General features: G+C 46.1%; 5 protein-coding genes across 10 annotated transcripts; 3 read left to right on the top strand and 2 right to left on the bottom strand.

Moving 5' to 3' along the window:
- Positions 1-25,523: 25,523 nt before the first annotated feature.
- On the bottom strand, positions 25,524-29,914 carry wfikkn2a (info WAP, follistatin/kazal, immunoglobulin, kunitz and netrin domain containing 2a). Its single transcript, XM_076024005.1, has 3 exons — positions 29,313-29,914; positions 28,064-28,380; positions 25,524-27,487 (listed from the first exon to the last, which is right to left on the bottom strand). Exons 1-3 carry the CDS (start codon positions 29,526-29,528, stop codon positions 26,233-26,235), a joined length of 1,788 nt encoding a protein of 595 aa, XP_075880120.1. The 5' UTR covers positions 29,529-29,914; the 3' UTR covers positions 25,524-26,232.
- Positions 29,915-34,238: 4,324 nt separating this feature from the next.
- luc7l3 (LUC7-like 3 pre-mRNA splicing factor) lies at positions 34,239-40,337 on the bottom strand. 6 transcript variants are annotated; one of them, XR_012926455.1, is made up of 11 exons: positions 40,104-40,336; positions 39,570-39,636; positions 39,409-39,448; positions 39,166-39,310; positions 39,005-39,082; positions 38,815-38,919; positions 38,539-38,700; positions 37,612-37,967; positions 36,749-36,993; positions 35,419-36,590; positions 34,239-34,812 (listed from the first exon to the last, which is right to left on the bottom strand). XR_012926455.1 is itself a non-coding variant. In XM_076024055.1 (11 exons), the coding sequence occupies exons 1-10, from the start codon at positions 40,200-40,202 to the stop codon at positions 36,394-36,396; spliced, it is 1,494 nt and encodes a 497-aa protein (XP_075880170.1). In that variant the 5' UTR covers positions 40,203-40,335; the 3' UTR covers positions 34,239-34,812; positions 36,361-36,393. The 6 variants fall into 6 exon arrangements, 4 of the variants coding, with proteins under 4 accessions (XP_075880170.1, XP_075880172.1, XP_075880171.1 ...); XR_012926456.1 differs by having other exon boundaries at positions 35,432-36,590; XM_076024055.1 differs by having other exon boundaries at positions 36,361-36,590; positions 40,104-40,335.
- Positions 40,338-41,022: 685 nt separating this feature from the next.
- Positions 41,023-50,396, top strand: ankrd40 (ankyrin repeat domain 40). Its single transcript, XM_076024060.1, has 6 exons — positions 41,023-41,708; positions 42,294-42,442; positions 43,218-43,886; positions 44,766-44,947; positions 48,416-49,987; positions 50,021-50,396. The coding sequence occupies exons 1-5, from the start codon at positions 41,575-41,577 to the stop codon at positions 48,557-48,559; spliced, it is 1,278 nt and encodes a 425-aa protein (XP_075880175.1). The 5' UTR covers positions 41,023-41,574; the 3' UTR covers positions 48,560-49,987; positions 50,021-50,396.
- A 2,645-nt stretch (positions 50,397-53,041) lies between these two features.
- Positions 53,042-56,357, top strand: LOC142886841 (N-acetyllactosaminide beta-1,3-N-acetylglucosaminyltransferase 3-like). Its single transcript, XM_076024069.1, has 2 exons — positions 53,042-53,112; positions 54,656-56,357. The coding sequence occupies exons 1-2, from the start codon at positions 53,072-53,074 to the stop codon at positions 55,761-55,763; spliced, it is 1,149 nt and encodes a 382-aa protein (XP_075880184.1). The 5' UTR covers positions 53,042-53,071; the 3' UTR covers positions 55,764-56,357.
- A 5,354-nt stretch (positions 56,358-61,711) lies between these two features.
- LOC142886814 (N-acetyllactosaminide beta-1,3-N-acetylglucosaminyltransferase 3-like) lies at positions 61,712-66,288 on the top strand. Its single transcript, XM_076024004.1, has 2 exons — positions 61,712-62,256; positions 64,067-66,288. Exons 1-2 carry the CDS (start codon positions 62,228-62,230, stop codon positions 65,172-65,174), a joined length of 1,137 nt encoding a protein of 378 aa, XP_075880119.1. The 5' UTR covers positions 61,712-62,227; the 3' UTR covers positions 65,175-66,288.
- Positions 66,289-69,508: the final 3,220 nt, after the last annotated feature.

Genomic DNA, 69,508 nt, shown 5'->3' with positions numbered 1-69,508 from the left:
GCCGTGGCCGCTCACGTGCAGTCCAGGCACACTTTCCCCTGCCTCATTTTTCTGGCCTTCTCCGAAGTGAGCCGCGCCTCGGGCCATCGCAAACTGGCCGTCCTCGACACTGTGGAATGGGATCAAGATGCTCTGGGATCGCATCAGGTCGAGGTCTGGCTCACATATGAGCACGTTCCTTCGGCAGTGTTGCTTTTTTTTAATAAAAATTCTTCCGGAGTGACACCAATGGGCCTGGGCGCCGGTCGCGTGCCGGCAGCGTTGCAGTGAGGTGAAAATGAAAGCAGCAGCTGTGCTAAAATAGGAGGAAAGTATTCTTCTGTGGGTGGATCATTTTGCTCCAGAGTAGAATGAAGGGTTATGAACGTGATCTGCTCTGGGAATTGGGTGCACTCTGATATAATCTGTTTCAGTTGTAGTGTTGGGTTTTTAGCTTAATGGCTAGTTTTCCATTTTCTAGTCCGTGTGCTGCCTGCTTCCTCGCCGGTGTCGTGTTACACTGTCAGACCTTTTTAGTGTTTCTTGCACTTTGTGGATTGTTGCCTCCGCCTTGTTTGGACAGCGTTTGCTCGAGTGATTTCCCCCGTTTTGACACGCAGCCTGTCTTCGCACGCTACCCCTTCCCCATTCATCTTTTAAACACGGAGCTGAAGCCCTCTATGGGAAGTGCCTCCAAGGTTTTAGGTTCAGGTTGTCGGTGGGTGATATTCGACAGGTGATAACGAGTGAAACCAAGGGTAGTAATGCTACTATAGCTTAATGCTTAATGTGTTCAGATAATTTTTTTTTTTAAAAAGCGCTTGTTAAGTTACTGCTCCTTTAAATCGCACGTTATCTCATGTATTATTGCCCTAATGCCATGCAAGTCTATGGGGTCAAAAGTCAACTTTGTCCTAGAGACATGGGGCCACTTGCAGGTTCATTGGGATCCTTCAAGACAGCCACGTCAAACTTGGGGCTTCTAAAAAAAATGTCTTCCTCCAAGGTGGGGCGTGACAGAGAAAGTTTGAGAACCACTGCTCTATCCTATTGTTACTTTCCTAAAAGAATTAAAAAAGAGGCAAGATGTCGTTTATGGGAAATATCAATATTTGAGTATCTAGGACAACACTATAGTTAGTAATTACATCAAAAAAGACTGTCTGAAGTATTTTCTGTCATTGTTGTAATTTAAATATTTTAGCTTTGTTTGTTTTTTTAAGCAAAGCACCAAATTACAATAAACACACCCTTGATTTATACAGACTTTGGATCGTAAGAAAATGATGGTTGATTCATAAAAATATTTTTTTCCGTCACCTACATTGTGCTTGTGACATAGGGGATGTAGAACAAGCACAATCAGCGCCACAGCTAATGCTAACACAACGCATTGCAGCCTGACACCTGGGGTGTCGTTTTCCTCCTTGCAAATGAAAAACTTCCTCATTTACATACATTTACAAGACTATTATGATTTTCATGGGTGAGTGTATTGAATGCACACGCACGCACACAAGCACACAAACTAGCAATTTATCCTTTATTTAATTTATGTTTGTGTTTCCCCCTCAGACTATTACTTACCGTGGCTCCTGTGTTTACCCTGATTAACATATTAACCTCAAGGCGAGCAGGAGCAGCAGCAGTGTAGCTAAAAGGGTTTTTACCCAAGAAAAAATGATTAGGTTTCACTGTATTTAGTTCAGCGTGATGAAGAATGTGAATAATAATCATCATCATCATCATCATCATCATCATCAGCATGTCACAAGTAACAAAATAGACAAAATACATAGTCAGTGATCAAAACTAGAAGTTTATTCAGATCAACTCAAATTTTCAATGTATCCAAGCTGATACTGAACCAACAGTCGGCCTTTTCCTCGTCAGTTGAAAACGTTCTAAGGTTTCCTTAATTTTTTTCTCTGCGCTGCGTAGAGAGAATTTATTCTTGCATGGCTGCTGAATCCGTTTTGATTCCGTAACTAATCATCGTCTTTTCATTCATGACAAAATCATGAAGTCACTGCTGCTAATTCCTTCGAAAATCCCCAGAAGAAGATGAAGAAGAAAAAAAAAAAAACTGGAACCGGCTTGTAGCATTTGCCAACGCCGGCCTTGAGCAAAAATTGGGGACTGAGTTGCTCTGCACAACAAAAGACCCAAACCTAGGCCTTCCTGTTCTCCTGTCACGTCATTGTGCTAATAACACCTGATGTTGTGTGGAAAAGCACACAGGTAAACAGAGCCGGCCTGTTGGTGGCTGCGCAGCACAGTTTGAGTCAAAGGCTGCATATGAATTAATCACTCTGTGTGGGTGTCTGGTGATTCAAACTGGAACGCTCTCAGCAATATACACTAATAAAAAGCCATTAGAGCTCGCAGCTCATCATCTGCACCAATGGGAATTTATGGCACCGCGGCAAACAGAGACGTGCACACTGGGCGATGTGGCAGTGCTAATGAGAGAGGAGCTCGTTTGTGAGGCAGCGAGTGATCGAGGACGCTTTGTGTTCGTTTTCTCTCCCCGCCCACGAGCCACGCGATAGTTTACCGCGTTGACCGATTGTGACGATCAGATCAGATAACGTAACGCTCTCGGCTCACACCACCGCTGAGGTGAAAATGTATGAGAATGTGAACCTGTGCTCGTGGAAAGTGAGACGCTTCGTCCATTTTGCAGTGTGCTGCCAGTTTCATATTGAATGGCTGCAGATTAGCGAGCTATTAGTTTGTCAATGTGTCTCTTTTTTGTAATTTGCTCGCAATTTATCGTACCTTTCACCCTTTAATCCGCCTCACAGGACAAATTACAGTGTGAAAGTCCTGGTTGTTCCTGTTCTGTTTATGTTCAGACGTTACTGCTTAATTGGGTACAATGTTCAGCTGCTTGCAACACAAACGGCTCGCCAGCCAGTCACATGTCAGCAACCCGGGTACGTTTGGACATGTCGGCGTGGTAAACGTTCAAGTTCGAGGTGAGCATCAGAATAGAGAGGAGAGGAAGAGTCTGAACAAATATGATTGTTGGTGGTGGGAAAGGCCTTGTTTATGTCAGCAAAGGGCAGAATGGGCTGACTGGTTGCAGACCATAGGAAGGTAACTGGAACTCGAGTAACCATTACAACCAAGGTCTGCAGAATAGCATCTCTGAGCGCACAAGATATTGAGGAAGTGTTTATATACATATACATACTTTCTAAGCACTTCAATGGGGACCTGGTATTTGCAAGGTGTACCTCATAAGGTTCCTGGAGAGTATATTTGTTTCTAAGCCAGTTTTCTTTTCTTGTTGACATTGAAATCACGTTGGTGCTTTTCAGCTTCTGGACTTCTGGATGGAATTGGAACACAGCCTCTGTTCGCCCATTTGTCTGTATGTGCGTTTTGTGCATTTTATCCCTCATTAGTGTCTGTACAGTCGCTAGTTTCTCCAGTGCAGTGTCGCACTAAAGCCTCCCACAAGGGCACCAGCTTCAGTTTACTATCACATTGGAATTTACGTATTCCCTGAAATGTTACAACTCGCTTATTGTTTGGCGTGTGGAGGCCAGCAGTGCCACGGGTTATTATCCTCACTGGATCCATTCCAAAATTATCTCCGTTTCACACTCAAGTTTGTTAAATGTCAAAAATTGGAAGTGTCCCTCTGGGCGTTTTTGATAACTGGTTTGGTCAGAATTCAAATCTTCCCCGGTCCCTGCACCAATCGTCGCCTTTGGTTTTGCACATGCAACGCAGGTGATGATGAATGATGTCACTCCTCTCCTACAAGGACCAGAGAGGCTGGAGGCTACTCCTGCGTGCGTGTGTGCGTGGGAGGGCGACACGGCAGTGATGGTTCCTCAGTGGGTGGCGTTGCATAAGAATGTCAGCGCTGAGGTAAGGTTAGACGCAGACTTAATGAAGAGGAGGGTGTGAGTGTGTGTGTGTGTGTGTGTGTGTGTCGGGGGAAGTAGGTGCGGGCTGACTTCCGACATGTTGAGGCTCTCACGCCCTCTCGTAGCTGGCCACAATTTCTCCCAAAATAAATAAAACCTGCCACGCGACATCAACGTAAGAACGGCAGAACGACAGATTGGGAAATTAGAGCGCAGGCTGAGGAAACAAAACAATGAAAAGAGAGAGTGTACGCTCGTTGCTCGCATTAATGACTCTCTCTCTCTTGCAAAAAAAAAAAAATTAAAATGACACCAATGAAAAACAAGCCACCCAGAAAATTGGGACAGCAATCCCATCGTGAGACGTGTTACGAAGAATTAGGTCCGTTGAAATGTCGATTTTCCTCCTGTTTCATCACCTACAACGCTCACGCAAACTTTATTATATGTCGTGTTACAGTTGGAAGTGATGACAAAGGTACCACTTGGTACTTTGTCAGCATACATGCCTTTATTCCCTTTCATGACCATAGATGTTTCCCATTTTCCCTGGAAGATGCATTTTTGTTGCTTCCTGATGCAGCTGCATAATTTCCTTGTTTTTTTTTTTAGGCTATGAGATTTTACCAACAGTAATTGTTTTCTCCCCCTCATGGCACCCAGACAGACATTGCCCCTCCTTTTCATTCTGTCATCTTTGTCGAGAGTTGGCCCTCAGTCTAAATGTCAGTCCACTGCTTCTCCAACTAGCAACGGTTTGGGCGTGTTGGCACTTGCGTACAGGTGGTAGGACTTGAGTCTATTGCGTTAATCTGCCACAAATAGCGTTACTTCACGTTGGCGTTACTTCACATTACGTAATGTAACAGCGTGTCTGTCTTTAGGACTTGACCGTTGTGTTGTGCCAACCCTTGTGTTCCTTGATTGAAAGAAGCTCAGCACTTTTTTTTGTTAAACTTCGCAAGAAACCTCGTGCCACATCCTGATGACTTTGATTCTGGTGAATGTCACCAACTTATCTCACCATCCGCCAATAGAAAATCTTCTCCCCTGTCTTAGTTTTGCAAAGGAAGGAGGTCCAGTGAGGAACAGTGACCCCCGCTTGACACTGCGGTACGGATGCAACCACTTCCCCGACTTTATGAAATTGAGAAATAAGAAATAGTAACAGCAGAGTGGACATTTTTCAAAGGGGCAACATGTTGTCACTTTGCTCTCGACTGGCTTGTGAAAGAAATTTGTGACACACCCCTGCTAATAGCAGCCTAGCCACTCAGCTTCTGTCCTCGATTTGGACGCCGAAGTCTGATCGTTCCACTTGAATGTGACAGAGAGAATGTTTATCGCAATCGCCATCCTCTTTTAGCCTCCCCCTTTATAAATGTTGGATATGGGCTCTTTACCAGGTGAGAGTCCGAAGAATTGAGGAAATGAATATGTTCCAGGTTACTAAACTAACAGCTTAAAAAAAAATGGTGCAAATGGAAACTTTTATTTAAGGAGGGATCGATCATTCGCAAAGCAACAACGTTGTTTTTTTGTTTTTTTTTAATTGTTTTAATATCTCAACACTAAATGTTAATTCCGCTAAGATGATAATAAATACACTGTTGGAAGAAGTGCTACAGCATTAGCATCTAAACACAGCTCACACCTTCCCATCTCTCCCATGGCTGAAAGGTTTTCCCCTTGCTGAAGCCTGCAGCCTGCACACCGCCCCGCTCTCTATGTGGTGCGCCGGGCTTTCACAGAAAACATATTTCAGACCTGATTTATGCTTTGCTCCCCCTCTACCTTCCCCCGGGCAGATCACAGAAGGCCTCTGAAACGTTGAGTCTGCCCTGCGATATTGTGCCCGCTGAGCTGTCAGGATTACTCACCGCGCTGTTTTGAATTTTTTTTTTTTCATAAGGCCCCGGCTAGAGGCAAACGGGAGAGGAGTCAGAAATGGGAGTGGAGGAGCGGCCGGCGGGTTCAGCCGGGCCGTGTCCCTGAAATATGATCTGAGAGTCACACTGGAGGGAAGGTTGATCCAACAGGCTTTTTCGATTATGACAATCTAACCGACGCTGGAACATCCCGGAATGCGAATGACGACTGAAAGTTATCCAGAGTGAATAAAACTGTGTTTAAACAGTGGCAGCTGACGGAAAAGACACTGACATCAACATAAGGCTGCCACTGTCTTCACGCTCGCTGAGCTAAAAATATCACTTTCTTAATTTTTGGGTTTGCTTGATGGTTCTAACCGGGGCGTATGGGGGAGGGGTTCGGGTACATGGTTCACAGACCCTGTTCTTTTTTACAAAGCTTAGCTCACTGCCAGAGTAAAAATTCCAATACGGAACAGATGGACGATCTTCACTGTCCAGTGTCAGAATGCCAGTGCGCCGAACCCGACTGTGCAGCTTCCAGGTAAAATGACACTGAAGGAAAAAGCTCCAGGTGAGTTAAATCCTGTCAGTGTGCTGATCTTATCAGGAGAAAAAGTCGTGGCAACTTGCTATCTGCGTCTGAAGATCTTTGGAATCTGGCCAAAGTTGGGTCAGATTTGAATGTCTTTTTTTTTCCAAAATGTTTTGTAATCCTGGCAAATGTAGCATGTTTACCTCGGTAAAAAGGCCTCAGACATCGAAAGGGGAGTTTTGGATAATCCTCATTTCATCGGGAGAGCTCCGGAATAAATTTCCTTCAAGACTTAAATGTTCTGTGACAATAACATAAAGGTGAAGGGTAAAATATTGCACTTCCCGTGATGTGTGTGTGTGTGTATGTGAAAGGGGGAGAGAGAGAGAGCCAGAGAGAGAATTTGTGTTGTGCGTTCGCATTCCATTAAGGATGGGTTTGATTTAAGGCAGCCTTTTGGCCGCGCTCCACCGCCGCTGCAGACCTCAGCAAGCCCTGCTGGCCTACCAAGGGGGGGGGGGGGGGGGGCGGAGAGGAAAAGATAGACAGCTCGCCGTTAGGAGTGGAAGAAGGAACAGGCGTCACGGGGAGGAAGAATAGATTGGCTGCGTGATGGAGGGCAACGGACTGCAGGGCCGGCGATTTATAGCCTGCGTGTGGCGACTGGAAGATTGGGCGGGTGCAGTTGACGACGCTGCGATCGGGATTGGTCGGAACGAACAGGGCGTCGCACAAACACGCAACATGTGTAGGGCACTGGCACATGCGTTTCGGTCGGGTTGAGGGGAAAGGTGATGGCTGGTTGGTGCAGTGTTCATGGTGACTCAGGCACCCAAGAGCTGAGGGCCACAGTGGATGGTCCATCCACGTTGTGAGAATTGACGAGGTCGCTTGGGTTGCTAACAAGCGGCTAAATGTGGGTCCCTTTACGACTGAAGGGCCTGTGGAGGCTCCATCCATTTGGGATGACTTAGGCAAATGGATAGATGGACATGAATGGAATTATTTGATCGTGGCTCGAGGAGAGCGGAACTCACAGTTGACTAAAAAATAAGTATAATCTATTGTGGCAGAGATTTGTCAGATACAACCATATACAACCGGATGCAACCATAGGCATATATATCTGTGTATATACATGCATTATTGTCAGATGCAGCCATGAGTAAACATATACATATATACTGATCTCTCTCTCTCTCTCTCTCTCCCTACATATGTGTGTGTGTGTGTCAGACAATGGTCATAAATAATTGCCTGTTCCCATATTACCAAAATCTTCCCATTAATCAGCAAATGTTCTTGGTTCTAATTGCACTTTATTCAGCATTTGCTGCTGATGTCCATTCAGGCGCTAGTGGAGTTTATATCCGCTAATCTGCGTTTGCGCAACCGTCACCTTTGCTCTAAATGCACATTTGCCAGCGCGCAAGCGTAGCATTGATAACGCAGTGTCTCCAAGACACACAAACACAACACACATTAAAAGCTGTGAATGTTTTTTTGCTGTTAGATGTCGCGCAGGTATGCTTGCGCTGGCAGTTTAAAGCGAGGCACTCCAACGCCGTGGTGGCAGCAATGACCCGGCTGAAAGTTTTGCGGCGGGAAGCAGGAGAAAAATAACGTGGCCACTAATGTCACCCGACGGGCATCCCCGTCACACTGAAGCTCAGCGGAATGAGGGAGAGACGCCGGCGCGGGCAATAAAGAAGATAATCTGCGCTGGTTGCGATGATGCAGATAAGTCGGCAGTTGCGCTGGCGGCTTAGAGGAAAATCACCGGAGTCACGATGATAATCGTAACGAGGGTGGAGGGTAGCAATGAAATAATAATAATGATGGTTATTTACATCATAAATGTCAGGAGGCCGGTGTCAAAGGTTCAGGACCGTTTGGATGAATGAAGCCGACATTGGCAATTTTTAGCCGATGAAGCGGATCGAAGACGAGTTTCTTTTCCTGTTTTTCTCTTTTACAGCTGTCATGGACATCACTCAGCTTGAAATGAAGCTTTAATGTTCGTTAATTCTGCCCGTATGGGCGCAATATTTTACCCATGCAGCTTTTTTTTTTTTTTAATGCAGCCTTTACCAGTTTATTTCTCTGCTATTTCTTTGAACTCTACTGACCCAGCAGACCTCAACCTCGGTTGCCGCTGGCCTGGACCAGAGTGACACCGATGACCATGGTGGAGCTGGTTTTCACTGTTGAGCAATGCAACGGGGAGAAAAACAAGAGTCCAGCCGCTGTTTGCATCAGGAACCTCAAGGTTGAAGTGAGCGAGTGACTCGGCGCTGGCCAGATTCTTTGCCTCTGACCTGAAAGCCACGGAGGAGCGCGAGGACTCGAGGGCGCGTCCACGGTGTTTACGGTCAGCGGTAGAGTAATGCAGTCCTGGTAATGGTTTTTGGAGGTGGAAAGGCACGTTGCAAAGGGGCTATTTCATGTAGATGATCCATATTAACGAAATCCTCCCCGACACTTTAATAAAGTATCTCCTCCTGCCGCTGCTCGCTTCCAAAGCGGACCGTAGAATTTAAAGGGTGCATTCACGCCAGAGATGAAAATATAATGTTGTCCCCAAAGCCATAAATGGTTGGATTCCTTCCTCCCACCCTGCAATTTCTGCTCCGGTCTTATTCATGGTGGCTTGACAGCCGCGCACAATAGACACGGTAATGGCTGGGCAAATAGTGACGCACGCTCACACACACACACACACACACACACACACACACACACACACACACACACACACACACACACACTCTTGGGAAAATAGAAACGTATACAGACTAACCCCGGAGACCACAGGCTTTCAGCGAACCGCAACATAAAGATCATCATTTGGACTCTGCCTTCCCATCCACAGGAAGCTTCAGACGCTGATTATATGCTATTTTGTTTGTATGAGTGTGTGTGTGAGTGTGAGTGTGTGTGTGTGTGTGTGTGTGTGTGTGTGTGTGTGTGTGTGTGTGTTTTGCATGAGTCTGAGAACAGAGAGGAACTGGCCAGTGTAAATTTCATTTCGTACATCAACAAAGCCAAAAGGTTCTTAGACTTTTGCCAGGTATTATTATTATTATTATTATTATTATTTTGCCAATGTGGTCGGTTGAAAATACACCTGCAAGTGGTATTTGACTCGTTACTTACCAAATCCATACAAAAGTAAAATAATAATAATAATAATAATAATAATAACAATAATAATAATAATAATAATAATAATAATGATGATGATGATAATAATAAATATTTTAATAATTTATAATACAAATTTGTGTTGACTAGATGAACAAAATTGCCTACGTAAATAAATAAAATTTTCCAATTCAGTGTTAAAGCTTTAATCCACCGTTTGTGCACCTTATTCTGACAACTTAATATGTCTCAATTCCACCTGCTACAATATATTACAATATAATTCACTGTTTATTTTCATTATCCCTGTCAAGTTCTGACGATAAATGGCTAACGAGGGTAAGCATGCGTGACTAAACTGGGCAGACTTTTCGCTTACTCGCACTGATTGAATGTCATTGCTGAATATAAATGCAACAATTTCAAGTGGACAATTTGGTTGTAATTGCATTTCAGGGTAGAAATCTAATAAACTGAATCTGCTGAAGTGGAGACCAGCGGGTGTGGACTGAGCTCCTGCCATGAGACGCATTTAACCATCAGCAAGTGCCATCAGACTCCGGCTCCGCCGACTGAGGCGGCGCAGTTGTCGCACTCGCGAGGCTTCAGGTGGGAACCAGTTATTTCCACCGTTAGGCGATATCCCAGCGGCTGGCCACTGTTCAGCCCTGACATCTGATGAAGCTGTTGACACGTTCAGCTATGATATGGAGAACGCCGGCGGAGCCGTGCATGCTATAAAAATTGCAACCGCCGTTGGAACGTCGAGCGCGTGGCGACTCGATCCAACCGGCGAGTCTGACGCAGAGAGAAATAGATAAATGGAGCTAGTTTTCCATGTTGTTGCCATGACAAAGCCACACAATGGAGAAGAACAGATTGTTGTCTGTCCAAAATGCCCCCTTGGGAAAACATTTCCCCTTTTGAATCGGCTTTTGGAGTGGAGGAGGCCGTCATTTGGGAATCATCCGTTTCCCGAGAGCTTCACGTCCTCGCTCACAATAGGCTCTGATTGACCCCAGCCAATATCGACAGTTCAACCGGGAGGAAATAAATCTCAACGATAAAGGGGCGACGATCCGCAGTGGCCGTCCGACCGGGAATCGACTTGTTCGGATCAGATTGTGCTTATCGTGACCGTGGTGATGACTCTTCTTCGCCCGGTGGATGCCAAGGATGGATCAAGGACTCGTCCTGGTGCGACAGCACCGGCTTCAGATTTGGCTGGTTGTTGGAGCTGCTCCACATCTCTGAGGAAGCAGTCTGTGCAGGTTCCAGTCGGGCTTTCGCACCGGCGCTCCCCTGAAAAGCGGGTCGAGCTCGCCAGATTCTCCCACGGTGCCCTCCGTCCCCTACCTCACCCTCACCCACCTCTGCTGTTCCATCGCTCCCCTCCTCCTACAGCCCAGGTATCGTTTTCAAGCCGGTGCTAGGTCAGCAGAACGTATACTCCACTAAAAATAGGAGCGCACAAATCACCAGCGTCTTGTAGTCGTCGTCGTCATCGGAGGGTGAAATACCGGCGTGAAAAAAGGCGCTGGCTTTTGTTTTCCTGCTGAATGTCTGTAATTCGCAGTAAAAAATTATTTTTTTATTTTTATTTTTAACATGAACGGTGTTTCGCAATTTCTTCTTTTTCTTTCCACTGCTGCATTAAAAGATTAGAAGCTGTTTGGCTAATATTAAAGCTCCTTTGATAATAATAAGGCCAAAATACTCCAGTTGCTTCCCCGCAGCCGCCTCTGGGATTGCTCATGAATTCCACTTCCCCGATGTTTCCGGATGAAACGCACTGTTTCTGCCCTGGAATCAAGATTTCAGGCCTGAATTCCTATTAAAAGAGACCAGTTCAAGACTGGAGGACTCTTAGGCAAGTACCTTCGGAAGGTAAACCATATCCTTCTGGGGTTCCTCTGACCATAAGTATGCCTGTTTATCTCTTTGAAGTTCCATTATTATACTCATTTATTGTAGTCAAGCACAGGTTTTTATTTTTGAGCCAAGTATCTAGTGTAGCAGTCTCCCCAATTATAAAAAAAAAAATAGCCCTGTGTTTACAGCTTCCTGCCAAAACTGATGTTTTACCATCTGCTCCTCAGAAGGTGCAGCTAACAAAAGAAGGGCATGGCCTTGTCTCTTCTAACAGCTGTTCACTGACGGGCTATGGAAATTATACTTCGAAAAATTATTGGTAAAAGGGATTTTTTTTTAATTATTTTTTTTATAGCATGGGACCTTTTAAGCGTTCAGGTAGAAATGTTGCTGTGCCAAGAATAGACCTAAAGCAAAATATAACACATATAGAAATAATCTTTGGCCTCTATTGACTTCTCATGCTGCCATACCAAATTCCCTGCACTACTGACAAGCTGCATGTAGAGCTCGAATGCATCACACAGAATTTTCAGCCGTCTTCATCAGTCGTTCCTCGTCTTTTGCCGTAATCTCGCCCCGTCGCTCAAGTTTCCCCCGATAAAAGCGGCCGGTGACTGGCCGGCCTTGCACCTGCCGCCGCAGTCAATCTTTTCAGCAGATACACTTGTCACATTTCGGGGGACACATTTTGTTGGCTCGGTCGCTGCTCATCCTACACCCCCCCCCGCCCCCCTTCACCCCCTCCGCCCTCTTGTCCTGGGAGCGAGGCCTCCGTGCCTCCTCACTCGCGGAGCCGTGCCAAATGCTCAGAGTGATTCAGCTGACTCACAGCCAGTGTGGGCTGCCAGCTTCCAAGCCCTTCTCCCTCTCCCTCTCTCGCTCCCAGCTACGGAGCGGCGGTAGGAATAAAGTGGAGAAAAAGGAGTGGGGGGCGGAGGGGGTAATAAATTCTGCTGCTGCCGCTGCTGCTGTCACTAAATATAGGTTTCTATTTTAAACAGCGGACGCTTTTGGTTAAAACCAACCCGAAAAAGATAAACCCGCAGTGCACCGGAGGAGGAACACCGGCCCGAAAAGTCACTTCCCTTTTCTTTTGCCTTGCCGTATCTCCGCAGAAAGTGCCGCCTGGCAGGGAGGAGCCGCAAATTAATAATTTAATCCCCAGAGAGATTCGGAAAGCGAGTCACTTCCTTAATTACAACTGGCAGGAATAAAGATGCGCGGAGGTGCGCGGGGAGCTCCCCTGGGGATGGGACGAAGCATCACGCCGCCAAGACAAACAGGGGAACACGCAACGCAACCGCTGCACTCATTACTGGAGAGACCCACTTCTGCCGGCAAAACAGGGTCACCTTTTCAGTTTCCAACCTCTTGCACTCCGGCGCCGCTCTTTGTTTTCGTAAGCGGAGGTTGGGAAGTGAATTGGACGGTGCGCAGAGACGACGTTTCCGAAATCTTATGGATTTATCCAATGGGAAAGATCCCACAGAAATAGGTGGTGGTGGTGGTTGTGGTGGGCGGGGGAGGGGGAGGGCTATCACTTCTGTCAATCATGTTCGAGTGGACCAATCAGATTTGTCGCCGCAGTTAGCCGCGCTATTTCTAGCCGCCAGACGCCACAGCTCAGACCACAAGCGACTCCGGAATGAAGTGAGGCAATGTCGCCCACCAAAAAAAAACACCTTTGCTTCCATTTTTATGTTGTTATTCTCATGTAACAAAAAATATACATATATTACCACCCTGTTCTGATAGAACAGCCACTTTAGCTGCATCCACGGCGCTAATCTCTTTCGCTGCATTTTTAACTCACAGTAGGTTTTCCCTCCTGCAGTTTGTCAGGGATTGAAGGTTGAAGAGAGACATTATTGTCTTTAATCTCCATCTGCAAACGAAATTGACTGGTTAAATAATTGGTGATTGATGATGTTTTCTGTTGGAGGTTGGCAAGATGGATGTGCAAGATTTCAGAGTTGAGATGACAGACAGGCAGTGATAGGAAAGTGATTTGTGTGCGTGTGTTTCCATTTTTTTTTTTTTTTTTTAGGGGTAGATTGTAAGTGGTTGAGCAGTAATTATAGCGGCTGCACTGTTTTTCCACTGATGAATGCAGACTGGGAGACTGTGGGTTGTGCGTTCTGTATTTAGCAAGTGCCCTGGTATCAAGTGCAGATCGAGCTTTGGGACCCTGGTGGCCAGGCATCATTAGCTCCATGGGACAAGGTTGTCACCTTAACGCCTCACATACACACACGCACGCACGCACGCACGCACACACACACGAGCACGTGGCAAGTCACGTGGAAGTTTGCAGTGTCTGTGTGTGTGTGTGTGTGTGTGTGTGCGTGTGTGTGTTTGAGATGCTGAAGGTGGGCATTAATCATCTCCATTGTGCACAAGCGGTCATTTAGCCTGAGGTCACACAAGGTTATCTGTGCTGTGGTAGGCCCACTTTGATTGTCCCTTTCACTCAGTCACACTCACACTGGCACATGCACACACACCCACACACAGCACAACACAGCATCATATTACACTGTCATAAAACTCGGAATAGCTTTAATTGGCTTTCAGATGTAAAGACGCTGTCAGCGAGTGTCATTTTAAATTACATGGTGACACCCAGTGACGGGGATTCATTATGTTTACTTACGCTTTTTTTTTTTGTTGTCAACCTTGAAACTGTTCAATAATTGCGCTCATCCGCCCTGCCAAACTCGAACAGACAGTGTTTTCAATCTAGCCAGGAATTTCCCAAGATTCCAAAAAGACTCTTTCTTTAAAGTAAAGCCAGGTAGACGAAGATACTGGCAGGTTAGAGAAGAAAAGTAGCATGGTTTCTGCCATGGCTGAGTTTTTTATCAGATCTGATAGCTTCTCTTGCCGGGACAGACGCCTTAAATCCCTTTTCTACACATCCTGAAGGTCGGTTTGACCTTCAGCAGGTCGTTTCTACCACATCTTTGTGACTGCCATTTGCTATTTGTTTTAATAAGCCATTGACTATTACACCCTAATAAAGTAGCTGGTGAGTTGGTATGATGGAAGTGTTTACTCTACATGTAATGACATACCGTGTCTGAACTTATTCCTCCTATTTATAGTTGGTGGGAGAACAAAAATCTAATGGGCGAACTTCACACGTTAGTCGACCGTCAGGCTTCGCGTGCCAGTTGCTCTATAAAGTGGTCCGCTCACCGCGGCGGCCCCCGCCGGCCATAAATATCACCAGCGCCAGTGGGCCCGGGGCTCCGCCACACCCCGGCCCCCAAACGCCCAACCGACGCTCTGGGTTTATAATCAGAGTTGCCGAGCTAAGCAGAGTGAAAGCACAGGAAAGACAGCGGGGGCCAGTTGCTCCAGCCCCATTCAGCGCAGTCGGAGGACCGGCCCGGGCCCCGAAAGCTCAGATTACATGCCACATAATGAGAGGCCTGGCTCAGCAGGCTCCGCTGCTCTTTCTCTCGCTCTCTCTCACACACACGCACACAGACAGACGGACCCGCCGCATGCGGCATTATTGCTGAAGTCCCGCTCTGCTCTGCTCCGCTCCGCTCCGCTCTGCTCTGTCCCCTTCGCCGGGTTGCCGGGACGCCTGACATTTGCCAGCGCAGCTGCTTTACGTGTCGCCCGTGCGGGCCGAGGGGGGAAGCGGTATCCACGGCCCGCTCCTGGTGCAAAAAAATTGCGTTGCCTGTTTTCATTTGCGGCCCCTGTCGTGCGAAAGTAGCTTTTTGAGAAGCTGAATATGAACTTGGATCACACGTTGGACGCAAAATGACGATAATAAAAGCTAAAAATCTTAATTTGTTATGAAAGATATGCTATTAAACTCATAGAGCTCACAGAGAGGCACAACAATAACACACACAGATAGATACAAGTGCTGTGAATTGACCTGCAGTAACTAGTTTGTCCTCTCTGAGCCCCTGGCAGCCGGGGTCCTTACACAACTGCATTGAAACAGGGTCTTTTCTGGAAGCGACATGTTTAAAGTGCTGTGAAAGCCTGTCAAAGCCCCAGCTCCTTCACACACACACAAACACACACACACATTCAAACAGATCCCTCCTCTCAGCCCACTCACTCACATGCCGTGTGGATCAGCATTGTGTTTATAGCTTTGTGCTTTCAGGACGTCAAGGCCATTAGCATTGTGGAAGAGAAGAAAAAAAAATGCACAGTGTGTGCGCGCGTGCGTGCATGCGTGCACACGTGTAGGTGTCCGTTTGAGACAGCGTGTGTAAATGTGTATTTTTAAGCGTGTGTGTGTGTGTGTGTGTGTGTGTGTGTGTGTGTGTGTGTGTGTGTGTGTGTGTGTGTGTGTGTGCGCGCCTATGTGTGCATGAGCTCATGTTTGTAAATGGAGCATTATTGCATCCCTTTTTGTCTTTATTTCAAAGCGCGCCGCATTGTACGCCTTCCCTCAGGAGTGTATCCACTGCGTTTGTGTGTGTTTGTGTTTGCGTGATAAAAGGAGTGACTGAGGTCACAGACTCTGCTACAAAGACTCCTGGCCCAAGGTCTGCTGGAGTACAAGCAGCCTTTGTAAGGGCCCATGTGTGGAGGGCTCTGTGCTGCATTACAATGGATCAGAGCGAGGGGCAGCGAAGGGAGCGCGGCCCTAACAAGTTTGTATTGATCAGCCGGACACAGTCCCACCCATTCCTGTCCTTTCGGCAAATTGTTTTTTTCCGCGCGTAAGGCCACGCAAATGTGTGTCTTCCACAATTGTGTTGTCCCGCGGGGGAAGGAGGTGGGTTGCGTAACACACCCACCGCCTCCAGTATTGATTCCTCCTGTATCCCACCGCCTTGTTTATGTACCGCCGAGGTTACACAGGTTTATAATGTCTGTGTTTCATCTGGAGCCCTGCACCGCTTGTCTTCATGTGCCAGTAAACCTTTATTGAGCTTATGCACAGCGTCGGGTCTGAATAAACACAGGCTCCTGCTGTCAAACCAAAATTATGCGTGTTTATATCATAGAGTTTTGTGGGGGTTTGTTCGCAGTTGTGGCACCTGATGGCTTTCTACGGGTCTGTGTTGCATGAAAAATGCATGATTTGTTTATTCCTTTGTGTGGACCTCTCTGAGTCAAAACCGAGCATCGCATCGTCCGAGTCCTATAGTGTCATACTGAGCCCTACCCTCTCCTGGCATATCGCATCCTATCTTGCTGTGTCATATCCTATTGTGTTGTAGCCTTCTTATCTCCCGTTTTGTATGAGACTGAGCCATAATGTATCCTATGCCATCCTATCTTGTCATATTAGATCGTATCACATTGTATCATGTTGTATTGTATCGTATCGTATGGTACATTGTCTTGCATTGCAACAAGTACAGTGCAATGTAGTTTACTGTTTCCTTTTCAAACGTATACCATGGAGCCATACTATATTGGGTCATATATCGTTGTATTGTAGGGTAGCCCGATTCCATCCCAAAGACTCTCATCTGAACCCTTCCTGTTATGCTGTCATATAGACTCAAAGTCATATCTTAGGAGTGGATCCCAAATTTTTCACCAAAAAACTCTCATGGGTTGACTTTCGTAATAGAGTGTGGTCACCGCACATATACCATTTTCAACAGGGTTGTGTTTGTGTTTAGGAATGTGAGAGGCACATGGCACATGTGATGTGTGATGGCCTCAAGCCCCTCAAGCCCTCTCTATATATGTATGTGTGTTTCCTGCCCATTACGTAACAACCGCTAAATGAAGAGTGGTGTTGATGGCAGGGCCACACCCCTCCTCAAGACTGACGCACCACCCTAATAGCACTCGGCACCTGTCACTGTGGGCCTCACACGTATGGTAGTGTTGAGGGGAGGGATGATGGGAATATTCATTGTGTAACTAGGTAATGGCATAGTCAGTGACACAAACCTCCAGAAATAGAATGTTTTTTCGCGTTAGGGTATGCGAGGCACGCGCAAAATCCCATGGTGGACCGTGGTTAGCGCTGTCAGGAGGTTGTTGGTTTGATTCCAGCTCGAGCAATTGTCTGTGAGTTCTCTTGACGTAAACTGTATGAGTGTGAGTATAGGTGGTTGGTTGCTTGACCCTCCGTTGGCCTGGCAATGAACTGGAGACTTGGCCTCTGTGTGCTCCTCCTTTGCCACAAGTTTAGTTGCGATAGAGTGCAGGATAAGTGGATGGATGGATGGATGGATGGACGGACGGACGGACGTCTAATGCACTGACTATCACGGGCAGCGTCTTCAAGGCTCCTCGATACGCCCATTTACTTGCGGCTCTCAAAAGGTATTTACAGCGCACGCTCCCGGGCTCCAAATGAAAAACGTGACAGCATGACGCAGAGTTAAACACGGTTCCGTCTGGTTAGGGAGGATAAAAACAAATGCTTCTTTATCATTCTGTCTGGGTAAAGTGTCTCCTGTTTCCCTCCTTCCTCCTTTTATCCCGTAAGCTGAAGGTAAACAGCGGAGCTGCCGCTACACTTCCAGCTTCTGTTCCGTCCCAGGGCGATATCCTGAGCAGATGAGCCTTCGGTAGGGGATAAGCGTACACTCGGCATGTGTGCGCATAATGTGCCTGTGTGTGTGTGTGTGTGTGTGTGTGTGTGTGCGTGCATGCGCGTGTTTTGTGTGCGTTCGACAAGTGAAAACCCTGGCAGACGCCGGCGCATGCCATCTGCTGCTGGGTACCCAGTCTCAAAATCGCATATCTAAAATGGGAAAAATAACCCTGGATAATGATGCACCTAGGCTTCCTTTTCCGTCCCCCTCGCTTCATTCCTGCGTTCCCCCAGTCGAGCTTCCAAGTGATGGAATGCCGTCGTTGTCAGCCGTAGCTGGCGGAGCCTGGAACTAATGGCCGTTCCGGAAGATGATTTGGGCTCGGGACGGACGTTAGAGAAGACATTTAGAACAAAGTAGCGCTGCCTGGGGCGACAATGACGACTATGTCAAGGACGAAACCGCGTCCGCCGGCAAGGCCGCACATCCGAGGATACAAATGTTAGCACTGCATTAACACTGTTGGACAAATGCGGAGTGTGATTTTGCGTCTGTAATACCTCAACAAGCTTTTACTTAAAGATGATCCTCATCATCTCAGACTCCATTGTCTTGACAGTAGAGTTTGTGATATGTTACCGCTGCATGTGACGCTCATGGTTCAGCAGTGGCCTCCGGACAAAGATACTTCACTTTGCTTTATTACTGCACTTTGTCCGACAAACCAAACTTTGCAACCCTCTCTCCCTCTGTACCTTGTCGATCCCATGGGTTTTGCTCTAATTTCTACTCTTGGTGCATTACTTTCAAGCCTTGCATATGCTCACCATTGGACCATCCTTGCTGGTGTGAACTGAACAGTTAAAAATTGGTCGCAGTTCAAAACAACCCGGCTTGAGACTTCCATGAAGCGACGGCCTTGTTCCAGTTACAAACTCGAAAGTTTTATTCCGAGCTGAATACAGCAAGTACTGCGCTTTGTTGGAGTAAACCAGCATTTGAGCCCAGCAGCCGTGTGCAATGTGAAGGTTTGGTATCGCGGCACGTACTCCATGTTGACAATCTGCTCGTGAGACGTTCAAGTGCATCCAAAGGTGCAATTTTTTTTTTTTTTTTTTTTTGCTTGATTCCTTTTTCTCGGTATGTGGCCTAAAATGAATCCTGCCATTCCATAGAATTGCAAATTCTCTTTTTAGAACAGGAGAACACAAAGTCATGATTTGTGACCTGGTCGTCAGTCCTCACATGGCCTCTAGCTGGAAAGACTTTGGTCCGCTTGACATTGTGCCTGCTTGGGATCTGTGTGAGCACGGCGCCGCCAACGCAACTCATCAAGTGATTCAGATCAAAGCCGATTCAGGTTAATGTGTTACTTTAAACCAATTTGGCTTTTCATCCCCGGCAATCTTAATTCCCCGACGCTGCAATTTCAAGCATGCCCCCCTTTCGGTGCCTCTGAATGACCCCGGGCTCCGGGATCAGAGGTCAGGTGTCATGTGATTTGGCTGTTTAATGCACACTGAAACTCTGCCTTAAGCTGCTGGGACCCGGAGAGTGACGTCTCCCTCTCACTCTCTCACCCTCTCACTCTCCTCCAACCACACATACGCACAAACACAAGCTTTCATTAGACGTGAGCCGCACGTGAGGATTTTGGCTGTAACCAGCTTAAGAGGCATTTGCCGTGCAGCCAGCGGACATATTATGCTAAGCAAACACACACACTTGCAATGGGGCCGTGTGTGTGTGTGTGTGTGTGTGTGTGTGTGTGTGTGTGTGTGTGTGTGTGTGTTGGTGGGGGGGAGGTTTGGGGAGGGAGAAAGGGAATCTGTCTCCTTATTTACCTGTTGATAAGTAATCATGGCCTTTCTAAACACATCTGAAAGGACAAAATTATCCGCCAGCGCTCGCCCAGGTTGCCTCCCACCGGGTGCCTTTCATGTTCAAACACGTCCTCCAGTCTGCCCCCCCCCCGCCGCCAACCCACCAAAAATGTTTTCCAAAGAGGAAAACGGCTCCGCAGCTCCCCCGCCTCTCGAAACGCCGAGCGCTGCCTTTCCATAACAAACCATGAAAGCGGCGTTTAATATTCACGCTCCCTCTCTCATCGTCGTCAGCGAAGGCGGAGAACGGGCGGCGAAAAAAAAAAAAAAAAAGGAAACCTGACTGCGCTCCCAAAATAGACCGCAACTTATCCCCCCCAGCCCCCTCATCCCCACCCCCGTCGCTGTCTGTCTGCGTCCGTCTCAGGCATTCCCTTCCTTTTCAAGCACTTTCCTGAAATAAGGTCAGACGTCGAGGCCTTCGGCCGGGCCGCTCCAAGCTCCAAGTCCCGGCTTGATGCCTCAGTTTATCTAATTTGCCAGCTCACCGCTGTTTAGCTGCGTGCGTCCACCGCGACATTGTGTCTATTCGCGGTGCTGTCCGGAGGAAACGATGACTTACCAGGAAAACATTCCGACGTACGAGTACGCCCGCGGCTCCCCAGTTCCTGTACGCTATATTAGGGTCTCTGTGTGTGACTTATTACATAAGGGCTGACATTGCTCGAGTGCTACAGATGGTAACAAACAGGAGAAGGTGAGGGATAGCCCCGCCGCGTGACCTAGGACATTATCATGCTGGCCCATTTCAAATAATTTTACCTCCTTTTTAAATAAAGCAATCTTCATTTTGCACCGGACAAACCGTAGGAGTAGAACAGTGTGTTCTTTTTATTGATGGTTTAGCAACGATGCTAATGCACGGTACTCATGGTACTGTGGAGCATCATACTAAACACCAAAATCAGTCTGAAGGGAAACTAAAACATATTTTTTTAATCCTTCTTTTGGTGTGAAGATGCCATCTAGTTCTGGTGAAACTGCGTCTACGGTAGCGTCCGCATGGATCTCGTTAGCTAGGCTAGCTAGTCGCTTCTTTGTGGCTTTATGTCGTCCTCTAAAGGCATTCTGTTCATAATTTATTCCTGCATTATCACAGCTAAAAGGACGCTGACTGAAAAAGGGAATTCTAAGCTTTTACAATGATCTCTATCAGCGGCCAGGCTAAAGGGCTGAACTGACCCTCGCACCGCCCACGTTTACGCTGTTTTTGCCTGTGTGAAAGGAATTGATTGTAATTATAAAGCGGCCTGATACTACACCGGCGCTCTGAGTCGTACAGCCCTGACCTCTGACCTTAAATCTTTAAGCTAAAACCTCAGGCACATGACCCTCTCGTTTGCAAACGGCGCAGATAATCCAAGCAGGGTTTGACCTGCGTTTTCCCTCGCCCCGACCCAGAGCGAAGCCAAGTCTGCCACATCTTATTTACCTTTGGTTTGAACGGTAGTAGCTTTTTCTTTTTTTTCTTTTTTTTCTTTCTTCTTTTCCTGCACCAGGCTGTGAAGCAACCCATCACGACTTCAGCTCCCTCGGACTGACACGAGGCTAGCGCTCCCTCCAGTGTTTGCAATGCTGCACAGCACGTCTGGACCGACTTTTATCCGCTGACCTCTCGCGGTGTCATTGCGAGTGTAAGCAAAACAAGCTTTATTTACCCTCCCGGTGCGGCTGCGTGGCCTGGACACGGCTGGAATATTTTGTCCACATGAGCAAAGTGGGTCAGCAGTATGTTAGCATCAGCCTGCACGTGCTCAGTGGGTAATAGAACTAAAAAAAATAAATAAATAAGCGGGTTCATTTCGTCTTTCATGCCAGTCTGACAGCATCATCCTTCTCGTTTTAAAGGACCCTTATTATGCAACTTCATCAAGACTCTCAAACAACAACAACAAGTATTTGGAGATGAGCGAAATCCATCCTTTAATTTCTTTTGCTTACTTCATTCTTTCATAAAGTGTTTGCTGAAGCAGGCAGTTCTCCAAATCAGCCTCTCGTGATGTCACACAGGGCACTTATGTCTCTCTCAGGTTTGCAACCCCGCCCCAAGGCAGGTGTTTGTTTGTTTGTTTTTGCCGACTTCCAAGCAAGTAGAAGGTGCGGCCAAATATCAGTTTTACCGAGGAGCTGTTTTTGCCGGAGGCTGTAAACAGACGGCTAAGTAGGTTGATTTCCTTTGAGGTTTCTGATGAGTAGTCTTGCTGCTGGCGGCTCCGCTAGTGTGCGGGGTTGAAAAATAGATAAATAGAATGTGACAATGACTTTAATATGCGACCTACGACATACTCTAAAGCCGGCGTCACTGATCACTCCTGTGACCTTCTGCTCATCTCCCAGAGGATCCTCTCCTAATTTTTTTATTTATTTATTTTTTTGCACTTGCAGGGAATGTAGAGCAGTCCCGGTATCAATAGACTGACATTTCATCTTCCGTCCCTGACAGCAGCCGAGTGCCCAGCGCCGCCACTCCGTTGGCTCTCGCTGGGACTTGAAGTACTCGTCTCCACAGAAAAAAAAAAAAAAAAGAGGAAACAATACAAAATCCCTGTAACGCTCTCAAATTTGAGCTTCGGAATTAGGACATTTTGTCATGAGCAAAATCCTCTCTCCCTCTCTCCCTCTCTCCCTCTCTCCCTCTCTATCTCTCCGACTTTGTGAGGAGGCATTGATTGAGGGTACAGCAAAAACAACACTTATCTTAACTTCCTCTATCTATCTATCTATGCTTGTGGACTAGCGATATATTAGAGGTGATAGTGTCCTAGTTTCCCCCCCGCACTGAGCTGCTGCTGCTGCTGCTGCTGCTGCTGCTGCTGCTATATTTAGAAGGCGGAGAGATAAGGGGTGAAAAGAATCCCCTGGAGATGACACCAGTAGCAGTTTTATGTTCTGGACAATTTACACCCTCCTCATGCTGCGATGGCCTTTTGCCTTCATCGTTAACCCCTCCTCCTCCTCCTCCTCCTCCCCATCCCCCCGCCCTCTTCTCCTTTCCTTCCTCTCCTTTTTTCCCCCCACCTCAGCTGATCCTTTTCTATTTCCATTCCTGCGTCCGCTTGGTTCTTTTCGCAATTAACGTCGTCTTCCATCAGTCTTCCGTCATCTGCCGTGACCCAGCCGCCGCCCTCCCCCACCACGGCCATGTGTTCCCTTTTCTACTCATTACACAAACTGTCAGACATTATTCGCCCGCTGCAAGATTAAATGTCCCCAGGATGAAGAATCCATCTCTACCTCTCACCTAATGCCAAAACAGCTTTACTCTGCCGGGCACGCGCGCTCACTATGATTGTCTGTGTGTGTGTTTGTGTGTGTAGGCTTCATGGATTTTTCCATCATATGAAGGTTTTGTTCCGGTTTTACACAGTTTATCTTGTTTTGTTTTTTTGCTATTATTATTTCATATCCGGTTTCCCTCTTTTGACCCCATGTGGATTTTTCTATCTCGGGGTTTAATTCAACACAGAGACCAGCTGTGGCCCTCAGAAAGCTGCTATTGACACTGTGTGTGTGCGTGTGCGTGTGTGTGTGTGTGTCCACTCGCGTACATGGACACGTACTGGGCGCTCTCTACCAGACCATCTGGTCGAGTGCTTGTGGAGGTATTCATTGGACAAGTGACACTCACTGTGTGTGTGTGTGTGTGTGTGTGTGTGTGTGTGTGTGTGTGTGAGAGAGAGAGAGAGAGAGAGAGAGAGAAGGAGAGAGGGAGAGAGAGAGCGAGAGAGAGCAAATGCAAATTTGGGTGGGGGGGACTATATGTGCATGTGTGCATTTAACTTCTGACTCTTATAAATTTATTTAATATATTTTATTATTTATTGATTCTAAGTGGTAAAATATTCATTGTAAATCATTGGCACTTGTGAGGCGTGTTAGGCAGCGCTTCTCGGGAAGATTTTTCTAACAGAGCTGAGCCTAAATCCTAAATCAAGGGACAATTTCCAGCGCTCTTTCCGGGACTGATTCATTTATTGATGTTGCACTGCCCCCCTGTGGATGAGATGTTTAATTGCGCCAAAAACGCTTTTCTCTATCCCTAAACGATACTTAATAATTACGTCTTTGGCTGTCAAGGTAAAGACAATTGCATCTTTAAGTTTGAATGAGTGTCAAAAATTGGATGTAAGTGAGTCCTTCATGTATTAACTTAATCAGCCCCTGCTGGCTACATCTCTAGCCAGTCTCTCACTGAACAATGAGCAACAGTTAAGTCTTCCAAAACCCTGACAGCCACTAAAAAAAAAAAACCCTGACACCTGCCAATCCCAGTTGCAGTTACGGTCTTTGACTTAATCCCAGTTATTACACTCAGACATCCCCTCTCTCTCTCTCTCTCTCTCTCTCTCTCTCTCTCTCTGTCTCTCCCTCTCTCTCTTTCTCTCTCTCTCTCCCTCTCTCAGTCGCAGTTGGTCACTGAGGGCACCGTGCACCCCCGCCCACCTTCCGCCTGTGGCTGTCTGGCTTATTATTGTGCTCCGTCTGGCAGGCTGCCTGGCTGGTGGTCTCCAAGTGAACTTGATACTGAAATCAGGAGCCGGCTGTGATGTCTGGGTCAGGGAGCTCGTCTGGAGCTCTGCCAGTCACTTAACACTTGTCAACCAGTTCTAATGAAACTGGTCTTCCCCCCTCCCACCGTCGGTAGCCTCTTTTTTTCCTTCGTAAGGAGGGTCAGAGGTCACCGCACAGGGCTGGTTGTCTGGTAGATCTGAGGGGTCGCGGCTGAGTGCTGAGGAAGGGAGTTAGCGAGGGGGGCCGTCATTGGGGAAAGGGGGGGAAACGTTCATTGACGAGCTGTTTCTTTGTGCGCTGCTTCCTGTTTGACGACTAGATTTGTTAGCGACCAACAGTGTGACTGTGTGCACCTGCGTGCCTCAAAAGCTTCCTTTTCCAATTTCCATTTAACAAAAAAAAAAAAAAAAAAAAGGCTTTGGCCACAATGTGATTCCAAAAGTGATTAATTCTACAGAATAGGTTCTGAGCTAACAGAAAGAACATAAAGGCCCAGTGTGTGGGATTTAGTACCATCTAGTGGTCAGAAAGTGGCCGTTTCTGCATCTTTCTGTAAAAAATGCAAGGTGATGGAGAGGAAGTTTTCCGATGGGCTGCTCGTATTTTCTCATATCAGCGGTGAAGTCGGGGTAAAAATTAAAAAACCTGGACTAGCGTAGAAACCACAGTCGGTGCAGCCATGTGGCCGCCTCCTTTCAAGTGACTTTTCTGTGAAAACAAATGTTTATTATTAGCCGGTGAAAGCACCAAAGTGAATTGCCTTTAGTGAATAAATCGAGCTAAAAAAAAAAAAAAAAAAAAAGGGCCTTTTTTTGCGCCAATTTATGCCAACGCATCCCAGAAAATATCACACACTGGGCCTTTAAAAATGTCAAGGAACACAATGCACTCTCAGTAATTCAGTGTTTCTTTTTGGCTCTGCTCCTTCCCCCGAATTCCTCCCTCTTGTTTCTCCACAGTGCCCCCATCAAAACGCAGATGTGTGGCCAAGAGCGGCTCGGCCGAGAGAAAAGGGGCAGCGGCCAGCGGCCCGCTCCTCCTCATCTTCCCCTCACCCCAGGCCTCTCGCACATGAAAGGGGCCGCTCAGGGCCAGTGGATGACCGGTGGGGTGTGTGCTATGCGAGGGCCCCAGACCCAGACACAACACAACACAACACACGGCTCTGCGGGCCACCACAGCTGGGCTGGAATGTGACCTGCTTCAGACTTGGCCCTGAGTGCGTGAAACACAAGTGGGGAAAGGAGGAGGACACGGATGGAGGGATGTCGGGAACGGGGGGGGGCGCAGGCACTGCCCCGAGACGAGTCCTCGGAGGAGCGCGTCGGGTTTTCTGTCTCAGTGGTGCTGCATGAAAACTGTTGCTTGTCTTTTATTTTTTTAAATCAACAATCTTTATTTGTTTTGAGTGAACACTGTAGCGCAGTGACAGCAAAAATGCATCTTGTTCCCTGTGTAATTAAATTCACAGAGACGCTGCATAGATAGATTTATATTTATATATATATATGTATATGTATGTATTCATACCAAGAAAAATAAATATATAAAGTACAGAAGAAAATGGATCCCACAAAATAAGGAAACCTGAAGCTTATTTGATTCTGAGGCCTTTTTTGAGCACGAGTTAACCGACCACTGTCACAACCTGCAATAACATGAATCAACCTAACTAATCATTAAAAATAAAAATACTGTCAGAGTAACATAATTAGTGTTTTAGGGACAATCTTTGAAGATTAACACGATAAAACCCATTTTGGTAAAGAATAAAAAGATTAAATACTGTTCGTACATGGTATGTGATTAATTCTGCTATTCTACCTGCCTTTTCCAAACAGTGGAGGTGCAGCCATCAAGACACAAATTCGACAGGAGGCGACGAGCTATCGGGAGATTCCAGACATCAGAGGTGCAGGTGAAACTTGACAGAAAGTGGCAGCACAGACTACGGGGGGCACCGAGCGACGTCTGCAGCGGCAGAAAAAGTTGCAATTTTTTTTCTCTTTTTCGTTTTCCTCCTCCGGGCCCTGGAGTCGTTCTGATCGGTGAGGTGGGGTCTCTTCACTGGGCGGCGGCGGCGGCGGCGGCGGCGGTGAAATCTTTCAGGAAGTCGCAGGTCTTCTTGTGGGCCACCTCGCGCAGCTTGCGCACCTTCCGCGAGCTGGAGGCGCCCACGAAGCTGTCGGGCTGCAGGACGGCCATGCCGTTGTGCACGTCGCCCATGATGATGACGGGCTGGCCGTCGGACGCCGTGACGTTGGGGCACGGGCACGTCCAGTCCACGTTGAGCAGCGTCACCTCCAGCGGCTCGCGGCCGAAGAACCTCAGGCCCATCTTCTCGTCCTTGAGGATCTCCTCCACCGTCACCAGGGCGTGGCCCGACTCCTGCTCCTCCGTCAGCTCCGTCACGCGGCCCACGATCACAAAGTCGCTCCGGCAGAAGCTGGCCACCATCTTGCCACGGGGCTTGCACGCCTTGCAGCGCCGCCCCCTGGCGAAGGGGCACGTCTCCTCGCACGCCTCCCGCGACTCGAAGTTGTTCTCGTTGCCGCCGCAGCCGCCGTACACGAAGGACTGGCACTTCTTCAGGCCGCTGCTGTACGCCCAGCGGGGCTCGTAGGCCTTGCAGGGGCCCTGCAGGCTGGGCAGGCCGCAGGGCGCCGCCAGCTCGCCGCCGCCGCACGCCGCCATGCAGGCGTCGTAGGTGTCGAAGTGGTTGCCGTTCTTGTTGCACTGGCCGTAGGCGAAGGTGAAGCAGTTGTTCCTCTTGGGCTCGTAGTGCCAGCGCATGCTCTCCTCGCCGCAGTCGTCCACGTCGGGGCTCTTCAGGCACTCCTCGGCCGGGAAGGGTTGGTTGGTGCCGTTGGCGGCGGCGGCGGCTCCGGCACCGGCGGCGGCGGCGGCGCCCTTGCCTTTGCCGTCTTTCCGGATCACGGCCAGGGGGAAGTGCGAGGAGACGCTGCCGCCAGCGTTCTTGGCCGTGCAGGTGTAGATGCCGGCGTCCTGCGGCTGGGCGTTGTAGATGACCAACTGGCCGATGTTGGTGACCACCACGTTGCCGCGCACGTGGTTGGGCTTCATGACGGCGTTCTCTCGGCCCTTCAGCTGCTTCTCCCAGGTGACCTCGGGCCGCGGCTTGCCCGAGACCTCGCACAGGAAGCTGGCCGTCTCGCCCACGAACACGGCCTGTTGGGCGGGAGCGGTGTGTATGGCGGGCAGCTGGATGTCTGCCGGCAGGGTGGTCTGGAGCGCTGTGGTGGGATGTAAGGTGGTCTCCACTGGGATTGGACTGGTGTTTGGCCAGGTCAGGTGGTACCTGTAGGTGGCGGTATGCAGGAAATTGATTTAAACTATAGCCAGAAGATATCAGCTTTTTTTTCCTCCGGCTGCTTACTGATACTTCACACCCAGAGTCTCTCTAAAGGCCCCATATTACACGTTTTCAGCTCTTCAGTTATCGTTCTAAAATCCAGTGAAGCAGTTTTGCTCAGTGGATTACCGAAGAAACTTGGATATTCGAAAAAGCTACGACAACCTCGTTTCTTGCCAAAGTTTTAGCTTCCTGCTAAAGCTGATGGCTGGCTGTGGCTTCCACATGGTCGAAAGGGGACAAAAGTGCAGGTAGCAACACCTGGCTGCACGGGTGGACCATGTGCGGTCGTCGCAGCACCCCCTTGTGACATCACAAAGGGATAGTTCCAAATGAAAAGTGGAGCAGGACAAAGAAGTCAAGGATGGAGTTTTTTCCTTTTTAGGAAACACTTACATTTACATAAGGATGCGTGATATGGGACCTTTAATGCCACTGGCAAGACATAGGGGGACTAAGAGCGAGACAACTTTACCTTCGCAGCACTGAAAAGCAAACGCATCAAAATACTTAACATGTTACCTGCAGGTGACCTCAGAGATTGAGACACCCTTGGAGCAGGCCTCGGCGTCCATGTAGCACTTGTTGTAGTAGGTCATGCCGTCGGACGCGCACGTGAAGTGGGGCTCTCTCTCGCAGCGGTCACGGCACTTGCAGACGGGCTGGCCGTCCCAGATGTCGCACTCGGAGCCTTGCTGGGAGCACATGAACTTGTCGCAGGTGGCGCCCTTTGGCATTCCAATGGGGCCCTTGTTGCCCTTGATGTCGATGTAGCGCGCTGCCACGCAGCTCTTGTTGCCGCAGACGTTGGGGCAGCACTTCTCGAACGACTCGCAGTCCTGCAGGTGGAGGAGGAAAGAGGCACATTGGGAAAAGGACACCAGATTGTCTGAGTACAAAAAGGTTTTTTTGCTGGTAAGTCGCATTTAAATGTAAAGTGCCTGGAAGGACAAACACTTTCGCGCGTACACACTCATTTTTCACATTATCATGAAATATTCGAAGAACAGTGTTGGAAAGTAATCTATTACTAAGTAATCCACGTGTAATTAAACTACTTTTTGAGTAACTAAGTAATGTAACTAGATTACTGTGGCAAAACTGGTAATTGTGACATAATTGTTTTATCAAGTAATGATTTTGTTACTTTTCCAAACATTCATTCATGTTAAGAGGACAGAGGCAATATTTGGAATTGCAAAGGTTGCACTGTCATAAAGTTCATTCCAAAGCACTGAGCAACTGTTACTTTATCTTTTTATAAACTAAAGTAATTAGTAATTGATTACTCATGAAACAAAGTGGTTAAAGAAGTAAATAGATTACTTTATTAAGGAGTAATCAGTAATCAGTAGTTGCATTACTTTTATGGAGTAATCCCAACAACACTGTCAAAGAAACATCTTGTTTTGTTTTTGTTTGTTTGTTTTTTAGAATCACATAGAAGAACAAATCTGAATGATTCTTTTTTTTTTTTGGTTTGTTTATTGTGAAAGATAACAAACCACAAAAACGTCAAAATGAAATGACTTTACGTGCCCTGGATGTCACGAGGCATTAGCTTGCTGAAGCATCCAGTTTTGACCTCGGCTGAAGGGCGAGTGTGGGTGACTGCACTAAAATACATCGCACTTGGAGACTTAAGAGTGCCTCCGAATGCAATATATCACAAAAAAAAAAAAAAAAACTTTGTGCAACCGCTGAGTATGTTTTCGGAAGTTAGTAAGTCAGAGTTTTCAGACGGACAGACGGAGCCTTTTGTTGGTCTCACCTGGTCTGATTCACACTCGCGCATGCAGGTGCTCATGGCATCCACCCACAGGTTGGGGTTGAGCTCGTTCGGGCACAGCCCTGCGTGAGAGTAAACCACCTTGGCCACCGACATGGGCATCGCTCTCACGCCGCGGCCGCTGTCCATGTAGAGCAGAGCGGCGTAGCAGTGTCCCAGGAAGAACCAAATCCATCGGGGGAAGAGCATCCACCACATATCCGACTAACAGGCTCTTGGCTCGGAGGGAGGAGAAATAGTGAAAAACAAAAGGGAGGGGGGGGGGGAAACAAAAAAACAAAACAACAACTTCCAAGTTGTTTGAAAATGACTTTGTCTCCGAAAACGGCGCCTTGGGCTCGCAAGAAAGAAGAAGGGGCGCGCGGAGGAGCGTGCGGTGCAGTGCGGGCTCTCGGCGCGGGAGAGCTCTCCAGGTTAGCGGCTCCACGTTTAATAGCGGCGAGAGATTAGCGCTGCGTGCGGCGCGCAAAGAAGACGCGCGATGGAAGACAAGTGTGCGCCAGTTACAGTGGCCGCGGTGAGAGAGAGAGAGAGAGAGAGAGAGAGAGAGAGAGAGAGAGAGAGAGAGAGAGAGAGAGAGCGAGCGAGAGGGGGAGAGAAAGAAAGAGAGAGAGGGAGGGAAAGAATGGGGAGGGAGGGAAAGAAGCAAAGAAAAAATTCCACCAGTGTCACAGCTGAGTTACAGTGAGGATCGAGTTAATTAAAGGGGGAGGAGGGGGGGAGAAAAGTTGGACGGCGGATTGAAGGCGCGCCTTCGTGCAGAGGTTGGCGAGACACCTGCGCGTAAAAGGCGCCGGTTGCCTTAACCCTTCACATGCACACGCGGGGGTGGTGGTGGTGCGGTGCTCAGCAATACACGGCCGATCAGCGGGCGACTTTGTTTCGCATTTGGGGCGAATTGTAAAGTGCATGAAGTGGTCACGGTTAACAATTGTATTATTTTTATTTTTAATGAAATGATGAAGATTTTTTTTTTTTTTTCGCGGAATTATTCAAAAGTCTTCGGGGGGGGGGGGGTTGTCGGTTGTGACTGTGCTCAAAATAATAACACATCAGCGTGAAGTAGAAGAGTTCAGTGAGGGCTACTGGACCTTGTAGGCCACTTTAGTTCTGAGCTTCTCCAGAACCAAGTCCAGTCGCCTCCACAGGCAACATCAGCGTGGCTAAAGCGTCCCGCACTGTTTACTCGCCTCCCCGCTGGCTGTGCACCACCGTCTGCTTCCGGCAGGTGGCGCCAAACCCGGAGCAGTTCCCCTGCGCTGGTTTGACCTTTTCCTCCCCAACCCGAGCAACCGAGCAGAGCGAAGCTCGTTAAAGTTAATGGGTGTTGTATTACACGTCGAGGTGGCGACATGACTTACATCGTCCGAGCCATTAGATGAAAGTTGTTAGATTTAGAAAAAAAAGTAATTGAGACGGCAGCTGTTTATTGGTGCTATTATCTCCCATTAGGTTCTGTTAGAGTGAACCGTTACGTGTGAATGTGGATACTATGAACTCTGGTTCATTCATGTATTAAATTAGAATCTAACTTATTAGAATCTAGCCATTAATGTTGCAGGGGAGCTGCAATCGTCATTGATGAACATTGTCAGAGCGATGAAACAGGCAGCAAATATACAACATCTTTTCCAAGTTCTCATATTCAACAAACGTGTCCATGCTTTAATTCTTCTGGGAATCAACCCTCTGTGATGTCACACAGGGCACTGATACGGTTTTCGGGTGACCTGTGGAATTTTTCTGTCTTTATTTACATAAGGCTGCTACCCTGGATCCTAAGTGGATATAAAATGCAACCTTCACAGTTCTTTAGACCACTTTGGGTCTCTTTGTGATTTTTTTTTTTTGTTTTTGTCCCTGCTCCCCAAGCTGAGTCCCCGCTGGGCCCCGGAGAGGCCCGCTGTTCTCACGGGCTGAACCGTGTCATGTGAGACTGATGTGTCAGGAAACACATGTGCACCCACAATACAACGCGCACAATCACCGGTCCGAGCGCCCGGCGCCGATTTTCCACTCGTGCAAATGTGCCTCAGGAACATTTCGATGGAGAACATGTAAGTAACCTTGCACACACACACACACTCAGATGCTCTTAAATGGCCCCCAAAATGCACAAACACAGTCATGCTGTGTTTTCAGTGTCTGCTCCGCTCCGCTCGCCCACTCCCACTACTCCCCCTCCCTCCCCCGGGCCCTCCACCCCTAACCTTAACCCCTCCAGCCTGCATTCCCAGCATAGCCGACGCTGAGGCTACCAGGGCATGTCACACAGTGAATAAAGCCGCGGCGTGGACCCCACGCAGAGCGCCCCTCCCCTCCCCCCCCGGCAGCCTCTCTGCCTCCAGCGCCTTGCATTGTCTGCAGACCGACCTTGACTTTGACCTTCGCCGCCGCCCCAAACAACTTCACTCAAAACTCGATGCCGAGCGCAAAGATCCGCCGTGGAATCTGAGTGGGACCCGTTGACGCTGCGGTCATCGAAAAATGTGCATTAATTAATGTCACATTTGATAGAACATCTCCTCGCTGTTCCCCTTGCTTCTTCTGGCAGAGCCCACTTGTTGATGTAGCTCTAACCTTTCACACAGTTATCGTGCATCCACTAGCCTCCAGAGCTAGCAGGCAAGAGTAAAGGAACTACAGGAAGTGGCCAGCAACCCGGCTGCTGCGGTGGACATTAGTTTGAACCTTGGCATTTTCATTTTCAAATTGAAATGAAGGGGGAGCTCTACACACACATTACTTATACTTACATATTTCCTCTCAGGGGTTTGTCGTGGATTGAAAAAAAAAAGCACAAATTGAGTTAAACGTCTGTGATTTTGCCACTTAATCCCGACAGTTTTCCGCCCCTAAGCTCAGTTGAGCTGCTGCTCAGTGTGAGAGTGATTCCAGGCACCTTAAAGCTCTGCCAGAGGGCAAATAAGCTGATTTCCTCCTTTTTACATCTAAAGTCCCGTCAACTATTCGGTGCTGCGAGTGAGCCCCCGCCCCCTCCCCTCGCTGCTTCAGTCCTCTTTAACAGTAGCAGGACAAAAATCACTTCTCCTCATGGCACCGTGAATTTAAGCAGGATAAAACGTCTCACATGCTTCCTTACAGTTTGATGGCATATGCATTAAAACCTCTGCGCGTACCGACTGCCGTGCATAGTCTGCATTTTTTCCCCCTCTGAAAAGGCTTTGCTGTCATTCCGCTTATGTTTTTTTTTTTTTAATGACACTAAGCACTACTGCGTTTTGGATTTGCGCAGGTTAGCGCAGGGCGCGGGGCGCGCCGAGGGCCATAGTCCGATCACGTCGGCCGACGCCGCTGGTGAGGAACGTCGCCTTCTGCCTCCGTCGCTGAAATGCTCTTAGGCGAAGGAGGGTCGGAGGGGTGGCGAGGGGTCGGGGGGTGGTGGTGGTGGTGTTGGGTGGGGGAGACGGGACCCACGGCTTCTCCCGGGCCACGTCTGAGGCCTGGGAAGCCGGCGTGGGGGCCGCGCTCAAAACAATGCCGGTGTTATGACTGTTCATGCTAAGCTTATTATGAGTGTCTCACCTCGGAACAAAGGAGAGGGACACGTCCAGCCACAGCAGGGCCCTAAGCTGATTCCTCAGGCCCAGTCTAGACACACAGCCAGCACAGCAGCAGCAGCAGCAGCAGGTCTATAGCGGGCAGACATGCATCCCACAATTCCACACACCTACAGGTTCGCTTGTAGACACGCCCCAGGGCCCCGCACACACACACACACAAAAAAAAAAACACACACACACACACCGACCGACCCCTCCCCAACAGGGTTACGCAATGTTTGCGCTCACACACACATCTGCACGCCGCGTGAGCACCATTGTACTCATTTTTCGCAGAAGAAGGTTGAGGATTTCACATAAATCGGGCCCGCTGTTTATGTTCTTTAAATCAGAGCGGGAACATAACAGCGCGGCTCCTCGGCCGAGGATGCGCAACACAGATTGCAGGTCAGGGGTCGGCGGAGCCAAGACTAAACTGCAGCTGGGCCCTGTGGAAAAATAGAATGAGCTCAAATGTTTATGAAAAAAAAAAAAACAGACGGCAAGAAAAAAAAAGAAGAAGCTGTTTTTCTTTTTTACAAGTCTTGATCCACCGGTGGTGTTGTGGAAAGTTTGTTTTAAACTGAGCAAATTAGACTTAAACGTCAGACATCATTTACTATACGAAAAAGGATTAGGGCCACAAGAAGAGACAAAGATGTTACAGGAAGATTTCTTAATTTAAGTTTTCATTTCGAGTTTTAAGTTGAAATTTTGTGAATAAAGTCAAAATTTCATGCATAAAATTCTTCTTTCCTGTGGTTCATGCAATTGGCACCTTATTAACTAGAATTCATGTGGCGGATCTTTGAATCTAACTGTTAATAATAAATGCTTGTACCGTTGCAGTGCTTCAGAGGCCTCCAGATGTGCCACAGTGGGAAGGTAAACTCAGATCCATTAAGCTTAACAAGGTGTCAGGGTCTGCACATTGGTCGCATGTTGTTTTTAAATCGAATTCTTAAATCTTGACCGTACGATCGTTTAATTTTTTTTGATGTCAGTTGAACAACCATTTACTTTAATGATTCATTCATTCAAAATGTTGCTCAGGCGAGTCCTCTCTCAAACAGCAGTGTGCGCAGACCCATGAAGATCATCGCACACATCTCGGGACTCTGGGCCCAGTTTAAGGTCAGAAAGATCCGCCGTCATCCTCGCTTGTGCTTCGTTTTCTCGTGCCCGATTTATATTTGAACGTGGTATAAAAAAAACGAGAAGACGGCTTTTTAACTTTTTATTCATTGTGACAACACATACAGTAAAATCATAACAAAATTAAAACAAATCTCCAGTCTTCAAAAACCTAAGGAAATCAGTGTATTTTTTGCTTTGTTTTTCTTAAAAAAACAACAACAATGGGCTTGAAGTAGAGGAAAAATAGACACTTCCTGTCCTCCGTCTAACATTGTACATACGTGTTTGAATTTTTCTTTATTAAAAAAAATAAATGAAAAAAAGTGGTCAGGAAGTGAAATGGAAGCTTACAAACGAAAAAAAAAAGAAACCACAAGCACGGTTTTATTTCAATGTAACTAAATGTGGAGGATGTGTGTAGACTTTCGAAGTAAGAGACACAACAAAAAAAAAAAAAAAACGGTGACAGAATTCTCCTCTAGGTTTGGTATTTAAACGCCATGGCCGCTCAGTATCCAGACCAAGATGTACATCAGATGAACCACAGCTAACATCTCACTCATCCAAGTGGAGTCAGAATACTGAAGACCACAGCAGCCTCCTACACACGGAAATCCTTTTACTCTCTCTCTCTCTCTCTCTCTCTCTCTCTCTCTCTCTTTTTAAATAAGCCACTACATGTTTTGTGGTTCACCTTGTTTTTAAGCAGCGATGTTGTTGGGTTCAGGTTAAGGGTGGGTGTGCTCTTCCTCGTCTTCCTGCAGCAATTGTGCCAGCGCCCCCTGTTGAGCAAAAAAGGATCACAAAATGCAGGCTTAGCAGAGGGCACTTTGGGATAGAGTTTGGAGCAGCGACTGCCGCCGCGGCTACGGCAACAACATCAATGTGACTAAGACCAAGCACTAAGTGTTTGCACAGTAGATCGGGCTGGGATGACTTTTAATGTCAATATTACAATTATCATTCAGCATATCCTGTATCCTGTATCCATCATGTCGCTGTGTCCAAAAGTGAGTTGTTTTAAATGAACCATTATGATGGCAAAGCATCATTTAATGAGTAAATACACCAATTAAAAATGCATGTATGTATTTATTTATTTTTTTTTAATTTAAAGCAAATGCAATGAGTTGGCATTTAAAAAAAAAACAAAAAAAAAAAACACAACGTTCTAGCTTTCAATATGGCTGCGTTCAGCTGGCAGTTGCTTGGCATTTTTCTACACAAAAGACCTTTTCGACCCAAACAAAACCCTCATATTTCTGTTTACAAGAAGCATGGCAAATATACACAGTCAATCTGGCAAGTTCATGTGGCGACGCATTGTTTCATTTTTCTTATGACAGGCAACAGCATTCAGACATGGATGTGGGTAGAGAAAGGAGTACCTGGGGTGAGTACCTGCACAGTTTGACAGTCAGAGTATCCATGATTTTTAATTTGCCCTTTTTCTCATGTGGTCTCGCTCACAACACCAACGCTGTGTGAGGTATGGGGAAGTCAGCTGCAATTCATGTCATAAACCCTACACTCCAGTTAGTGCGCTAACGCAAGGCCCCCCACAGAACACACACTTGCATGGCATCGGTCAGGCACAGGAAGCTGCACAACACATCCACAGCGGTGTTATAGGAGGAAAAGTGCCCGTTTGTGGGTTTCGTCTCCCCCGGCCCGCCCACTCCTCCCCCAAACCCCTCCCTCCCCCCACCCACCCAAACATCTTTTCACATGTGAGTGTAGGCGTGGGTTTGACGTATGAGCATGGTCAAAAATTTTTTTTTTAAATTTAAACATGTAGACTCACAGTGGCTGTAACTCCCATATCTGGAGTGTAATTACTTGGTAATAAGCACACTTTTCCGCTCCATGAGTAAAGAAAATAGTTCAAAAATGAATAAACATGTTAAAGAAAAAAGCAGGCAGGAAAAAAAAAAGTGACTGTTCTGGTTGGGATGGGTTTTTTTTTTCCTGCCAAAGATACTACTGAAATCAAAAACCCAAACAAAACAAGGGGTACCTCCGGGCACATTTGCACACGGCTACACTGGCCTTTCCCTCTTGGCTTTGTGTGAATGTTTTCTACCTTCTTCTCATTCATCAGGGCCTAGGCCTTCATCTTCAGTGCATACTTATGATGCACTATTCCAAAACAGGATAAAGATATATGCATACAGCACGTCAAGACAAATAAAAATCAAGAGGCATTGAACTGAACATAAACAGGGGGTAGGGGGGGTCGGGGGGTGGGGGGGTAGGTAAGGTGAGGAGGGGGGGGGGGGGGGGGTTAAGGTTTAAAAGCCAGGGGGCAGCGAGGAGGAGGACACACTTACCTGAGTCTGATCTGAGGTCCTATCAGATCAGTTTTAATTGGACTGAGTGTCACCTTCAGAATGGAGGAGCTCTTGCTGGCCGTTTAGCAGGGGGGAGGAGTCAGAGGGCGCGGCCGCCGCCTCTGTCTCCATGGGCTCCGCTTCGGATGAAGCCTTGGTGGGCGGGGCGTCGCCTTCAGAGGGCTTGTTGTCTTTCTTGGAGCTGCTCCTCTCCTCTGTCGCCTTGCGATCTGGAGGGGGCGGGAGGGGGGGGGCGTGAGTCATCGGCGGTGCACGCTGGCGCAGAGAGCTGTGCGCATTTTACTCATTTCAACGTTCGGAAAATTCAATCAATAAATCAATAAAACTGGGACTGATGATTAAATGGCAGACACGGTTGGACGCTCACCTTTGTCTTTGGAAGCCTGCTCTCTGTCTCTGTCCCTGTTCCGCTCTTTGTCCCTGCTCCTGCTGCGGTGGCGGTGAGACTTGCGGTCTGAGCTGCGAGAGCGCCTCCTGTCGCGGCTGCGAGAGCGCCGCTTCCGGTCGGAGCGCTCGCGGCTACGCCTCCTCTCCCTCTCCCTCTCCCTGTCCCTCTCTCTGTCCCTGTCCCTCTCCCTCTCCCTCTCCCTCTCCCGGTCTCGGTCCCGGCTCCTGGAAGAGAAGAGGAGGAAATGGAATTAAAAATAAATAAATGAATGAATAAATAAAATGAACGGAAGATGTAAAACATTGCTATTTTTTTCTTTATAGCACAGATAAGACTCGAGTGGTTTCAAGATTGGTTACGTAACCAATGAAGCATTGACCAACAGTGAGGAGGAGCTTCAGTAGAACAACTTCTCAATGAGTGCCGTCTGGTGGAAATCATATGCAAGCAGGAGGTTTGTGGGCAAAGAAGTATTGGAAATAAAAAGAGTTTCTCGCAAAATAAAAGCGATATTTCTAAAATTTCTACAAACTACAATTCCATTGAATGGTGCGAAGCGCATACGCTGTAATTCTCGTAAAACATTTTACGGGAATTACGTTTTCTCGTAAAAGATTTTACGAGAATTACGTCCGCTGGCGTGTAAATGCAAAAAATGTGCTCAGTGATATCTGAGAGGTTTTTCAAAGTTGAGGTGTTTCCATGACCATTTTTTTTTTTTTTTTTTTTTAATTAAGGTTTTGCACAATCCTAGGGGTCATGCAATCTACATTAACCACAACAAAGTCCAACTGTGATGACTGTGTTCACTCCGCTGATGTCGATGTGACAAGCAGCCGTACCTGCTGCGCTTGCGCTCCCTCTCCCTCTCCTTGTCTCGGCTCCTGGACCCCCGGCGATCTCGGGATCGACTGCGTTTCCTGTCCGAGGCTCGGCTGGAGTGGCGGCTGTTGGAGTGGCTCCGGCGCGCCCTCCTGTCCCGGTCCCGCTCCCGCTCTCTGTCCCTCTCCCGCTCCCGCTCGCGCTCCCTCTCGCGCTCCCGCTCCTTCTCGCGCTCCTTCTCGCGCTCCTTCTCCTTCTCCTCTTCCTCTTTGCGCTTTTTCTCCCTCTCCTCCCTCTCACGCTCGCGGTCCTCTCTGTCCCGTTTCAGAGCTGGGTTTTCCGCTTGAGGATCTTCTGAGCGACGGCGCAATTTCTCCTGAAAAATATATAAAAATATAAGAGCTTAGCGTTAATAATGATTGTTGTGAAGTAGGGATGCAAATTATCGATTCATTCATTAATCATTAGTTGATTGGCTTTATCGATCGATTAAAAATTACTCGATAAGTGCCGATTTTTCCTGAGATCCTAAATTTCACAATGAAAAATGTGTAAGGGACCCATTATTTAAATAATGTTGAGGGTCCAATGTGACCCATTGTTACATTAGAGAACAGTAAAAACACCTTTCACATTTCAACTTTTTTTTTTTTTTAAGAAGTTGTTTAAAAGTAACTTGTTCTAGTCATATTATGACCATCACAGTATCTACAGGTGAACTGCTCTTTCCTGCCATTACACTGTTATACTGATATTAACTACCCATGTAAAAAATGTTATTAATTGTGACTAATTTAATTGTCGATGATTAAATTCTTAATCAGTTAATCAACAATTGATTCATTGCTAAAAAAGTATGTTCATTTTGTTGCGATGTAGCTTCAACAACCAACAGTCAAGTCCAACTGTCCCAGTTTGTTTTTCTTTGTGTCGGGCGATGGCGATACCTTGAGCTCCTCCACGGTGGACTTGATTTTGGCGTAGCCCATGTGCTGCTTGCCCATCAGGTGGTCGTCCACCCGCGATTGTGCATCACCCACGATGAGAAAGGCGCCGCAGACCTCGCACACTTCCATCTGTTTCTCCTGCGCAGCAAAGCTCTCGATGGTCTAAATGGAAACGCATCACAGCACAACATTTGAAAAGATTGGACTTTTTCCTTTGTAAAAAAGGTCAAACGCAAGACGCCTGTGGGCTGGTTTGCCTGAAGCTTCCTGACTCACTGAAGGGTTGGAACTCATCAGCTCCCTCTCCTCCTTCAGCTGCTCCACCAGCTTCATCATTCCCTGGGCCTCCTCCACACGGCCCTCTGAGCCCAACTCCTCAATCTGAGTCAAGAAAAAAAAATTTTGATTGCACTTTATGCATTTTTTTTTAGATTTGGAATGATCAGTTAGCATCATTATTTCGAACCTGTACAACCAAGTCTTCAATCTTCTCTGTCAGGACTTGCGCCTTCTCTTCATTCTTTCCTGTTGGGCCGGCACCCTGCTGGAAACAAAATGTAAACTCTTAGGCCTAAAAGGACGAAAAACAAAATGTCAAAATCTGCTGCGCGCAAAGTCAACACCAACCCCTGCGGCCTGCTGGGCTTGTGACAGTGCAAGCCGGGCATGTCCTCGGCGAATTCGCCGTTCCACCTCGGCCAGGAGTGACTGGAGGTAGCGCAGGAAGTCCCGCTCGTAGCCGTCCTTCATGAATCGGGAGCTCTTCTCATACCTGCATACAAACATATCAAAAATCCAGAAGTGTCAAAACTATGATACCACATTACATACACAGACTCAAAATCAAAGTTATATAGTCAAGATACTCACAAAGTCCGAAGGTTTTCATCATGGATCTTTTCACAAGGTCCTGGAAGAGAGATGAGTGCCCAAGTCAAGTAATATTCAAAATCAGATCCTAATTAATGAGTCTCACACATTTGGGAGTTGTATGGTAGTTTTTTTTTTGTTTGTTTTTTTTTAAAACTTACCCAGGTCTGAGCGGGTGTTTGTGAAAAGCTCAGCTGGGCAAAAACCACAAAGATAGTATCGGCAAACCTGAAGAGAAGATGGACGCAGGTCACTTGACATAATTTGTTGAGTTCAGTTGTTAAAGGCACATTGGCACTTTATTACTTATACATTTTGACACACAGCGACTTAGCAGGCCAGCTAGTAACATTAAATAGCCAACACAGGGCTTATACATTCATTTGTTACGCAAGTCAACTCAAGACGTTTTCTAACCTGAACTACAACTTAGTGTCAAAGTTTAATGCCATAACAGTATTGTTACGGAATGAATCATCACTGGCCGAACTGATAAGCGCCCTCTCTTCACAATTACCACCGGCTAACTCTGACGTCATTCATTTGTTTTATGAAACTGTTCATCCGTGCAACCTAAATGTCTTTCTGCAGCCGACCCCATTGTGCTACTTTGATATCATTGCGTATTCGGCTCGCACACGCAATGCTACCTTACAAAAGTAGCTAGGCTACCGTTAGCCACAATGCTAACTCACGCTCTCGTCGTCCCATCGCACGTTGGAACGCTTCTCGTCGGGGGCCAAGTTTCTGTCCCGGCCCATTAACTCATCGAGTAGCTGGGCTGCAGAGAGCATTTTGACCAAAACGGTGTAGCCTTCACTCAGTGTACGGCGGTGTCTCCTTGGTAGCCAGCGTACAACATCTACTGCACGCTAAGTACCGATCAAAATGGCAGACGCGTCCAGCAACGCCCGTCTATGATTCAACCAGGAGCGAAGTAGCGGCGCCTTTAATCCCGGAACCGGAAACTTGTGTCCACGCAAGTACGTTCCACGCGCACTGCAAAGTGGCCGTTTATTTCGGCGTCTGGCTTTCAGAACTTCCTCCGCGAAAATGCCAAATCTCTCTCTATGCCACTCTTTATCACCATCATTGTTATTTAAATGACATCACCGCGAGTAGCTGTAACTACGTGTCAATGCTGTGCAAAACTTTCGGGTTTTACTGTGCACGGAGCCCGAAGAGGGCAAATAAACATTCACAAATCATTTACGTTGGTGGCGTGGCCACGTATTATAAACTAATGGGTTTAGTTTCGCTGTTTTGCTTCCTCCCTGATAATAATAATAATAATAATAATAATAATAATAATAATAATAATAATAATAATAATAATAATAATAATAATAATAAGAGGTAATAAATAGTTTTGACCCTTTTTTCGGAACGTTCAAAGTTGTGTTAGAACAGTTTCTCTCTCTCTCTCTCTCTCTCTCTCTCTCTGTCTCTCTCTCTCTCTCTCTCTCTCTCTCTCTCTCTCTCTCTCTTTTAGTTCACTGGATTGTGAATTTAAACGACATACAGTCATAGGACAACGATGAATTACGCTCTGGCTGCCTGGTTAGTGAAGGCAGCAATCACATTCCGCTACTCTAAAAACAGCAACACGTGTGAAATAAAAGGTGATGTCATCGGATTCATATTCCACATTTATTTTAATAGCGACGGCAATCGGTGGCGTCATTTAAAGACGCGGTGGAGCTCGTAATAACAATATTTGCGCCAGGTAAGAGAGCAGTCAAAGGGGAACTAAAGTTCGCTCCCACTGTTGTCACATCTAAAGATGCCCCCCGATGAGGAGGTGGTTCGTCCGGCTGCCCCTGTCGAAACCCCGGCTCCGCTGGCTGATGTGCATGAGCGAGGGCCCCCGGCTCTCCAGCTGGATTAACAACAGAAAAATCACTGCCGTGAATTTAACCCGCAGTATACAACCGACCAAGAGTCTTGCCGTCAACACAAAGTTGACCGCAGCCTGTTGCCAGCCCCGCTAAACCCCGTTTAGGCCAGCCCGAAGGCAGCTAGGCGGCTAATGCTAACTGGCAAGCTTGTGCACAGAGAGCTCCTGTGTGCTGTCAATGCGAAAATCGGTCGACGATTAGCACTGACACTTTCGCCCGAGAGGCCACCGCATATCCTATGATCGCACAGCGCTAGTTGAGCTTAAAAATGTCCACCATTTCGCTAGATAAGGAACTACAGGAGCGGCTGCGGGAGGCGTCTGCCATCGGCGACATCGATGAAGTGCGGACATTGGTGGAGAGCGGCGTAAATGTCAACTCGCAGAACGAAATCAACGGATGGTGAGTGTTTGAATGAACCGTTGGGCTTTCACGCTACCTCAAACGCGGTACATGAAGTGGGTTGGATTTGCCGGTTTGCTTCAGACGTTTTGAAAGTGTGCGGAAAAGTTCCGCTCTGCAAAGTGCGCTGTAACTAGGCTGCAGCTGGTCGTGTTTATCGGATTAAGACGAGAAATGCTGGTTTAGTTCCTGTCCTGATTGTTCAGTGTTGGAAAGCTACGGTTGCGGCTGTTATGGGACGTTTCCAATTTGTAAGTTGCACTCAAAACAACATTCTCTGCAGCCAAGTCAGATTCTAATCAGTTTTGGGTTTTTTTGTCTGATATTCATGCTTAACCTTTCACTCCCATCTAACTAATCCACATTGGCATTCATACTTGGCAAAGAAGTTTGCATTTCCCATTATTCAAACGCTGTCATGCCAAACAGGTCAAGTTTGTCAAGTGCCACTCCTCAAAATAACTGCTTTTGATTGTGACACAAATTAAAACACTTAACGCCATTCTTTGCTGTAAATAGTTTGTGAGATTTGGCAGCAGGTCGGCTCTGGTTAACTAAACGCTCTCACCCTGATAATCCGTCCAGGACCTGCCTGCACTGGGCCTGCAAGAGGAACCATAAGCACATCGTGTCTTATTTACTCAGCAGTGGAGCAGACAAAGACATCCTGACTGCAAAGGATGAGCTGGCCTCCCAACTCACATCCAAGCCTGAGATCAAGCGACTTCTGGGAGGTAAATCTGCACGTTTCCTTTAGTTCTTAAGTCTGTAATGTAACGTGTGAACAGGAATCATATGCTGTTTGCCGGCAGAAGTGCACGAGATCCTCTTCTTCCTATCACGTCAGCCCCGCTGTCCTCCATATTCATCGCCAAAGCCTCCTGGGTGGAGATACACATAAGTCAACACCGCCCCTACAAAGACAAGGAAATCTTTGCAAATAAAAGCGTAGCTCGGCAACAATAGCCTGAGACGCACTGAACGCCATGCGGTCAGGAGAGAATGTGCTTCCTGGTGGTGGCGGCCTCTCCACTTGCGTCACGCAGAATGATAATTCTGTTAACTGTGGGTCAATTTCAATGACGGAGATGTCTGTGTAAACGCCAGTGTCTATATGATTGACTTAATGTGACAAATTATTTTGAAAACTCCAATGCTGATGTGGGACACGCATCGTGCAGATTGACAAACAATCCAATCCCTCCAACGCATCCGTGCTTTCCCCCGTTTCTCCCGTGGTGGTCGCAGGAAAACTGTGCTGTTCTCAAAGCATGCTGGGAGACGTAGTCCTTCGGTCGTAGCACTATTTTGTTTTTTGTCTTTTCTGACAACTGAATCAGTGAATCTTAGTCGTTGGTTGTTTCCGTGATCCTGCTGCTGCTCAGGACGTGCTCATGTTTTTTGTGAAATGCCGCTGCCCATAGTTCAGGGACCATCAGGGAAGTTTTTTTTTTTTTACATTATATTCTGCGTGTGTTTCTCAGTCATTCTGTGTTTTCTACACCATAGTTGAAGTAGAGGAAGTGCCTGAAGTGAAAGAAGCGGAGCTGCCAATCGTCCCCAACTACCTGTCCAACCCGCCCTTCCTGTTCTCCAAGATGGACAACAAGTCGGATCTGATCCTGGCCCAGCAGCCCACGCAGAACGGCTCCGGAGAGCATGACGCGGCCGCAAACGGCAGCCCGGAACCTCAGCCCCCGACTCAGGAGCCTCAGAAATCACAGAGCCTGCTCTCCGACGACGGCCCTGACCCCACCGCATCCCCCGCCGCTTCCCAAAACTCCAGCACCTTCTCCCAAAGCCAGTCTGCCGAGTTCATCCCCGTCTCGGAGCAGAACGGCGTCTCCCCTGGCCCGGTCCTGTCCCACAACCACACGGTGGTGAACTGCACGGTGCCCATGGACCTGTCAGTGGAGCAGCACCTCGTCAACCACCCGGACTACCCTCACGCCGTGGCTCACAACGGCAACGTGCTCTCGCCTCCGTTGCCCTCCAGCAGCCCGGGCTTGGCCGGCGGTGGCGGCGCCCAGGTCCAGGCGGCGGTGCCGGCCAAGGCCAACCCCACCATGAGCAGGCAGCAGTCCATCCCCCAGCAGCTGAGCCACGGCCAGGCGGGTGGGCCCATGCCGACCTTCCAGCCCTTCTTCTTCACCAGCACCTTCCCAGTCAACGTGCAAGGTAGGAGTTTCAGTTCCTTATATTTCCTCGTATTTTTTGGTGCTTAAACTCCAATATTTGGATCCAGGTTTTGCTGTGCTGAGACAAGGCGGATCACAGAGGTGGCAAAAGCATTCACACTCTAGTCTGGACTTAAGTAAAAGTATGCACACTTGTGGAAAAAGTACTCTGTAAGAAAGTAAAGGCTCTGAAATGTACTTCAGTAAATAAGAAAAGGTTTGGTGGTAACAGAATAATCTGGCCTGAGCTGACCAGAGGTCTTGCATGAGCATCTGCACCCTTTTCACGCTTTGCTTCTCTTAATACTTTTAATACTTTTAACTTAATTTTTTTTTTCAACTGCAGCACAACCAAACTGTTTTCAGTGTTATTAACGACCAGTGAGCCATTATTGGATGTTTACACTTTTAACAACATTAACCAATGTTATTTTCTACGCCGAGGTACTCTAACATAATCATAAAATACAAAATAATCTCCCTCTAGACGAGGATGCACTTTTCAAATGGCTCCACTGCAAACAACAACTATAATAAATAATAAGTTAATTACTTTAAACAGAATTTGTATCTTTCAAATGTTAGTAGTGGAAAATACAGATGTTTGTGTCCAAATGTAGGGAGTGCAAGTAAAAAGTGGTCGGATAAAGAAATACTTAAGTGAAGTACAAATACATTAAAAAAAAAAAGAAATCTGCTCGTGTGTAGTAACTGATAGTATGAAAGTATTTGTACTTGAGTATTTCCAACCTGTGACAGATGAACATTTTAAAGCCTGAGCTCAGTCATTGTTTGAACACCTGTGCAAGCGGTGAAGAGTCTCGCAACAGAAGATGTATTTATTCACGGGGGCCGCTGCCGCCGTGTCGCTCTCCACCAGAGCTGGTGCTGAAGGTGCGAATCCAGAACCCCAGCGCGCGCGAGAACGACTTCATCGAGGTGGAGCTGGACCGCCAGGAGCTCACATACCGCTCCCTGCTGAGGGTCTGCTGCCGCGAGTTGGACATCAGCACAGAGCACGTGGAGAAGATCCGCAAGCTGCCCAACACCATGCTGAGGAAGGTGCGAGAGAGTCCAACTAAGGGCGTTTACCCACAGGCGCCCTAGGTAACATCTCGGTACGGTACGGGTCGGTATTCCGGCATTTCCGCGAGCCCCAGCACGGTCCCAGGGGTTACGATTTTGGTACCTGCCTCCTTGAGGTTCGAAGCGAGCAGAGCTGAGACCGTATGGGTGACGTAGCAACGTGCAGGGCACTGATTGGGTAAAAGTTTTGACGAAAGCCAAAGGCAGTCTCTCACGAAAAGACCAAAACCGCCATTTTTTAAAATGCCCCGCGTGTGGATTTTTACAGTTTCACATATTAAAAACTGAAAGGATTATGAAACTGTACCATGGGCGAACATGGAACTACAGACGTTTCTGTTCTCTGTGGCCGAAGAAAAAGCTCATAGAGAGCTGGACGGACGGAGCGACACGCAATGAAAAGCCTTCCTGGTTTCGCAGCCGGTGGCCGTCGCTGTACAGCGAAACAGTGTCCGGAGAAATAAAAAAATAAAAATGCCGAGCGACTACCGAAGCACCAAGGACGACAACAGTCGGAGTGGAACGAACAGAGAAAATGTTGGAGGTTTGTTCAGCCTAATTCGGATGCGATGGAACACCGACGCGGTGGCCAACGGGAGTGAGACGGGCTCGACTCGGCCGGTGGACGACAAGAGAATAGTCGGCCACGACACTATTTGAAGACATGCTTGAGGACTGTAAATGTGTTTTGTAACATCAAGCAACTTTAGTTTGAAGGCTATTTGCAAAGTAGAGCCGTTGAATCGTGTCGATAAACCGCTAGCCACCACCGCTAACTCCTTGGCCTGCTTTTGTTTGCTAGCAGCGAAACTTAAGAGGCGGCGATTCTGGCTCGCAAGTTTCCTAAGTTTCACTCCTTATAGCGATTTTAACGCTGCTAGCTTGTTAATAATAAACAACTGTGAGACTCACCCCTGTTTTACACCAGAAGCGTCTGCAGAGCGACCGCGTTGACGCTCTGCTCACGCTCCAGCACCCTCCCACACAGGACGCGCTTTACGAGCAGAGCGTCTCGATCGGTTCACGCGAGGATTGCAAGATCGCGCGACAACCCAGGTAGTTTTCGCGTTTTAAAAAGAAAAAAAAAGAAAACAACAATGAAACAAAACATCGATACTTTGAGACACTGTTGGGACAGTGTCTCAAAGTATCCATGTGTGTTAAAAAAAAAAAAAAAGAAAGAAAGAAAAGAAAAATAATAATAAACTGAACTGCTGGCATCATGCAAAATGCAGGTATTTAAAGTATAGATGCATTTTGTTCATCATAGTTTGAGATTCAAAGTGAAATCTGTTGTTTGACGGCCGACCTGAACAGCGTTGAAGCCGATGCGTCACGTTGATGTTTCACAGTGAAGTACAGCACATATAAATACAAAATCCAGCACATTGCGTGTTATGATGAAAATCAACCTGCTACAATTGACGCAGGAGGGATGCGGCAAGCGTCAAAGAATAAATTCTGGCGTTCTTTTCCAGCGGCTCGCGTTTTACTGCTTCTGGGACGCTTCTGAAACGCGGACGCTCTGCGCCTGGTGTGAACCTGCTCATTGACTTTAGTGGCCGCGTTTCACTGCGTCGACGCGGACGCTCTGCAAACGCTTCTGGTGTAAAACAGGGGTCAGGTGATCGTTTCAGCCTCTACATTTTCTCTTCTTGGACAGTGTTTTGATACAAGTCAACAGTATGAAACAAAATCATTCTAAGCCCTATGAAAATGTCACGCTACATTCTTTCATACCCAGAGCTCCATTCTCCCAAACACTTCATAAAAACCTGTTTCAAAGAAGGTGGGGCCTTATGCCAATAATTCATTCACTTTGACACTTAGATAATACATCGAGGTCTGAGTCCCTTTCAACTATGTTTCAACAGTTGGATCAATGTTTGTGTTATTTTTAGCTGTGCAGTTTATAAAGTTTTTTTTTTTTTTTTTGTATTTGTGATCACATGATCATCGCGTCCCTGTGGAACTTTCCCCATTAAGGAGATCAAGATAAAAGGAAATGTGTCTGTTAGGGTTGTGCATCTCTGGTCTGTGGCCGATACGATAAGTATCTCGATACACTACTAACGGTTCGATACATTAAAGATACGATACGATTCGTATATTATTTTTCCTATACGATACGATTCCCCCAATACGATGCAGTGTGATTCAGCACAGTTTGATCCAACACAATGTGATTTGATTTGAGACTCCGATGCAAAGGAATGATGCTATGCAATTCAATGAGTTTGATTATTCATCCACCAAAATACAAACATTCTGTATTTTTCTATTTAAATTTAAAGGTATTTTGTGAACTGGTTCACAATTAACAATAACAAGGCAAGTGCAATGAAAAATAAATAAACCTTTCCTTATTGCTTACAAATGGAATAAATGTAAACTCTTCTTGCTGTTGCTGTAAGCAAACACCAGCCTAACTGTCATAATAAAACAGTCACGACAGTGAAATAGCTTGGCTGTGATGAGAAATTGAAGACAGAAAAAGATTCAAATACTAAAAAAAAAATAATAATAATGTCATGGTTCCTTGAACTCAATCAAAATTAGTACGCAATGCAACTACTCATTGGTGTGTGACTTTCAGTCCATACTGTATTATTCAACCGACATGTTCCACTCTAAGGTTTGTCTTTAGGAATATCAGTTGATCCACATGATCGGGGTGAAGCAAACTGCGCTGTGCTGTAACTTCCAGCGCAAAAAAACAAACAAAAAACGCCGAAACGATCGCTGCGCTGTGCTGTAACTTTCAGCACAGCACTCCTTCCGCTGCGCCAGAATTCAGGAGTCCGGCGGTGGCCAGTGCTCTTTGTTGTTGGGCACTTTTGGCTGTAGAATCGTTCCACGAATAGCCGCCGAACGATGGTGTCGTTCACGCCAGACTTGAAGCGGCACGCACCTCCGTGTCCGGCTTGCGCAGCGATCGTTTCGGCGTTTTTTTGTTTTGTTTTGGGTTTTTTTAACTGCGCTGTGCTGTAAGTTCCAGCACTGCGCTGTGCATCGCTGTATCCGTCTGTGACAGACGTAAAAACCGATGTATCTAGATTTAATCCCAAAATTGCATCGATTCACGGCTGCTCTACCGATGCACTCGCATCGTGCCCGCGCCTGTCCGTGTATCGATACGTATCGGTTAATCTTGCCACCCCTAGTGTCTGTGAAGGTTCCCAGCATCAGAGAGCTGAACAGCAGGCAACTGGACTTTGGCTCATGGTTTTTTTTGAAGACTTTTCACCTCTCATTGGAAAGTTCTTCAAGAACCAAGTCCAGCTGCCTTTGAAGTGGCTTGACAACGGCGTGCCACAGTTGCCAGGAAAAACTAGAGGTAGAGATAGAGGTAGAGGAAGAGGAAGAGTGAAGAGGAAGAGTGAGTTGCAGGGTTTTTCCCGCAGCTATTTGTCTTTTCACACGTGTCTCCTCTGTGGCGCCCAGGACAAGGACGTGGCGCGGCTTCAGGACTTCCAGGAGCTGGAGGTGGTGCTGGAGAAGGCCGAGGGCCTGTTGTTCTTCGCCGGGGCGGGGGGCCTCTCGGACCGCCCTTACTACAACATGAACGCGTCCCGTCTCACCTACTGAAGCACCCCCGCAGAGGCCCGACCGACCAACCGACCTAGCGACCGACCGCCAGCCACCATAACTACTGGCCACCTGCCTGGTTCCCCTGCTGCAGCTTTATTGGGCGTCGGTGGGTTTTTTTTTTTTTTATTATTATTATTATTATTTTTTTGCCACTTTTCTAATTTTTTTTTTTTTCTCGTATTTTTTTTTTTTTTTTTTGTAAGCTTTTGTCCTCCTCCCCCCTCCTGACCCTCCCTCCCGCTGCTTCCGTGTACCCGACCAGTTTGTTAGCAATTACTGATGCATGGTGTACAATACAAAAGTATTTGCCCCTCCTCTCCTGCACCCCACCGCTCACCACTCCACTGCACTTTGTGCCGAGCCTCCAGTGGGACAACGGAGGGAGACGTTGGCGCGTCTTCCTGCAGGCTGAACTTGAACGGGACTCTGCAATAGCCTTACATGGACTCATCCCCCTCTACTAACTGTGGAACTTTGCTCGGAGGGAGCAAAGGGGTCTGACGAGGCCGAGCGCCGGGGTTGGGAGGACAAGGACAAGGAAGTTACAGCACAGCAGTCACAGCAATGTGAATTTTCCAGTAACTGACACTAGAGCGATATATATATGTTTGTGTGTGTATATATATGTATATATATATATATATACATATATATTGTAGGCAAAAACCTTAGTGTCTTTCCAGCAGGGGGCGTCCATCACTGGCTGAGTTCCCAAGGTGCGTTTCCTTTTAGTTTGCTGACACTTTATGTCCTCCACATGACGAGGATGGATGAGCATTGATCTCCGTCACGCCATCACGCACTGTGGAAAATAAGATAATTACAGTGGTGAGAAATCTGGCAGAACAAACACCACGGACGGTCCGAACACGAGACGTGTGCGACCGACTGTGTTCTTCTCACTTCCTGGTCAACGCCCCGCTTTACTTGAGTAGATTGAAACGCAGTAAAAGCACTAAATCCTAAAAAGGCAATACAAAAGAGAACAAACCAGACTTAAGTTGTTTTTTTTCCTTCATTTCTTTTTTTTATTTAGGCCAGTCTCATGCATGTTCGTCTTTGTTGTTGTTTGAAAGTGTCCCATACTTGAGTTGAATCAGAGGCGCGGCTGCCTGACTTAAGATGAAGGGAGGAGGAAGAGGAGTCGACGTTTCATGCTGCTTTCACTTTCTGTTCCTGGTCAAGCGTAGTGTGCTGCCGCCACTCACATCCAACAATCAGCATCCCGATGCTCAGCGTTGTTTACTGTCTAAATGTACACCTGAAGCTCTTACTGTACTTGTATGTTTTTAATTTTTCTAAATTAATTTGTATAGTTTTTTTTTTTCTATTATTATCATTATTATTTTTTTTTTAACCAGCTAGGCCTGTTGTATTTGTGTCAACTTCTATCGTACAGAAGAGTTGGACAGTGGGAGTCGATGAGTGCGTAGCGATGCTGTTGTTGTTGAAGACAAGTGCAATGTTGTTGCGGGGATGAGGGGGAGGTGCGTTTTCCAAATGCTTTATCATGTGACGATGGCCTCCAGGGGGCGCACCAGGTACACGGAGGACACGCCCCCCCTCGCTGCGTGTGAGCGGCACATTTGGCAGAGTTTTCACAGGGTTCTCCTCTGGCTCAAAGGAGATGAGTGATGCTTTTTGTGAGGTCGGCCGTTGTTTTAGAAAAGGCAAAGTTCAGTTCTAATTAACCTATGCATTCAGAGTAAGATATTTTTATATACAGTATGTTCTGTGTACTTGTAGACTTAACCTTAGGCATTGTTAAAGCTTTTTTTTTTTTTTTTGTTCTTGAAACCTGTATCTGTTCTTTGATAAAGCATGGTGAAACGACCTTAAGTTTTTGTTTCTTTTTCTCTCGAACAAAGCAAATTTGGATGGTTGTAAAAGATAAAGAAAGACGGATATTAAATGTACATAAATAAACTAAAATAATTGTTTTAACTCTAAATTAAGTGGCCAATGTGTCAATAATTATAAAAAAAAAAAACAACAACTATTGGAGCATCGTAACCATAGTATAGTATAGTTTGTTGTTTTTATGTGGGACAAAAAAAAGTTTAATCAGCCCGAAACTCACTGAAATGATTGTCCTATCATAGTTTGAGATGGAGTGGTAGAATTCAACATGTCTGATAATTTGCATGCTGAAGCTATGTGACGTCATTGGAGCACCATGGACAGGAAGACAAGGACTTTTACAACCTTCCATTTCCAGCAGTGGGGGAAGGCAGAAACCAGTGACACAAGAAGAGGTGCGGAACCTGGAAGAAGAAGAAGGTGGAAGGTCAAGGGCAATGGGCCTGGCATCCCAAGGAGCCTGGACCAGAGGGGATCTTCCCAAGAGAAAGATCACATAGGTGGACCTATGGAGACTGGAGCCGTTCCGCATCTCCTTCCTACTGAGGTCAGTAGACGACGCACTCCCGACACCAACAAACTTGCACAAGTGGGGCATGATGCAGAACGGACCCATTGTGCAAGCTTTGTGGGGAGAAAGCCACCAACCACAGCAAGAACAAGTCTGCTGCAAAAGGCCCAATCATGGGAAATGGAGGTCGACCTGGGAGGAATGTTGCAGTTCACCCAGATTGTCCAGACTACACCTATGTGGCGCTGTGGTCTAGGGAGGAAAAGAAGATCATCCTCATAGAACAGTCCGTCAGGAACAGGGGTGTGAATTGGTGTTTGAAAGAAAGACAGCCAAATACCAAGACATTCTGCAAGGATGCAGGGGGAAAGGATGGCAGGCATGACTCTTCCCAGTCAAGGTTGGCTGTTGAGGATTGCTTGCTCAGTCAGTGTGGAGAATACTCACAGCCATTGGATTGACAGGGAAGGAGAGGATGGTAGCAATTCGCAGAATGGGGGAGGCAGAAAGTGCCTCTTGCCTCTTTTTTTAAACAGAGTCAAACCTGTTATAGTTTAGCATGAGACCTAGTGGTACTCTATGGAGTAGGAGAGGAGTTGTGCTGGAAGTCAGGAGGGGAAGACGGGCAGTGACTTGGCCAGCACTGCCGATCCACCATCGGGAGGGTGTTGTGGATAAGGATCGAAACACCTGAGGAACTCTATGCAACACCAAAGAACACTATGAAAACGTGTGCGGCCTTGACCAGTAGTAGTTAAAAACTCTTAATGTTCCGTTCTCTGTTTTCCCGTCACACTGTTGCTGTGTCTCAATTCAGGGTCTGCAACCCTTCAGACCGAGTGTCCTCCGTCTGAAGGAAGCATTCTTTGAGGACCCAGCCTAGAAGGATGGACCAAACCCCGCCTCCCCGGTAACCACTCGGGACGGTCTAGCCTTCGGCGTATTTCCTCGTTTCGTCACCGCCGTTCCCTCCTGCTGGCCAACCCCGGAAGTGACGTTTTTATAGTATCAAGCTAACCATTGGTTAGCCATCTAACGATGCCGTTGTATGATCAAATAAGTAAAGTCCTACGTTAAAAACTGGATACTTTATGTGAAACGTCAATACTTAAATTTATACGTCGCGTCTTTGCCAGAACATGCCGCTAATTTCAGCTGACTTTCCAGGAAAGCAAAGCATCATGGGATACCCAAGTACGCGAAGGATAGTAGCGGTGCATCCTTGGAATCGGCTAAAACGAGTGCGTATTTCCGAGTACGCATTTTGAGCGTCCTAAGCACCCTTGGGAATTGGGACAAGTCTTCGCGCAGTGCTATGACGTAACTTCCTTTCAAAATGCGTACTTCAAGGATGCAGACCCTGAATTGAGACTCGGAATGCGCCCTCGTTTTAGCCGATTCCAAGGATGCAGCGCTACTATCCTTCGCGTACTTATGTATCCCGTGATGCTTTGCGTGCTGCTGCAAAGCATTGTGAGATCTTGGGAAGTCAGCTGAAATTAGCGGCATGTACTGGTAAAGACACTTCATATAAATTTAAGCATTGTTAGATGGCTAACCAATGGTTAGCTTGATACTATAAAAACGTCACTTCCGGGGTTGGCCAGCAGGAGGGAACGGCGGTGACGCAACGAGGAAATACGCCGAAGGCTAGACCGTCCCGTGTGGTTACGGGGAGGCGGGGTTTGGTCCGTCCTTCTAGGCTGGGTCCTCGAAGAATGCTTCCTTCAGACGGAGGACACTCAGTTTGAAGGGTTGCAGACCCTGAATTGAGACACAGCAACAGTGTGACGGGGAAACAGAGAACGGAACATTAAGAGGTTTTAACTACTACTGGTCAAGGCCGCACACGTTTTCATAGTGTTCTTTGGTGCTGCATAGAGTTTAAATAAACGCACCTTATTAAACATCAGTACGAAGCGTGGACTAACTAATTGATCAGCGAAAGTGCCCACACTATCATGTCAAGTTGCTGCTGGGAGTCATAGACACAGGTTGGGTGTGTCAGAAGAAAAGGCATGGGTAGGGTGGCAGGTTCTGGCTTAAAACAACAAAGGGCTTAATCACCTGTGGCAACAACAGTTAATAACTGCTTGGGTTGTCATTCTTGCAGTTTGCTCCTTTGTGTCAGATAGCGCATGACGTGCCCAATGTTGTTGATCTGCCGAGGACGTTTAAGGTATTTATTCAACTTTTTTATTTTTTTATTTGCGCTGTACATTTCTGATGAATTTGATTGATAACATATTGGCATAGTTTAGTTTGAGTCTTAGTTAGATTCACAATATTATTTCAAGTTTTAATCTGACAAAATTATACTTTCTCTAGAAAGATTTGGCTTATGAAAAGAAGCCACTGAAATAGGTTGTTCACCAACTGGCTGTTTTTTCTTAGGAATATCTTCCTTTATTCGGGTGACTTAAGGTGCAATATGTATGTTCAGAGAAAACATCTTGAAAACTACAAATTTTATGATCGAAGAATTTGAAAATTTGATTTTAAGATCAATTCTAAATATGTTTGGCATGAACAAAACAACTTTAATGAACATCTGATGGGTAACTCTTTTTTTTTTTTTTACCCTTTCCTTTAATGCACTAAGTCATTTTAATATAATAATTACATTTCCAAATGAGGGAGTATATATTTGTCAAATATTCCTCACCGTTTGATGAATACACTTGTGGAATTTACATTTTTATCATGAACTTTACAATCCATCTTTATGATCTGACATAAATGGGTATTTTTTAATGCTCATATATTACAAATGCTCCACTCCAGATGTAATAAAAAATTAGGTAAGAGTCTAGAACAGGAGTGCCAAACGAGTCGATAAGTCCAGTCCAGTAGACCGCGGACTGATCAAAAGTTGACCACGAGGGGTGTCGTAAAAAAAAAAAAAAAATCTTTAGAAAAGGATCCGCGCAGCGACCCGCGCGGCGATCCGCGAATGGATAGAAACGAGTTCTCTGCAATTTCGACGCTCCTTCGTGCGCGGACTCACAGTCTTGCACCGTCAGGCAGAAGGCGTCGCAACTCCGAGGACACGCACGCACGCACGCACACACACACACACACACACACACACACACACACACACACACACACACACACACACACACACACACACACACACACACACAGTTGCAAATGACATTGTAAGAATGGAACGTCTTCATACAGTGCACTAAGCAAATTTGCAACTGTGGGAGAGGAATTTGCGTGTGATTGCGTTTAGATGTGAAGCCAGGTGGTTGTTGTGACAAGATAAAATGTTGTGAAGTTCGTTACTTCAGGCTGGAAACAATATAGCGCTGCGATGTTGATACTGAACTGGTAGATCTTGAAGGTAGATCTTGGGTGGTCTAGAATCATGTGATCATCAAGACCAAGTCTACCCAGTTTAAAAACCCTGGATTAGTAAAAAGGTTGCATTTCAAGTAAAAATGAAGAGATGAGTTGGGGAAACTTGCTATCTCTGAACTACTGGCTGCTGCACCTTCTTCTCGTTTCAGTCAAGCCTTCCACAAAACAGTTTAATGCAAATTAGAAAATATATCGCAAGAGAAATTTCATGCAAACATCTTTGCTGCACGCAGCGTTTCTAATGCTCACATTGGCTGGTTCTGCTGTGAAAGCTAACATCACTGTTTTTGATTACTATTGAGTATTGGAATAGGAGGAAACATTAATGAAAAACCTGTTTTACTTTCCCACAGAAGCGTTTCAATGATGAAATTCTTCACGAAGATTACTTTTTCGTTGCTGGTGGGAACGTGGCTGCTGCTAGCATACCTCCAATATAACGGCAATCGAGGCGACGACAAACTGTGTATGAAGAACGCTGACCCCAATCAGACTATGACAGTGAGCAACAACGCCAGACAAGTGTGTCAACAAAGAAAGTCAGTTGCTAACATGACAAACTTTGACTCTTTTCCTGAAAATCTGAAAAGATTTCTCTACTACCAACACTGTCGCCATTTCCCCTTGCTTCTGGACTCACCTGGCAAATGTAGGGGAGATGATTCAATTTTCCTGCTGATGGTCATCAAAAGCTCTCCTGGCAACTACGAACGCAGAGAGGTGCTGCGCAAAACCTGGGCCAATGAGAGGAAGGTCGATGGTGTGCAGATTCGCAGGATGTTCATTTCAGGAACCACAGCAGATGGATTTGAGAAAATCAGACTGAACAAACTTCTCAAGTTGGAGCAACAGGAGTACAACGACATCGTCCAATGGGACTTTGAAGACACACACTACAACCTCACCTTGAAGCAGGCGCTCCTCATGGAGTGGCTGCATAAAAACTGCCCGCACGTGTCCTTCCTGCTAAATGGTGACGATGACATATTTGCCCACACAGAAAACATGGTGGAGTATCTGAAAAGCCTTGAAGATGATGATGGAAGCAGGCACCTCTTCTCTGGGTTCCTCCATCACAGCAGCAAACCCATCCGAGACATGGCGAACAAATACTTTGTCCCTCCTGAGGTTTACATGTCTGACAACTACCCACCATTCCTAAGTGGGGGTGGCATCCTCCTGTCCAAGTATACGGCCACAGTAATCTACAACATGTCCAAGCACATTCCCCTTTTCCCCCTGGACGATGTTTACCTGGGCATATTGCTGGCCAAAGCACAACTTAACCTTACGTCTCATGCAGGCGTCAAGACATTTGGGTTGGACATTCCATTCAAGAATGTGGATGTGCTTGATCCTTGCTTTTATAAAGACCTTTTACTGGCGCACAGATTTCTCCCAACGCAACTTTATATCATGTGGCACGGCGTGCATGACCCTGATCTACAGTGTTTCTCCTAGGAGGTAACTCAGTTCTGCCTGTTTACAGCACATGGATGACAACGAGCTCCATACCTTTCCGTCATCCGATTTAATCAGTGAAGATCTACCTGGTATTTTGTGTTATCTCTCTTTACCTGGCAATTGGTGATTCATTCCTTTAACTGATTCAACCAGTTTGTATCCGTAAAGAAGTTTGTCATTTAATAACTTAGGCATAATAGCAATCACAATTTCCACTCAGCTCTGTCAGTAATCCAGTACACTTCATTACATTATGGAAGTGGATTTTTCAGTTTCTCCCCATTTCCCCAACAAAATCAGAGTGTCACAGTTTAATGCCAGTGTTCACTGGATTGGTTTTCTGATGGTTGTGTTTTTTTTTTAACTGCTGAATAACTGCTTAACTTTATAACTGCTGAATCGTGTTGATGAACTGTTAGCCACCACCGCTAACTCTGTGCTGGCAGCGATTTTGACTCGCAAGTTTCACTCCTTATAGCGATGTTCACGCTGCCAGCATGGTAACATGGGTTGTATAGAGCTCTTCCTGCTTTGTGCTTGGTGTGGACGCAAGTTGTGCAGATATTCTTGTCTAATAATAAACCACTCTATAACTGAAGTGATCGTTTCAGCGTACATATTTTCTCTGCTTGGACAGTGTTTTGATACAAGTCAACAGTATGAAACTGAATCATTCTAAGCCCTATTAAAATGTCTCGCAAAAATACAAAACAAAAACACGGTCAGCACACAAAGTAAAATATATTTCCGGGGACACGGAAGGCACAAAAAACGTCTATGGACGTAAGGTCCGCCTTGCGGCCGTAACTCAGCCCACGCTGGGTCCGTACGAAGCTGGATTAGCCGGTAAACAGCTGCTACAGAGTGAAGCCTTCACGACGGTAAGTGTTTAAATTGTGCCTGTTTCATAAAGTTTGCCGTTTACTCTTCACTCCTAACTGAGGAAGTGAGGCTCAGCAGCGACGAAGAGTGTGACCAATCACAGTGGAGTGGACCGGGCGGGGGGCGGACATCGGCAACGCTGGGGGTGGAGTGAAGTGAAACAGAGCGTTTTCGCGGGATGCAGTAAATACGAGGAAACGAGCCGCGAGATACGCAAATCTAAAAAGCTTTCAGCGCGGAAAATCGTGCGTTGCTGCTCTGGAGGGGCCAGACGTCAAATACACAAGCCCGAAAATGAGTATAACAGGTGACCTTTAAATAAAGGAATTAGGAAAGCATGCAGTTGAGTGAAATAATTCAAAATCTCAACATGGCCAAAAACAAAACAAAACAAAACACTGAGCGCAGGGTTTTCTTCATATTTCTAAAAGCAGATTTCTGATTTGCCAGAAACTCACTGGATGAACTGTTCTTAGGTGGCTTAGCATGAAAATGGGCGAGAGAAGAAAAATCTTAACATGTCCAACATTAAATTTGAAGCATGAACACCTCATGGAGTCCAGTCCACCCACCTGAGCATCAAAGGAAGCTCTTTGTGGGCGCCCCCCTGGGGCGGATGAGGTGGAGGGAGGACGAGCCCCCTTACCTCGCTGAAAAAATGGATGGGGATATTTGCTCAGGGGGAGAATCACAAGAGAATGGCGGCGGTGGCGAGCGAAGCGGGCGAGACGAGTTATCTACGGACTATTATGTCCGCTAATTATATAGGAATGACGAGGATTGTAGGGAGATAAATGAGCTTTAATAACACGACTCTGGAACAAAGTGAAAACAGGATAACATGCCGATGAGAGAGAGGACAACAACAACTCAAGCGCTGACTCGAGAAGTTCTAATCCTATAACTCCCCCTAGTGGGTCACTCCTACATTGTCCTATTTACTTAACTAAATACATAACACTCCTTTCCCCTAGTTAGTGTTCATAATCATCCCACCCTTTGGGACGAACTCTAGGCCTGCGGGTCTGATGACGAACAGGCAATGAAGAGGGGCTTACGGGGCTGTGGTCACATGCCCGATTCCATTTCTCTGAGTGAAAACCTTGAACTCTGTGGACGTGAAAGCTGTGCCGTTGTCAGAAACAAGGACATATAAGGACAATAACTCTTACACATTCATTCATCTTCTGTACCCGCTTATTCGTATTCAGGGTCACGGGGGTCTGCTGGAGCCTATCCCAGCTGTCATAGGGCGAAGGCTGGGTGACACCCTGAACAAGTCGCCAGTTCATCGCAGGGTCACATATGCTGTGTCTCAATTCAGGGTCTGCACCCTTCAGACCGAGTGTCCTCCGTCTGAAGGAAGCGTTATTCGAGGACCCAGCCTAGAAGGACGGACAAAACCCCGCAACCCCGGTAACCACTCGGGACAGTCTAGCCTTCGGTGTATTTCCTCGTTTTGTCACCGCTGAGTTTCCAGGATCCTACAATGCTTTGCAGCAGCACGCAAAGCATCATGGGATACACAAGTACGCGAAGGATAGTAGCGGTGCATCCTTGGAATCGGCTAAAACGAGTGCGTATTTCCTTGTACGCATTTTGAGTGTCCTAAGCACCCTTGGGAAATGGGACAAGCCTTTGCGAAGTGCGATGACGCAACTTCCTTTCAAAATGCGTACTTCAAGGACGCAGACCCTGAATTGAGACACAGCACCTGAATTGAGGCACAGCAATAGAAACAAACAACCATTCACACTCACCTGCACACCTACGGACAATTTAAAATTTCAAAATTGTGGAACTTTGTAACATATCAAACAACTGTGCTACAAATTTGCAATTAAAACATGAATGCAGCCCAGATACTAAAAACACATTTGTACACTTAACATTTAATCAGTTTTTACACACGTCCTTTAATTAAATGGATTGTTGCTGTCTTGTCACTAGCTAAGATGGTCTGTGAACCTTCAGACCGCTTAACATTTTCTAAATTTTGTGTCAGACGTTAATTTATTCCACAACTGACACTCTATGTCATCTGTGTAGTTGTCCTTCTATTCTCATGCTAGTTGCCAGACTTGCATATCTTGGATTTGCCTAAAGTTGCCTGGCTCCGGCCATTGCTCCACAGCATATGTAATTTTGATTGTTTTATCCTTTTAACCTATTAATATAGCCACGGAAAGAGGTTTGCCCATTGGAGCAAGACATCTAAAGCCCTTCTGGCAGGTGAGGTGCCACCAGTTGGTCAGACATGACCAAGGTCAGTTTGCAGTCAAGTCAAGTTCTTTTCAGTTTTCAATCCCACTAAATGGTTTGAGAATTACTTTGTGACAACTGCTTGTATTAAATGCTCAATTTGATTTGTTTAGGCTCAAGATAATAAATGTCAGGAAGAGACAACTGAAGAAGAGGTAGGCTTGGTCTCTAGATCCATGTTGTTAAGTTTTCTAAGATGACCTTTCATGTTATGAGAAAAAGATGATTATTTTTTTTCCTCCTTTAGATCAGTCCAGTTGGCCGAATTTTGCAGCAATGTGAACAAGCAGCAGAATGGATTCAAGTGAATAAAGAGTTGTTCACAGGAAGGGTGGACATCCCTGAGATTTTAAACATGTATGGCGTGCCAAATGAGGAGGCTACACAGGAAATGACAAAACTGTTCAATGACTCGTTTGAGCCGAATGAAACGGACACAGAATTGATCCTAGAGCAAAACAAAGAAGACACGTGGCTCTTTTGTGAAGAAATAATGGACAAGAGAGGGTACTTGGCATACTGTGAGTGTGAAGAAGTACAGCAGGAAAGAAATGCCAGAAAAAAGACCCTGACTTTGTGTTTGCTTTATTTTTATTTTTTTTTAATATTTTCTTTTATTTGTTTCGTAGGCAAACATTCTGCTGCTGCTGCTGCTGCTGCTGCTGCTGCCACAACCCCCCCCCCCGTCCTCAACCCCACATGCCAACACCCCTCGGGCCCTCTCCCACCACAGTGACATTGATTCCTCAAATTGGGGATTGTTGTGGAATAAAAATAAAACGCTTAAGAAAAATCTCAGAGTGAGAAATCTTTTATATATATTAAAGTTCTTAAGCACAAACACATGAACAGTAAAGCAGTCAGAAAGTGAGTGCAAGGAGACAGACATTGAAGATACTTCATCCTGTGAGGAGAGGAAGAAGAGGGAGATATGACGTTTTGTGAAAGTCTGACCAATTCTAGACACAGGCGACATCGGCCTGATGCCAAGCTGTTGCAGGTGGGAGAAGTAAAGCTGAAAAACAAGACCATGGAAGTACAGGATGTGCAAGACTAGATAGTAACTCACATCACGAGCTGGAACATTTCACTAGTATAGAAAAAAGAAAAACTAAAGACAGGGCAGTCAGTACAGTAATTCCAGATATAAATTCTGGACACATTTTATTAAACAAACTAAATCTGATAATCATATTGTAAGAGCCACATTTGATTTGGCCACTGGAAGTGGTATACACAAAGCCAGAGGGAAATTTAGCCCAAGAATGGCTTTCTTATGATAACCACCTTCTCTAAATGTTTTGCATAAAGCCTATGTTAAAAAACAGTTTTCTATCTATGTCGATAATTTCAGTAAAAATTAACACGAGCACATAAAATAAAAAAGGAAAATTACACACACACAAATACATATGTGTTTTATACATACATACATATATATATATATATATATATGTATATATATATATATATATATATATATATATATATATATATATATATATATATATATATATATATATATATATATATATATATATACACACACGTGTGTGTGTGTATTTGTTACAAAAAAACAAACATTTCAACGGTTGGGTTTGTGTTGATAAAAACCCACCTCCTCAAACACAGGGAACACAAAGTTATGAAAGCTACCAGGAGTATATCATAATCGTAATAATTAAAACTGAAAATACAATACAAAATCGAAAGCTTGTTCTAATGGCACAGTAAACATAGCAATTAATCTTTTTTTTAAAAAAAAAGAAAAAATTCCTCACGTCTTCTGTTATAAAAATCTTCACGTACTCTGTTGTAAAACTTTTTAATTTATAAAACATTTTAATTTGAAAGGCTTTACATCAACTTCCGGTGCTTTAAGTGAACTTCCGGTCCAAACGCGGTTTAATTTGAAAGGCTTTAAATCAATTTCTCTCAGTGCAGGTGGGTCCTGACAGTGCAGGTCTGCAGCCAGACGCTCTTGGTGAGTCCTTGTATGTCTCCACAGCCTCTGGAGCATACAAAATCCGCCTCGTCGCCAGTATTATCCGCTAATTATATAGGAATGACGAGGATTGTAGGGAGATGAATGAGCTTTAATAACACGACTCTGGAACAAAGTGAAAACAGGATAACATGCCGATGAGAGAGAGGACAACAACAACTCAAGAGCTGACTCGAGAAGTTAATCGAGGTTAATCCTAATCCTATAGCGCCCCCTAGTGGGCCACTCCTATATCGTCCTATTTACTTAACTAAATACATAACACTGACCTTAACTCCTCTTCTTAGCCGGCGAATTGCGGAAGCAGCTCGAAGCGAAGGTGTGTGTGTGTGTGTGTGTGTGTGTGTGTGTGTGTGTGTTGGTCATCAGATTTGCATGTGAAAACAAATTGCACTTTTTTTCATCACTTACATCCCAGGCGGGAGCTCATGTTTGGCTATGTTCACACGTGATTTGTTTGATATACTTCTGCTGCAGGCAGGTCCGCAAATGTGTAGCAGCAGAGATGTCTGTTACTTCGACTTTCCTCGTCCGGACCGGAGGCTCAAAGGCTCACGTTGCCAGAATGCCATAAAACAAAAGGTCCCTCTATACTAGCGGTATTAAGTGTTGCTTGAATATCAATAATAATGTTTTGTTGGTTTTGGCTTGTTTTTACCACGCCCGATCTCTGAGTTCCTCCCTTAACTTCCCCTTATATCCTCCGCTGCCTGCAGTAGCGATGCCTTGTGCCTGGCGGTGAGTGACTGTGAGTCCGCGGACAAAGGAGCGTCGAAATAGCAGAGAACTCGTTTCTATACATTCGCGTATCGCCGCGCGGATCCTTTTCGAAGGAATTTTATTTTTATTTATTTTTATTTATTTTTATTATTTTTTTAACTACACCCCTCGTGGTAGATTTTTGATCCGTCCGCGGTCTACTGGACTGGACTTATCGACTAGTTTGGCACTCCTGTTCTAGACTCTTACCTCATTTTTATTACATGTGGAGTGGAGCATTTTTTTTTAATTTATTTATTTATTTATTTTTAAGTATGAGCATTAAAGAATAGCCATTTATGTCAGATCATAAAGATGGATTGTAAAGGTCATGATAGAAATGTAAATTCCACAAGCAATGGGCGCTAAGGTGCCCACACTATCATGTCAACTTGCTGCCGGGAGTCATGAATACAGGTTGGATGTGTCAGAAGAAAAAGCAAGGGGAGGTGGCCCGCGGTGGATCAACTTGCGACTGCAGAGGTGGCAACGACAGTTCATGACTGCATGATGCAGTTTCCTCCTTCGTGTCAGATAGCGCGTGAAGTGCCCAATGTTGTTGATCTGCCGAGGAAGTTTAAGGTATTTATTCAACTTTTTAATTTTTTTTATTTGCGCTGTACATTTCTGATGAATTTGATTGATAACATATTGGCATAGTTTAGTTTGAGTCTGAGTTCGATTCACAATATTATTTCAAGTTTTGATCTGACAAAATTATACTTTCTCTAGAAAGACTTGGCTTATGAAAAGAAGCCACTGAAATAGGTTGTTCACCAACTGGCTGGTTTTTCTTAGGAATATCTTCCTTTATTCGGGTGATTTAAGATGCAATATGTATGTTCAGAGAAAACATCTTGAAAAGGAACATTTTTATGATTGAAGAATTTTAAGATCTTGGTTTTAAGATCAATTCCAAATATGTTTGACATGAACAAAACAACTTTAATGAACATCTGATGGGTAACTTCTTTACCCTTTCCTTTAATTCACTGGACAACGTAAGTCATTTTAATATAATAATTACATTCCCAAATGAGGGAGTGTATACGTTTGTTAAAAAGTCCTCACCGTTTGATGAACACACTTGTGGAATTTACATTTTTTATCATGAACTTTACAATCCATCTTTATGATCTGACAAATGGGTATTTCTTAATGCTCATATATTAAAAAATGCTCCACTCCAGATGTAATAAAAATTAGGTAAGAGTCTAGAACAGGAGTGCCAAACTAGTTGATCACGAGGGGTGTAGTGGGAAAAAAAAAAAAAAAAAAGATCCTTCGAAAAGGATCCGTGCAGTGACCCGCGTGGCGATACGCGAATGTATATAAAGAAAAAAAAAAGAAGAGTTCTCTGCAATTTCGACGCTACTTCGTCCGCGGACTCTTTTATCATGAACTTTACAATCCATCTTTATGATCTGACAAATGGGTATTTTTTTAATGAGTCTAGAGTCTAGAACAGGAGTGCCAAACTAGTCGATCACGAGGGGTGTAGTAAAAAAAAAAAAAAAAAAAAAAAAAAAGATCCTTCGAAAAGGATCCGTGCAGTGACCCGCGTGGCGATACGCGAATGTATAGAAACGAGTTCCCTGCTATTTCGACGCTCCTTTGTCCGCGGACTCACAGTCACTCACCGCCAGGCAGAAGGCATCGCTACTGCAGGCAGCGGAGGATATAAGGGGAAGTTAAGGAAGTTAGAGATCGGGCGTGGTAAAACAAGCCAAACACACACACACACACACACACACACACACACACACACACACACACACACACACACACACAATTTGCAAATGGCATTGCAAGAATGGAACGTCTTGTGCACTATGCAAAACGGACCACTGTGGGAGAGGAATTAGCGTGTTTATTGTGTGTGTTTTTGCTTGACAGAGGGAGGGGTTTAGATGTGAAGCCAGGTGGTTGTTGTGACAAGATAAAATGTTGTGAAGTTCGTTACTTCAGGCTGGAAACAATATAGCGCTGCGATGTTGATACTGAACTGGTAGATCTTGAAAGGTAGATCTTGGGTGGTCTAGAATCATGTGATCATCAAGACCAAGTCTACCCAGTTTAAAAACCCTGGATTAGTAAAAAGGTTGCATTTCAAGTAAAAATGAAGAGATGAGTTGGGGAAACTTGCTATCTCTGAACTACTGGCTGCTGCACCTTCTTCTCGTTTCAGTCAAGCCTTCCACAAAACAGTTTAATGCAAATTAGAAAATATATCGCAAGAGAAATTTCATGCAAACATCTTTGCTGCACGCAGCGTTTCTAATGCTCACATTGGCTGGTTCTGCTGTGAAAGCTAACATCACTGTTTTTGATTACTATTGAGTATTGGAATAGGAGGAAACATTAATGAAAAACCTGTTTTACTTTCCCACAGAAGCGTTTCAATGATGAAATTCTTCACGAAGATTACTTTTTCGTTGCTGGTGGGAACGTGGCTGCTGCTAGCATACCTCCAATATAACGGCAATCGAGGCGACGACAAACTGTGTATGAAGAACGCTGACCCCAATCAGACTATGACAGTGAGCAACAACGCCAGACAAGTGTGTCAACAAAGAAAGTCAGTTGCTAACATGACAAACTTTGACTCTTTTCCTGAAAATCTGAAAAGATTTCTCTACTACCAACACTGTCGCCATTTCCCCTTGCTTCTGGACTCACCTGGCAAATGTAGGGGAGATGATTCAATTTTCCTGCTGATGGTCATCAAAAGCTCTCCTGGCAACTACGAACGCAGAGAGGTGCTGCGCAAAACCTGGGCCAATGAGAGGAAGGTCGATGGTGTGCAGATTCGCAGGATGTTCATTTCAGGAACCACAGCAGATGGATTTGAGAAAATCAGACTGAACAAACTTCTCAAGTTGGAGCAACAGGAGTACAACGACATCGTCCAATGGGACTTTGAAGACACACACTACAACCTCACCTTGAAGCAGGCGCTCCTCATGGAGTGGCTGCATAAAAACTGCCCGGACGTGTCCTTCCTGCTAAATGGTGACGATGACATATTTGCCCACACAGAAAACATGGTGGAGTATCTGAAAAGCCTTGAAGATGATGATGGAAGCAGGCACCTCTTCTCTGGGTTCCTCCATCACAGCAGCAAACCCATCCGAGACATGGCGAACAAATACTTTGTCCCTCCTGAGGTTTACATGTCTGACAACTACCCACCATTCCTAAGTGGGGGTGGCATCCTCCTGTCCAAGTATACGGCCACAGTAATGTACAACATGTCCAAGCACATTCCCCTTTTCCCCCTGGACGATGTTTACCTGGGCATATTGCTGGCCAAAGCACAACTTAACCTTACGTCTCATGCAGGCGTCAAGACATTTGGGTTGGACATTCCATTCAAGAATGTGGATGTGCTTGATCCTTGCTTTTATAAAGACCTTTTACTGGCGCACAGATTTCTCCCAACGCAACTTTATATCATGTGGCACGGCGTGCATGACCCTGATCTACAGTGTTTCTCCTAGGAGGTAACTCAGTTCTGCCTGTTTACAGCACATGGATGACAACGAGCTCCATACCTTTCCGTCATCCGATCTAATCAGTGAAGATCTACCTGGTATTTTGTGTTATCTCTCTTTACCTGGCAATTGGTGATTCATTCCTTTAACTGATTCAACCAGTTTGTATCCGTAAAGAAGTTTGTCATTTAATAACTTAGGCATAATAGCAATCACAATTTCCACTCAGCTCTGTCAGTAATCCAGTACACTTCATTACATTATGGAAGTGGATTTTTCAGTTTCTCCCCATTTCCCCAACAAAATCAGAGTGTCACAGTTTAATGCCAGTGTTCACTGGATTGGTTTTCTGATGGTTGTGTTTTTTTTTTAACACCATAAAATGTCTATGTCTATGTCAAATAATGACGTTGATGCGTTTGGACGTGAGCCCTGCAAATTGTTGGGCATGGTTCTAAACGCTCTGTTCACGGAGATTTTTTCAACACTCGGCACGGAATGACGTCATTGTGTGCCGGAGCTCCTTTCATGGCCAAGCACCGGCACACTCTCGGACTGGTTCCGCCCTCCCCCGCTCTTCCCCGGAAGTGGTGTCCCAATGCGCTGCTCCAAGAAAATGTTTTTTCGGTGTCAGGGAAATTAAAAAATCTAAAATAAAGAATACCGAGCGACTACCGAAGCACCAAGGACCACAGCCGTCAGAGTGGAACGAACAGAGAAATTGTTGGAGGTTTGTTCAGCCTAATGCGGATGCGATGGAACACCGGTCCGGTCAGCAACGGGAGTGAGATGGGCTCGACTCGGCCGGTGGACGACGAGAGAATAGTCAGCTACGGCAATATTTGAAAACATGTATGAGGACTGTAAGTGTATTGAGACCTCAAGCAACATTAGTTTTAAGACTACTTGCAACATACAACTGCTGAATCGTGTTGATGAACTGTTAGCCACCACCGCTAACTCTGTGCTGGCAGCGATTTTGACTCGCAAGTTTCACTCCTTATAGCGATGTTCACGCTGCCAGCATGGTAACATGGGTTGTATAGAGCTCTTCCTGCTTTGTGCTTGGTGTGGACGCAAGTTGTGCAGATATTCTTGTCTAATAATAAACCACTCTATAACTGAAGTGATCGTTTCAGCGTACATATTTTCTCTGCTTGGACAGTGTTTTGATACAAGTCAACAGTATGAAACTGAATCATTCTAAGCCCTATTAAAATGTCTCGCAAAAATACAAAACAAAAACACGGTCAGCACACAAAGTAAAATATATTTCCGGGGACACGGAAGGCACAAAAAACGTCTATGGACGTAAGGTCCGCCTTGCGGCCGTAACTCAGCCCACGCTGGGTCCGTACGAAGCTGGATTAGCCGGTAAACAGCTGCTACAGAGTGAAGCCTTCACGACGGTAAGTGTTTAAATTGTGCCTGTTTCATAAAGTTTGCCGTTTACTCTTCACTCCTAACTGAGGAAGTGAGGCTCAGCAGCGACGAAGAGTGTGACCAATCACAGTGGAGTGGACCGGGCGGGGGGCGGACATCGGCAACGCTGGGGGTGGAGTGAAGTGAAACAGAGCGTTTTCGCGGGATGCAGTAAATACGAGGAAACGAGCCGCGAGATACGCAAATCTAAAAAGCTTTCAGCGCGGAAAATCGTGCGTTGCTGCTCTGGAGGGGCCAGACGTCAAATACACAAGCCCGAAAATGAGTATAACAGGTGACCTTTAAATAAAGGAATTAGGAAAGCATGCAGTTGAGTGAAAGAATTCAAAATCTCAACATGGCCAAAAACAAAACAAAACAAAACACTGAGCGCAGGGTTTTCTTCATATTTCTAAAAGCAGATTTCTGATTTGCCAGAAACTCACTGGATGAACTGTTCTTAGGTGGCTTAGCATGAAAATGGGCGAGAGAAGAAAAATCTTAACATGTCCAACATTAAATTTGAAGCATGAACACCTCATGGAGTCCAGTCCACCCACCTGAGCATCAAAGGAAGCTCTTTGTGGGCGCCCCCCTGGGGCGGATGAGGTGGAGGGAGGACGAGCCCCCTTACCTCGCTGAAAAAATGGATGGGGATATTTGCTCAGGGGGAGAATCACAAGAGAATGGCGGCGGTGGCGAGCGAAGCGGGCGAGACGAGTTATCTACGGACTATTATGTCCGCTAATTATATAGGAATGACGAGGATTGTAGGGAGATAAATGAGCTTTAATAACACGACTCTGGAACAAAGTGAAAACAGGATAACATGCCGATGAGAGAGAGGACAACAACAACTCAAGCGCTGACTCGAGAAGTTCTAATCCTATAACTCCCCCTAGTGGGTCACTCCTACATTGTCCTATTTACTTAACTAAATACATAACACTCCTTTCCCCTAGTTAGTGTTCATAATCATCCCACCCTTTGGGACGAACTCTAGGCCTGCGGGTCTGATGACGAACAGGCAATGAAGAGGGGCTTACGGGGCTGTGGTCACATGCCCGATTCCATTTCTCTGAGTGAAAACCTTGAACTCTGTGGACGTGAAAGCTGTGCCGTTGTCAGAAACAAGGACATATAAGGACAATAACTCTTACACATTCATTCATCTTCTGTACCCGCTTATTCGTATTCAGGGTCACGGGGGTCTGCTGGAGCCTATCCCAGCTGTCATAGGGCGAAGGCTGGGTGACACCCTGAACAAGTCGCCAGTTCATCGCAGGGTCACATATGCTGTGTCTCAATTCAGGGTCTGCACCCTTCAGACCGAGTGTCCTCCGTCTGAAGGAAGCGTTATTCGAGGACCCAGCCTAGAAGGACGGACAAAACCCCGCAACCCCGGTAACCACTCGGGACAGTCTAGCCTTCGGTGTATTTCCTCGTTTTGTCACCGCTGAGTTTCCAGGATCCTACAATGCTTTGCAGCAGCACGCAAAGCATCATGGGATACACAAGTACGCGAAGGATAGTAGCGGTGCATCCTTGGAATCGGCTAAAACGAGTGCGTATTTCCGTGTACGCATTTTGAGTGTCCTAAGCACCCTTGGGAAATGGGACAAGCCTTTGCGAAGTGCGATGACGCAACTTCCTTTCAAAATGCGTACTTCAAGGACGCAGACCCTGAATTGAGACACAGCACCTGAATTGAGGCACAGCAATAGAAACAAACAACCATTCACACTCACCTGCACACCTACGGACAATTTAAAATTTCAAAATTGTGGAACTTTGTAACATATCAAACAACTGTGCTACAAATTTGCAATTAAAACATGAATGCAGCCCAGATACTAAAAACACATTTGTACACTTAACATTTAATCAGTTTTTACACACGTCCTTTAATTAAATGGATTGTTGCTGTCTTGTCACTAGCTAAGATGGTCTGTGAACCTTCAGACCGCTTAACATTTTCTAAATTTTGTGTCAGACGTTAATTTATTCCACAACTGACACTCTATGTCATCTGTGTAGTTGTCCTTCTATTCTCATGCTAGTTGCCAGACTTGCATATCTTGGATTTGCCTAAAGTTGCCTGGCTCCGGCCATTGCTCCACAGCATATGTAATTTTGATTGTTTTATCCTTTTAACCTATTAATATAGCCACGGAAAGAGGTTTGCCCATTGGAGCAAGACATCTAAAGCCCTTCTGGCAGGTGAGGTGCCACCAGTTGGTCAGACATGACCAAGGTCAGTTTGCAGTCAAGTCAAGTTCTTTTCAGTTTTCAATCCCACTAAATGGTTTGAGAATTACTTTGTGACAACTGCTTGTATTAAATGCTCAATTTGATTTGTTTAGGCTCAAGATAATAAATGTCAGGAAGAGACAACTGAAGAAGAGGTAGGCTTGGTCTCTAGATCCATGTTGTTAAGTTTTCTAAGATGACCTTTCATGTTATGAGAAAAAGATGATTATTTTTTTTCCTCCTTTAGATCAGTCCAGTTGGCCGAATTTTGCAGCAATGTGAACAAGCAGCAGAATGGATTCAAGTGAATAAAGAGTTGTTCACAGGAAGGGTGGACATCCCTGAGATTTTAAACATGTATGGCGTGCCAAATGAGGAGGCTACACAGGAAATGACAAAACTGTTCAATGACTCGTTTGAGCCGAATGAAACGGACACAGAATTGATCCTAGAGCAAAACAAAGAAGACACGTGGCTCTTTTGTGAAGAAATAATGGACAAGAGAGGGTACTTGGCATACTGTGAGTGTGAAGAAGTACAGCAGGAAAGAAATGCCAGAAAAAAGACCCTGACTTTGTGTTTGCTTTATTTTTATTTTTTTTTTTATATTTTCTTTTATTTGTTTCGTAGGCAAACATTCTGCTGCTGCTGCTGCTGCTGCTGCTGCT

The sequence above is a fragment of the Nelusetta ayraudi genome, unplaced genomic scaffold (genome assembly GCF_046127955.1).
Source record: "Nelusetta ayraudi isolate G7.1 ecotype Tasmania unplaced genomic scaffold, CSIRO-AGI_Nayr_v1 ptg000016l, whole genome shotgun sequence".
Lineage (NCBI taxonomy): Eukaryota > Metazoa > Chordata > Actinopteri > Tetraodontiformes > Monacanthidae > Nelusetta > Nelusetta ayraudi.
Note: the sequence above shows the minus strand (reverse complement) of the source record. Positions and strands in the feature narration are given on the sequence as shown.

What these genes read in the sequence shown, in the direction of transcription:
- luc7l3 (XM_076024054.1), bottom strand. Translation starts at nt 40,202, where the DNA reads ATGCTCTCTGCAGCCCAGCTACTCGATGAGTTAATGGGCCGGGACAGA. An exon ending in AAACACCCGCTCAGACCTGG is followed by an intron (nt 39,449 to 39,569) that starts GTAAGTTTTAAA and finishes TCTCTCTTCCAG; the next exon opens with GACCTTGTGAAAAGATCCAT. An exon ending in GCAGGCTTCCAAAGACAAAG is followed by an intron (nt 36,591 to 36,748) that starts GTGAGCGTCCAA and finishes CGCCCCCTCCAG; the next exon opens with ATCGCAAGGCGACAGAGGAG.
- wfikkn2a (XM_076024005.1), bottom strand. Translation starts at nt 29,528, where the DNA reads ATGTGGTGGATGCTCTTCCCCCGATGGATTTGGTTCTTCCTGGGACAC. An exon ending in GCGAGTGTGAATCAGACCAG is followed by an intron (nt 28,381 to 29,312) that starts GTGAGACCAACA and finishes CTCCACCTGCAG; the next exon opens with GACTGCGAGTCGTTCGAGAA. An exon ending in ATCTCTGAGGTCACCTGCAG is followed by an intron (nt 27,488 to 28,063) that starts GTAACATGTTAA and finishes CGCCACCTACAG; the next exon opens with GTACCACCTGACCTGGCCAA.
- LOC142886841 (XM_076024069.1), top strand. Translation starts at nt 53,072, where the DNA reads ATGACGTGCCCAATGTTGTTGATCTGCCGAGGACGTTTAAG. An exon ending in ATCTGCCGAGGACGTTTAAG is followed by an intron (nt 53,113 to 54,655) that starts GTATTTATTCAA and finishes ACTTTCCCACAG; the next exon opens with AAGCGTTTCAATGATGAAAT.
- LOC142886814 (XM_076024004.1), top strand. Translation starts at nt 62,228, where the DNA reads ATGTTGTTGATCTGCCGAGGAAGTTTAAG. An exon ending in ATCTGCCGAGGAAGTTTAAG is followed by an intron (nt 62,257 to 64,066) that starts GTATTTATTCAA and finishes ACTTTCCCACAG; the next exon opens with AAGCGTTTCAATGATGAAAT.
- ankrd40 (XM_076024060.1), top strand. Translation starts at nt 41,575, where the DNA reads ATGTCCACCATTTCGCTAGATAAGGAACTACAGGAGCGGCTGCGGGAG. An exon ending in GATCAAGCGACTTCTGGGAG is followed by an intron (nt 42,443 to 43,217) that starts GTAAATCTGCAC and finishes TCTACACCATAG; the next exon opens with TTGAAGTAGAGGAAGTGCCT. An exon ending in CTTCCCAGTCAACGTGCAAG is followed by an intron (nt 43,887 to 44,765) that starts GTAGGAGTTTCA and finishes GCTCTCCACCAG; the next exon opens with AGCTGGTGCTGAAGGTGCGA.